This window comes from Lolium perenne, chromosome 6 (assembly GCF_019359855.2).
Source record: "Lolium perenne isolate Kyuss_39 chromosome 6, Kyuss_2.0, whole genome shotgun sequence".
Taxonomy (NCBI): Eukaryota; Viridiplantae; Streptophyta; class Magnoliopsida; order Poales; family Poaceae; genus Lolium; species Lolium perenne.
Genome location: NC_067249.2, coordinates 256,962,855 through 257,033,704, shown reverse-complemented (window position 1 = coordinate 257,033,704; position 70,850 = coordinate 256,962,855). Strand labels below are relative to the sequence as shown.

Below are 70,850 nucleotides of genomic sequence, written 5' to 3'. Positions count from 1 at the left end.
TTGATACTTGTCTCGTTCATAGGGAAACTTTTCTGGTGTTGATTACCTCTTGTAGTTGATGCTATTGGGTGGAACCATTAAATTAAGTTTATGTCCAGATTGCTGTTCATCATTATATCACCTCTGATTATGATCCATATGATGTCTCGTGAGTAGTTCGTTTAGTTCTTGAGGACATGGGAGGAGTCATGATGTTAGTAGTGGAACTATGTTGAGTAATATGCAATGATTTGATATTTAAGTTGTGGTGCTATTTTTCTAGTGGTGTCTTGTGAACGTCGACTACATGATACTTCATCTTTATGGGTCTAGGGGAATGCATCGCGTATTTGGCTATTAATTGTGGGGTTGCGGGAGCGACAGAAACCTAAACCCCCGTTAGGAAACCGGTGCACGAGGGAGTGTAGGATCTAAAAGTTTAAGGTTGTGGTTAGATTTATCTTAATTACTTTCTTGTAGTTGCAGATGCTTGCAAGAGGTATAATCATAAGTATGTATTAGTCCAAGTATGAGGTAGTACATTAGCATAGGTTCACTCACACAACACTTACCAAACCATTGAAGATTATTCAGCTTTGTGAAGCGAAAGTACTTGACGTAATTCCCGTGTGTCCTCGGGAACGTTTGGTCATCATTAGTAAAACAACCGGCTTGTCCTTTGCTATAAAAAGGATTGAGCCACTCACTGCAATTATTATTGATGCATTTTATTTACTCGTACTTTATTTACCTGCAATACCGAATACTCATGTAAACTTGTTTGCTAGTGTTTACAGTAAATCCCTGATCAAAACTGATCGTCAACACCTTCTGCTCCTCCTTGGGTTCGACACTCTTATTTATCGAAAGTACTACGATACACCCCCTATACTTGTGGGTCATCAGCAACCCATGGCCCTACTTTCACAGGTATGAGATAACGATGTTAGCAAGGTTGCCTTTCCGGCTTGGCATGTGCATGGTTATGGACGCCACCGGTTATCTACATGACTCTTAGTCTCATTTGTATCTTGTCTGTATTTGAATGCTTTATTTCCTTTATTTGTGACTTGGATCTTTGTTTTGCATATTTGTATTCTTGGCTCGTTAGAATCGTTGTAATTTTTTTTTGTGGGCACTATTGTAAACATGTTGTAATGTTACTGCTCGTCGTAATTTCCCTTGCATCACGTGTGTACTTGTCGTGCATGTCATGTAGAAGAACGTCTCAAAATCGATATCGTGCGGATTTCGGCGGAATCGCTGAAATCCTGATGATACCGGTTTTATTGAGGTGTCATAGTAAGCAATTTAAGATAATACATGCAAGGAACAACGATCAAACAGTCACGGGGATACACCACGACCAGTCGACTGATAATTAGTGAACTCTCAGTCAACTGAGGCTTAGTCGTTCACAAAAAACTAGGTTACCTGGAGGACGGTACTGAAGCAGACCCCTCATCCGAATGCTAGTGGACTCGGGGGTGGACTGACCCCTCATTCGTATTCTAGTTGCTCCATACAAATACTTCTCCGGCGAATTAATATTGTAACAGAGCACGAGTTCACACAGTGGAATGTAAGCTAGTGAGAGTTTGCGTTTAATTAGAGATTTAAGCTAGTTGTGTAGTAGACGTGCAAATTTGTGCGACACGGCGTGAACGCGCGCCTGCAATCTAATTAAACACCATGGTGACGATCGATGTCAGCACTAGGCGCGTAACTGAGAAATTGTCCTGGAAAATCTGGTAGTGGTCATATTTTTCTCTGGATTCATTTGCCAGGTGGATGTGCTCTGTCTCTATATATGAACCCACGGCTGCTAGAACACTTCCAACTTACTACAACCTCAGCTCTCTCCACGAACTGAGGTGCACGATGAAGAACCCATCAGTGATGGCACCCTGCGTTCTCTTCCTGGCCATCTTGTTCGCGCGACCTGCCGCTTCGACGACGATGTTGCGCGCCGACCTCAGGCACGTCGACAGCGGCCGCGGCTTCACCAAGCGCGAGCTGCTCACCCGGATGGCCGCTCGCTCGACGGCGCGTGCGGCCAGCCTCGGCGCCAGCGCTCAGGCAGCAACTGCACCTGTGGCCAGCGGCGGTTCCGAATACCTCATCCACCTGAGCATCGGCACGCCAAGCCCGCAGGCGGTGGCGCTGGTGCTGGACACCGGCAGCGACCTTACCTGGACGCAGTGCGCTTGCACGGCCTGCTACACGCAGTCACTCCCGGTGTTCGACCCGTCCGCCTCCCGCACCTTGGGTACCGTGTCGTGCACCGACCCTATCTGCGGCGCGCAAGGGGGCCTCCCGAACTCCGCGTGCAGCTCCCAGAAAAAGTTGTGCCGCTATGGCTACTCCTACGGCGATAAATCGTTCACCATAGGAACGATCGTCGAGGACACCTTCACCTTCAGCAGCTCGGACGTGCCCAGCCTCCGCTTCGGCTGTGGCATGAAGAACGGCGGCCGCTTCACGCCGAACGAGTCCGGCATCGCTGGCTTCGGCCGCGGGCCCCTGTCGCTGCCTTCGCAACTCAATGTTGACAGCTTCTCCTATTGCTTCACCACCATAGGAGATCAGGGGAGCAGCCCGGTGTTCCTGGGCACGCCGGACAACCTCGGAGCCGACGCCCAATCCACCCCGTTCGCGCCAACCCCTGCAAGCGGGGGAACCTCGTCCTTCTACTATCTTTCGCTCCAAGGCGTCTCTGTTGGCAAGACTCTGCTGCCGTTGACAGCGTCTGGATCCGATGGGCCGATCATTGACTCCGGCACGAGCATCACAATCTTCCCCGAGGCTGTCTTCCAGAGCCTCCGGGAGGCATTCGTGTCGCAGGTGCCTCTTCCCGTCGCCGACGCCTCGGCCTCGCCCATCCCCGGCATGTTGTGCTTCTCCACGGCGCAGGCAACGGACCTGGAAAATGTGCCTGTGCCGAAGCTCATCCTCCACCTGGAGGGCGCCGACTGGGACATTCCGAGAGAGAACTACTTGCTGGAGGTCGAGGACGACAAGGGCACCGCCAACGCTCTACTGTGTGTGGTGATACTTTCGGCGGGCGACCTCGACATAACGGTCATAGGCAACTTCCAGCAGCAGAACACGCACATCGTCTACGACCTGCAGGCCAATAAGATGAACTTCGCGCCCGCGAGCTGCGACCAGCTTTGAGTTAACTATGGCCGGACGCGTGCATGTCCATGCGCAAATGCAAACTATACTACAGTTTTACCTGCTAGCGCCCAAGTGTTTGCTTCTAGCATCTAAATATTTATCTATCTATCTATCTATCTATCTATCTATCTATCTATCTATTACATAATAAAAGTATAATACAGGGTTATGTTTTCAAAGCACCACGTTAATCTACATCATCTAAATTATTTAGACACTTAGACGTATAATTTACGCTTAGGATTTAGTAGAAGAACTAGAGTTACAGATATAATTTAATTATGTAACCACTAGACGTGGCAGGTCAGGCATCTAATTCATGAATAGAGTTACGTATCATCTATGCAATTTAATTACATAACCTTCTAACAAGATAGGTCACGTACGCTTAAAGAAAAAACAAGGCAAGTCGTTTGGAAGCCAGGCTTTCATTTCGTTTGTAGCATTTTGAAATGAATACACATTTATATTGTAATTCCAGAAATGGACACTTGTTTGGTTGCCACAGGAATTGCAAATGACAGCAGAATTCAATATTGAATTTGTAAATGGCTTCTATAGAGAAACGCAAATGACAGGTCTCAGCTTGGAATCGTGTTTACCCATGGAGGCATTTTGCTGGATTTCCTAAATGAAATGACAGCCCAATTATGTGGCAACCAAACAGCCCACCTATGGAATTCCAAAATGAATTCCAGGATTCCAGGCCCAAATGATGGATACCAAACGACCTCTAAGGAGTTTGCGTCCAGGCGGTATCCAAATCATATTTAAAAGGAGACCTTCTAAGCTCTAGCTATATACTCCTAAGTGGTTGGCCATTTTTTAAAAAGTCCAAAGCTGATTGGTGATTATAATTTGTTATACACGGATTTTAGCCACATTGGGAGTTGGGCCGTGATTGAGATGGGCTTAGAGGATATGCACATATAAGTGTTTCTGAATCGGCCTCCTGCGAGAGTTTGGGCTAGATTGCCCATGTATCTGTACATTATGGTAGATTACGAGATAGAGTTTAGTTCGTACACAGTTAGGTTTATTCCGAAAATAGAAAGTCCACGGACTATAAATATGTACCTAGGGTTATTGAAGAAGGAGACGATCACGTTCACAACAAACACAACCTTGGCGCATCGCCACCCCTTGTTTCGAGGGTTTCTTCCGGGTAAGCGTCATGCTGCCCAGATCGCATCTTGTGATCTGGGCAGTATCAGTTTATTCGTTGTTTGTGTTGCTCGTACTGAAGCCTTTTTGATGGCGAGCAACACTGTTATCTTGGATGTGTTGGGACTAACGTCGATGCTTATTTTGATATGTTTGCTTAGTTAGGCGACCCCAACATATCTAGTTGCCTCTACATCTATCTTAGGTGTAAAGGTAGCAACCTGTTTAGTCTTTATTTAGTAGATCTGATCTGTTATGGTTATTCCTTGTTCCAAGGATTAGTTTGATATCCGCATGGTTAGGCCTTGCAAACGGGTTGAATGATCCAGTAGTGCGTAAGGTACGGTTTGCCGATCTTAGAGGGGATGTTCCGAGAATCGACTCTATGTTGGTTTTTAGGCCTTTTCTAGGGTTAGTTTTCTGTTATCTTTCGTATCTGCCAGGCTGAACTACGTGTAGGATGTTCCGATTTTGCGGTGAAAACCCTAAACTGTCGTAGGTCGATTTAACTTGGTTTTGACTAAGCAGGACCCCCATGTTGTCGTAGATCCAATACGAACCATGGGTCGATCGGCTCCTTGAGCCGATTCACGGGGCAACCTGAGAGCCGATCGAGGCTCGGATTTAATGTTTATGTGTCTACCATGCAGGAAATAACCGAAGCAATCCATCACCTTCCTGACCAGGTATAGGTCAGGTGGCACGCCCTCGCAACAGCCAGGACGCGCGCCGGAGTTTTGCGGGCCGTTGCCCGAGGGACTAGGGCCCACCAGCAGTCCTGGGAGCCTCCCGGCTCTTCGTGTTGTCCGTCGCTGCTCGCCGGTGGGTTTTGGCAGGCAACACATTCTGGCACGCCCGGTGGGACACTCTGCAACAACGGCGTCGACATCTGCAGCTGAGATGGCGAACGCACTAGTCACGTACGAAGAACTGCCTGAGGAGCACAAGAAGAAGTATGATGAGATTAAAGCAGCCTTCGAATCCGATCTCATCGGCTCTTTCGAGAAGACCCGTACACATGGCATTAGGTGGAAAGGGTTCTCACCTGAAGGCGTTCTCGATGAAGTAGATCTGTCTACCCCTTCAGAAGAACGCACCAGAGCTCTGCGCCAGGAAGTTAATTACATGGTGGCTCACTCTCTACACCGTCATTCTGAGAGCCTGGTGAATGCTTTCGAGCGCATTGCAGTTCGTGTGGTTCAAGAAATCATGAAACATCAGTACTCTCCGTCAGGGCCTGCTCTAGGAACTCACCAAGGAGAGATACCGTTCCAAACCAGACCGCCGCTACCATTCGCGCTTGCAGCTCCAGAGCCGCCGGGTTCGCCGGCATACGTCGTCTACAAGATTGGAGGCGATCCTGGTGATTGCCAGTTCCTGCAAGAACCGCCAAAAGAGATCCCACATGGATACGTGTGCACATACGTGCCGGACTGCAATAACTTGGCGCGAACGAACCAGATTGCAACACGCACCGGCACGAACCAGATTGCGACAGGAGGGATTTCTGGAGCGGACGCCGATAAACAGGCGTGGCTAGCTAAATATGCCACCGGAACGAGTCATGAAAGCTCAGCCCCTACAGCTGATACCGTGGAACAAATCAGTGCAATCTTGAGAGACCAGTTCGGCATCCTGCCAAAGAGAAGAACAGTCGGCTATTCCAAGCCGTACCCCAACGATTACGATTTGATTCCACTACCGCCCAAGTATCGGCTCCCTGAGTTCTCAAAGTTCAGTGGGTCAGAAGGGTCTAGCTCGATTGAGCATGTGAGCCGATATTTGGCACAGTTGGGCATGATTTCAGCATCTGATCCGTTGCGCGTAAGGTTTTTTGCGCAATCTCTCACGGGACCAGCTTTTGGGTGGTACACCTCGTTGCCACCAGATTCTATCCGAACGTGGAAGCAGCTGGAAGAGCAATTTCATGTTCAATATCACTCAGAAGCTACCGAGGCTGGCATTGTCGATCTGGCGCAGGTGCGGCAGAAGCGTGGAGAAACGGTGGCGGAATATATCCAGCGTTTCAGGACTGTCAAGAACCGATGTTATTCGGCTCGTTTAACTGAGAAAGAAGCAGTCGATCTGGCAGTTTTAGGCCTCGCAACGCCGATCAAAGATCTAGCTTGCCAAGTGGAGTACAATTCGCTGGCGCACCTGGCTCAGAAATTAACACTGTATGAGCAGCGCCACCCAGAATTGTACCAAGACAAGTTCAAACGCCCAGTAGGCCTGGTCGAGGCAGAAGAGGTTGGAGACTCTGCAGAAGACCAGGAGGTAGCCGTGGCTGAATGGGCTCGGGGGGTAGATCCCGTGTCCTGCAAATGGGTGAAACAACAAGTACCTGCAAAAGGGTTTGACTTTGACGTAAGCAAAGCTGAGCAGATATTTGACTTATTGCTTAAGGAAAAGCAGCTAAAGTTACCCGAAGGCCATAAAATCCCTACGGCGCAAGAGATGAACGGGAGGCCGTACTGCAAATGGCATCACTCGTTCACCCATATCACCAGTGACTGCAAAGAGTTGCGTCGGCAGATTCAAATGGCGATAGAACAAGGCCGTTTGATCTTTGGGCAGTTTGCCATGAAGGTGGACACGCAACCGTTTCCTGGCGTCAACATGGTGGAGCATAATTTCTCCGCGAGGCGTCAGCTAGATTTCTCATTCGGTGTTAACATGGCAGGACCTGTGTACCATCGTAGCAGGGACAGAGAAGAAAGCGGTCACCCCCGTGGCAAGGAAAAAGAGGGGGCCGGCCCACGCGATCGGCCCCGATATGATGACAGACGGTACATCACCGAGGAACAAGTAAGGAACGTGCGATATCAACGACCACTCTCCGAGCACCTCCTTGGCAAATATGAGCGTCAGTACGATCGACGCCGGCGGTACGATATAGATGACGAAAGATATCGTCGGTCTGGTGTAGACAATGGAAAATATCGCCGGTATGATAGAGATGACGAAGGGTATGAGCGTCGCGCTAAAGGGAAGTCAAGAGAGCAGGAAGACATGGACAGACACTGGGATTGTCCTTTCTTTAAGCACTGCTGGGACTCAGGTATGAGCCGATTGCCTACAATCGACAACTGCCCGGAATGTAAGCAGCAGAAGGAGAACACAGGTGAGGTTTCAGTGTTCAAACGTCTAGGGCCTCTCCCATCTCAGAACAGGCAGGCTGGGTCATCTAAATTGGAAGACTTCGAGGAGTCCGAAGATGAAGAAAAAGATAGATACCACCGTCCAAGGTGGTGCCCTGATGGACTCAGTCACTCCCAAAAGCGTAGGGTTCAGCGGCTACGTAGCTTGGAGGAAGCCGAGGCGCAATACCTGCACACGTTGAGGAAAGCACGGCCCGATCTGGCCGTAAAAATTCAGCAAACCTTGGACACGGAGATGCGTCCACAGAAGAAAGAATGGCGCCCCAAGCAAGTAAAAACCGATGCGAAGACATCGGCTGGCACAAATATGGTGTTTATTCTTCCGTCAGAATTTTGTGCTCCAAGAATAGAAGAAGCACCGGTGGCACAATTCGACTGCGGCCCACGGCCAGTTGTCTTTGAGAAGCCACGAGAGAAGAGCTACAGACACTTGAAGGCCCTGTACCTGAGAGGTTACATCAACGGGCAGCCTGTCAGCAAGATGATGGTTGACACGGGAGCGGCAGTCAATGTAATGCCATACTCCATGCTACGGCGTTTGGGACGCTCTAACGCAGATCTGATCAAAACCAACGTCACGCTAAGCGACTTCAACGGCCAAGCATCGAAAACGCAAGGCGTTCTGAACGTGGACCTAACCGTGGGCCGAAAAACCATCCCGACATCATTCTTCGTCGTCGACAGCAAAAGCACCTACGCTGTCCTGCTAGGGAGGGATTGGATTCACGCTAACTGCTGCATTCCATCGACAATGCACCAATGCCTGATACAGTGGGATGGAGATGAAGTGGAAGTCGTTCATGCAGATGACACAGTCGAGATCTCACTAGCTGGCATGAATATTTGGGACGCAGACGACCAAGAGCCGATCTCTGGAGTCTGTTTGGACGGCTGTGAGCGCATCGAAGCTACAAAAAACGGGGTGAGGCTGGTCATATCCACCGGCCTGACAGAGTAGCAAGGGTGACGTCTATGGACAAACGTGGCAAGGCCGATCCCTGCGATCGGCCCCAAAAAATAAAAGGGCATGATCTCACCTCAAGCATGTCACGTAGTTGTAGCAGGGAGACTCCCTCCCGTAGCAAAGCACAAATAAGTTGTAAAACTTCATTGGGCAATACAATCAAAAGGGGGGCCGATTCCAGCAATCGGCCCAAATTATCATCCCCATACGTTTTGCCTGTGTTCAGCATCGATCTAACAGGCGACGGAAAGCTAGGGTATGGGTTTACATCAGCTGATGAGCTAGAAGAGATTGATATTGGTCCTGGGGATAAGCCGCGACCAACATTTATCAGCAAAAAGCTAGATCCACATCTGAGGGGCTTGATGATAGCTCTGTTGAAAGAGTACCCAGATTGCTTTGCCTGGGATTACACAGAGATGCCCGGGTTAGACAGGAGCATCATTGAGCATCGGCTCCCTCTTAAGAAAGGATTTCGGCCGTTCCAGCAACGAGCACGACAAATGAAGGCCGAAATTCTAGAAGAAGTCAAGAAAGAGATCGAGAAAATATTGAGCGCCGGGTTCATCAGGCCATGCAGGTACGCTGAGTGGATTTCTAGTATCGTGCCTGTACAGAAAAAGGACGGCCGATGGCGCGTCGCCATAGATTTTCGGGATCTCAATAGAGCCACTCCAAAGGATGAATATCCGATGCCGGTAGCAGAGACATTGATCAATGCAGCTGCTGGTCATAAGGTTTTAAGTTTCATGGATGGCAACGCCGGTTACAACCAAATTTTTATGGCTCCAGAAGATATACACAAGACTGCATTCAGGGTGCCAGGTTCAGTGGGCTTGTTTGAATATGTAGTCATGACATTTGGACTGAAAAATGCCGGCGCAACGTACCAAAGAGCCATGAATTACATCTTTCATGACCTGATCGGCAAGTTGGTGGAGATTTACATTGATGACGTGGTGGTCAAGTCGGTTTCAGTAGAAGGACACTTGGAGGATCTGCGACGCATCCTGGACCGAACTAGAAAATTCGGGCTAAGAATGAATCCAAAGAAGTGTGCTTTTGGTGTAACGGCCGGTCAATTCTTGGGTTTCTTGGTTCATGAACGCGGGATTGAGATCGGTCTGAAAAGTCAAGAGGCAGTGCGGACAATGAAACCACCTACCACGAAGAAGGAGCTCCAGTGTCTCATCGGCAAAATCAACTTCGTCAGAAGGTTCATCTCCAATCTGTCAGGACGAATCGAGCCGTTCATGGGGCTGGTAAAAATTAAATCTGATGAGGAATTTCGCTAGGGGATAGAGCAACAGCGAGCATTTGACGAGATTAAAGAGTATCTAACGAAGCCACCTGTGCTGGTTCCACCCCAGCAGGACAGACCATTCTATATTTACTTGTCAGTAGCTGACACTTCCATCGCCTCAGTGGTGGTCCAACTTTACGATGGTCTGGAGAGAGTTGCTTTCTACCTCAGCAGAAGGATGTTGGATGCAGAGACCAGGTACCCTGAGATCGAGAAGTTGTGCCTCTGCCTATTTTTTACCTGCACCAAGCTTCGTCACATCTTGCTGTCAGCAGAAATTGTCATCATTTGCAAATCAGATGTCATCAAACATATGCTGTCGGCTCCTGTGTTGAAAGGCCGACTCGGTAAGTGGATGTTTGCATTATCGGAATTTGATCTCCGGTATCAGCCTGCGAAAGCGGTCAAGGGACGAGCGTTGGCCGATCTTCTTGCTGAACGAATCAATACTGATATAGCAGCACTGTCTGTGCGTGCATGGGCCATGTTCTTCGATGGATCGGCTTGTGATGATGGTTGCGGCATCGGCATTCTACTCGTGTCGCCCCGGGGGGCAACTTTTTCCTTCTCCATCAGGCTACCTACCCCTTGCACCAACAATGTCGCTGAATATGAGGCCATACGCAAGGGAATGGAGTTGCTTTTGGAGGCCGGGGCAGAAGCGGTGGAACTTTTTGGAGACTCCAAATTGGTGATTTCCCAGCTCACGGAAGACTACAGATGCGAGAGCGAGTCGCTCTTCCCATTATGGATGCAATGCCGTGAACTGATGGCACAATTTAGGTACATAAACTTCAGTTGGATCCCAAGGTCGCAAAATACTGAGGCCAGCGATCTTGCACAGATGGCATCAGGCTACAAGGACGTAGCAGGTGGAGCCGAGGTTCAGGTACAGTTCCTGGAACCGGATGACTGGAGAGCCGATATTTTCAATTACTTGAAAGATTCGGCTCGGGGGGCACCTAAACGGATAAGGTACAAAGCCATGAAGTATGTCCTTATAGGAGATGACATGTTCTACAGGACTTTGGAAGGGTTACTTCTCAAATGTCTGGGACCAGCCGAGTCAAATCGGCTCTTACACGAGGTACACGAAGGCGCCTGTGGAACTCACCAATCGGCTCACAAGATGAAATGGTTGATCAGGCGATCGGGGTTTTATTGGTCCACCATGCTTGAGGATTGCTTTAAGTACTATAAAGGGTGTCAAGCATGTCAGAGGTTTGGGAAAATTCAGACGGTACCCGCATCAGCAATGAACCCCATCATCAAGCCTTGGCCATTTCGAGGTTGGGGTATGGATATGATCGGCAAAATCAATCCTCCATCGAGCAAAGGCCATAATTGGATTTTGGCCATTACAGATTATTTCACTAAATGGGTGGAAGCCGTCCCTATGAAGTCAGTGGCATCACAAGATGTTATCAATTTCGTGAAGGAACATGTCATTCATAGATTCGGGATTCCCCAGACGATCACGACCGATGGAGGTTCGGTCTTCATTTCTCGCGAGTTTAGAAAGTTCTGCGAGGACATGGGAATTAAGTTGATCCGGTCATCTCCATACTATGCTCAAGCAAATGGGCAAGCTGAAGCGTCCAACCAGAGCCTCATCAAGCTGATTAAGAGGAAAGTCGACGAGCACCCTAGACGTTGGCACGAGGTATTGTCGGAAGCCTTGTGGGCTTATCGCATGTCATGTCATGGAGCGATAAAAACCTCGCCATATCATCTGGTCTATGGACAGGAAGCCGTGTTGCCCTGGGAAATCACGGCTGGGTCGAGACGCGTTACGTTTCAGAGTGATCTAACAACTGAAGAATATGCAATCCTGATGAGTGATACTATTGAGGATCTAACGGAACTTAGACTTTGGTCGCTTGAGAAAATTAAAGAGAATAAAGCCAAGGTAGCTCGCGCATACAACAAGAAGGTGAGACCAAAGGAGTTCCACGTTGGTGATCTGGTATGGGAAGCTGTTTTGCCGTTGGGGACTAAGGATGCAGTGTATGGTAAATGGTCTCCAAATTGGCACGGGCCGTACAGGGTCGACCAAGTTTTAAAGGGTAACGCATATATGCTTGAGGAGCTGAGCGGTGTGAAGTTTCCAGTGGCTGTTAATGGTCAGCATCTCAAGAAATATTTCCCAAGTATGTGGGATGACGGACAGTAAAACATGGGGGCCGATACATGAAATCGGCCGGTAAAAAAAAAATTTATACAAAGCAACAGGACAACAGGACGTAAAGTACAGCCGATGCACAGACATCGACTTTAGATTAAAAGGCCGATGCGCAGCCATCGACTCTAGAGGTACAAACTGTTACGAGCGGTTTTCAGGATACATGGATAGGCTCTATGGAAGGAATGCCTCGAAGGCACGGAGAGCGTCAGCACGGACACGATCCACTTCGGCGATCTCGGACTCGTCATCTTCGTCCTTGCCCGTCACTAGCTGCTTGTGCAGGTCACGTATTTCCGCCAGATCAGTTTTCAGCTGAGCTTTGAGACCTTCTGCTTCTTCTTGGGAGCGGGCGATGAGAGCTTCCTTATCAGAAATGAGCTGTTTGGTTACTCGGACCCTCTCTTCAAGGTCCTCCAATTCCTTTCGCAGGGTCTCAAGTTCGGCGGTGCTGACAGAGGTGTCAGTTTTGGCATCTAGGGCCGCCTTTTTCACGTTGAGCCGCTGACATTTATCTGCAATATCGGTTTTCAACGGAAGTTGGGCGTGGCGTAGATCGATTCTCTGACGAGCCAACTTCACCCTTGACCTGTAGGCAGACAGAGTCACAACTGGCCAGAGTTTTACCTGCAACGTCACCGGGAGGTGGTGCTGGATTTCTTCAAGAACACTCTTCACTTCCGCGGGGTCCTCGACCAACGTCTCGATCGGGGAGGAAAGCAGGGTTTTGAGACGCTGAAATTGACGTTGGACGGCGCTGGGTCGTTGTTCATCGCAAGGAGTTGGTTCGATGGATTCAGGGTCAAACGTTAGCAAGCCCGAGAGGTCGTAACCCTGACAAACATAAACAACGTCAGTATCCAGCAAAACGGAAGGGCAAGCCAAACGAAAGGAGTATACCTCTCCCGAGACCAGGGGGACAGCCGATGATGAGGTAATCGGCTCTGGTGTTTCTGCCAAGGGCTTGGCCAAATCGGCGATCTTGTCAACAGCACCTATAGGGATTGCTAGATCCAGGTTTGCGGAGGACGTCAATACTTCCTCAACTCCCCCACTCGAAGTGTCATTAGTCTACAAAGGAGGTGGTTAGCCGATGCGAGCAGAAGTGGATTAGCATGAAAGATGTGCCGGGGAGAGTATGGAGGATAATTACATGTGAGGCCTTTTGGTTTGATGAAGAGGCTTGCGGATCCTTTCGAGCCTTCTTGATGCATCGGCTCGTGGTACGTTGACCGCCCTGCCCCTCTCTGATTGGAGCTTGGGGGGCAACAGGTTCAGGAACTGATCTTTTCCTAGAAGCCGATGGTGACAAATCTGGCTGGCTCGGCGTGATGGTTTTCCCAGAGTTGCCTGAGCTCGGATCCCCTCAATTGGATTGTGTTTCTTCGCTGGAGTTGTCTTCAGTAGAGGCCTATAAAAAGGAGTTAGTAAGCACGAGTATGTTTACAGAAGCCCATGAGGACAGATGAAGCCAGTCAGGGCATGGATCAACGTACGTGCGAGCTCTCTTGATCTGGGGAAGGGTTCCGGCGCTTCGAAGTTTTCCTGGTGGCTACTTTCTTCACTACCATTCTCGCCTTAATTGGGGCTCGGGGGGCAGCTGGCCCGGGAGAGACTTTGCTCTTGGGAGCCGATTCTGGTGGGATCGGCTGGCTCTGCATCATGACCTTTTTCAAGGGTGGCGAGTTTTTGCAGAAGAGGACTACTGGAGCCGGTGGGAGGAATTCAAAGGGGGAGCCGTCATCATGTGTAGGTTCTGGACCATCTTGGTGCTGCAAAGAGACAGAGCTCGGTTATAAAAAATCATGGTAAGCCACTTCAAGAAAATTTGTGAGTGGTAATACCTGTTCTGCGGGGATATCGTAGTCGGCATCGAGCTGTCTCAACAACGGTCCCAGAGCTCTCCTGAAGACATGAGTTTTCCACATTGACCACCAGGTCTCGAAACCATCGGTTGATGAGGTGAAAGAGAGGTTATTGGGGATTGGGATGGCTAGAGCATCAAAGAAAGAATAACATCTCTGACCGGTGAGGACATCGGGCAAATCAGCTCTGCTCTCTGTTAAGTGATGGAGGAAGAAGTGAGGAGACACTTGCCCAAGACCAAACTGTCGGGCTGTTACGACCGGCTGATAGGATTCATAGCCAGGTTTGATTATCCTGTTTGATGTGCTCATGCCGACTGGAAGGAAGCAGGGATGGATCATGGTGGAATACAGTTGCCGAGTGCTGATGTCATCGGCAAAGCTGTCTAGCCTGAAGGAGACTGGATTTTCAAAATTTCCAGATTCCATGTAAGGGAAGAAGAGAGGATTGTCCAGGCCTTGGAAGAAGGTCCTGAACCATGTTGATGCTTCCTTGGGGATCAGTTTACTACCCGGAAGGCTATACAAGGCTTGGCCGTAGCTAGTGCATCGGATCTGCTTCCCGTTAGCATCTGGAAAGGTGCAATTGGCCAATGGTGGGAAGTTTGGGACATGGTTCTGGAAATACAGCTGAGCCCATAGCTGAATAAACCACCAGGGACCTCCTGTTTTAACTGTTCGTTGGGAAAATAATTTGACAGACATTAGTTGGAGATATCGATAGACCTCTCCAAGGAACAGTTTGCCGATGCCAAGCTGAGTGCCTCGGGCAAGTTCATAGGCCAAGGGAAGATAATTCTTGGTCGGAGCAAGTGAAGGGCCACAGAATATAAAGTGTTCCAACCAGAAATTCAGGAAAGCCGTGTGTTCTTTCTCTGTTACAGGGCCTTTACTTTTCATATGGCGTCGAAGGTAAGCACCCCAATTTGTGCACTCTGTTTTGGAAGAGAGTTTGAAGGGAACCTTTGGCAGCATAAAAGCAGAGGGGCTGGGGGATGTGACGTCTAGGCCAGTGATCATTACCACATCTAGCAGAGTTGGTGTCATGGGGCCGTGGCCAAACATGAAGCAGTTCAGGGCATCAGACCAGAAGTAGCCGATGGTTTTTAGAAGGTTTTCATGCTTCTCAAGGGGAGACAATGATAAGGACAGAGCATCGGCTATTCCTGTAGTTTCCCATTTTGACTGGTGAGTTTTGGATACTCTACTGTACCAGGAGACCCAATCTTCAGGAGGGTTAGGCCAGGCTCGTAAGCAGTCGGCCCAAGATGTTAAATCTAAGTTCTGGTTCACGAAGGGAATCCTATTGGCCTCGCAAGAAATCAGATGGGCAGGACTCTCGACAGTTCGGGGGCCAAGACAAAGGGAGTTTTGAAGAGAAGGATGCGGCAACAGAATGTCTGATACCTAAAATTAATGATGAAATAAGACATTAATTCAGATGTTTTGCTATTAATTCTAACACTGTGCTCGGATGGCCAGGGGCAATTGAAAGTTACCTTCAGGCCAGAAATTGTTGCGGCGGCGTTGGACGATTCCGCCATTTGATTTGCTGACGGATATGAGTCTGCGCGATTAGGGATCTGGGTTCACGTCGCCGCGAGTTTAATTTGTTCAAATGAGCAATTGGGGATCTGAATTTAGTCCTCTGGACGAGGGTCGCGGGTTACCGTTTGAAACATGGCCTTTCTGGCGTTTTATGGAAAAAGACCGATGCGTTGCCATCGGCTCTTTGCACGTTGACCTACTTTGACAATCGGAAAATTGGACGGAAAAGCATTCTTCATTGATCAAGAGGGTTTTTTACAAGAAGAGCCGATTGCTCACAAAAGGGGGATTTGCTACCTAATGTACTACTACTAGCCCTATTCTAGTAGTTCCTAGTCTAGGGACCGACGCCGCCGCTGCCGTCGCTGCCCTCGCCGTCGCCGTCCGTGCTGTCGTCTGCGCTGCTGCCGGCGACATCTTCGTCGCTACTATTGAAGCCGCCGGCAGGGGCTTCTTCTTCGTCTTCGTCGTCGTCGTCGTCGTCCTCCGATCCGGCGCGGAAGCGCTTCGCTGGCGGGTACTCGTCGGAGGAGGTGTCGTCCTCCGCTTCGTCCTCCTCGTCGGAGGAGAGGTCCTCGCCCCAGGAGAAGGCGTCGTCGTCGTCCTCCTCCTCCAACTCCCCGTCGACGAGGAACTGGAGGTCTTCTTCCCCGTCGGTCAAGGATTCGTCATCCTCTGACCTGACGGAGTAATCCCAGTCCGCCTCGTCCCAATGCAGTGGGGCGAGGGCCTCGTATGCCGCTATCGGGTCATACTCCGGCGTCGGCTCGCGGGAGGAATAGGACTGGAAGGAAAGACCCGATGAGGAAGAGGAAGAGTCCATGGTTGCAGAGGAGGGGAGTTGCGACTGCGAATGTGGAGCAAGAGGATGAGGAGGCGAACTGCTCGGATGTGGTTAAATAAAGGTGATATAGTGGGAGTTGATTCAATGCTGTGGCGGTTTCCGAGGATGCGGTGCCAAAACTGTCAAATCGTGCAATACGGAGAAGTTGAGAAGGCAAGGCATCATGATGGAAAGGCACTGCAGCGGTTCTGCTCTGCAACGCGTAACCCGATGGAGAAAAACAGAGTGGTTTTGGAATTATCATTGCCAAAACCAGGGGGCATGTGTTATACACGGATTTTAGCCACATTGGGAGTTGGGCCGTGATTGAGATGGGCTTAGAGGATATGCACATATAAGTGTTTCTGAATCGGCCTCCTGCGAGAGTTTGGGCTAGATTGCCCATGTATCTGTACATTATGGTAGATTACGAGATAGAGTTTAGTTCGTACACAGTTAGGTTTATTCCGAAAATAGAAAGTCCACGGACTATAAATATGTACCTAGGGTTATTGAAGAAGGAGACGATCACGTTCACAACAAACACAACCTTGGCGCATCGCCACCCCTTGTTTCGAGGGTTTCTTCCGGGTAAGCGTCATGCTGCCCAGATCGCATCTTGTGATCTGGGCAGTATCAGTTTATTCGTTGTTTGTGTTGCTCGTACTGAAGCCTTTTTGATGGCGAGCAACACTGTTATCTTGGATGTGTTGGGACTAACGTCGATGCTTATTTTGATATGTTTGCTTAGTTAGGCGACCCCAACATATCTAGTTGCCTCTACATCTATCTTAGGTGTAAAGGTAGCAACCTGTTTAGTCTTTATTTAGTAGATCTGATCTGTTATGGTTATTCCTTGTTCCAAGGATTAGTTTGATATCCACATGGTTAAGCCTTGCAAACGGGTTGAATGATCCAGTAGTGCGTAAGGTACGGTTTGCCGATCTTAGAGGGGATGTTCCGAGAATCGACTCTATGTTGGTTTTTAGGCCTTTTCTAGGGTTAGTTTTCTGTTATCTTTCGTATCTGCCAGGCTGAACTACGTGTAGGATGTTCCGATTTTGCGGTGAAAACCCTAAACTGTCGTAGGTCGATTTAACTTGGTTTTGACTAAGCAGGACCCCCATGTTGTCGTAGATCCAATACGAACCATGGGTCGATCGGCTCCTTGAGCCGATTCACGGGGCAACCTGAGAGCCGATCGAGGCTCGGATTTAATGTTTATGTGTCTACCATGCAGGAAATAACCGAAGCAATCCATCACCTTCCTGACCAGGTATAGGTCAGGTGGCACGCCCTCGCAACAGCCAGGACGCGCGCCGGAGTTTTGCGGGCCGTTGCCCGAGGGACTAGGGCCCACCAGCAGTCCTGGGAGCCTCCCGGCTCTTCGTGTTGCCCGTCGCTGCTCGCCGGTGGGTTTTGGCAGGCAACATAATTATAAAAAGATCCAAATCTGATTGATGAATATAAAAGAAATTCCAAAGCTGATTGGTGATTATAAAAATAGTCCAAAGCCGGCCGGTGATTATAAAAAATTCAGAAAAAGGTGTATGTGTACTCTCTCAGTGTTTATTTAGTTCGCATTTTCGGTTTAGTCAAAGTCAAGCTTTACAAAGTTGGATTGAAAATTTACAATATTAATATCCATAATATAGAAACATATAACATGGAAATATATTATATGAAAAGTCTAATATAAAAAAATATCTTAAATATTAATTTTTTTTGTAAATATTTGGTTAAAGTTTACAAAGTTTGACTTTGACCAAACTGAGAACGCGCGCAACAGTTATGAACAAAAGGTGTAGGTAGGAGAAACTAGCTCCAGAACATATCGTTTACCTAAACTGAAATCTCTAAAGCTGATCGGTACATGTTTAAAAAGAAACTAATCAATACGAGAACAAGAGCATAGAATGACTGAACTGGAAAGTAGGATTAGTGCAGAGAGAGTTAAAATGTTGATACAATAATATCATGTCCGTTGGAAAATAGCATTTTAAATAGTGAAATATCAATAAATATAGTTAACGATGCGTAAATATATTGCTTTAACATGATAAAAAGTAATTAAGAACACTAAAATTTAAAAAGTACCTTATTTTTTAGTACATGTCCATGTACCAATTATTGGTCAAAGTTGTGTACCGTAGACTTACTTTGTCTAACATGTAATGTATTTCATATATATTTCATACCAATGTGAGAATATCATGTATTTTCTGAACAAGGAACACGATGTAGAAAGATCAAATTAAATAAAATTTAAATACTTATTGATTAGTCGACATGTATATTGACTTGGGGAAATTTGTTCTATTTACTTTATGAATAAAAATTATTATATTTGATTAGAAATATCTAAATATACGGCACGCGTGCGTTTGGGGGAAAATTTGTAATTCTACGGCAATACCCTCGTCGAACGAAAGCTTTGAACAAACTAAGTGGTGCAACATAGACAAATTATATATATAAAACTTCGAATAAACATAAAAATTACATATAAAAACTTTAAAACAAACTTAAACTACTTCTTCTTCCTCGATGGCCCCGCCTCATCGTCGTGGCGGCGACGCTTCCGGCTCGTCACCTCCTCCGAAGAGCCGGTGTCCTTCGACGTGTCGGAGGAAGTTGAGTCCTCCTCGTCGTCGAAGGTGCTCGCCGGCTGTGCCTTCGCCTTCGCCCGGGCCGCCGCGTCCTCAGCATCTTCCTCCTCCTCCTCCTCCTCCTGCTCGGCCTCTTCCTCGGCCTGCTCCTCGGCCTCTTCGTCCTCCTCCTCGTCGTCATCCCATTCCTCCTCGCTGGCCGGCGGCGGGGAATCGTCGTTGCTGGACGATGCAGCTCGATCCCACCAATGGCGCCATCCAGGCGGCTTCCCCTCGTTGTCGGTGTTCGATGGCCAAGAGAGATCGCTCATGGTGGCAGAGGATGGTGAGGAGAGAAGAGATGAATGGCGTCGGCCATCGGAAACCGTATATGTAGGTCTATCGACAAAGAGAGCGGCGGTTCCTCTTCCGCGGAGTTCGTGGTGTAGGGTTCGTTGTATGGAAAACAAAAAAATTCTACCGTGAACATGAACAAAAACCAAGATCCAATCTAGGAAGAAGCAAGATCTAATCTACCAAGATCGAAGCAACAAGAAGAGCATGAGACTAACCCTCGAAGATTCCAAAGCCTACGAGTTTAGATCTCGTTGTTGATGTAGTCGATCGTCCCGTGCTGCAATCCGGCAGCACTTCCGTACTCGGTCGTGCGTACGGTGTCGATGAAGCCCGTCCTCTCCCCGTTCCAGCGGGCAGCGGAGGTGTGGTAGATCCCCTCGGAATCTCAGCAGCACGATGGTGTGGTGGTGGTGGTGGAGGAGAAAATCTGCAGAGCTTCGCCAAGCTGAAGCAGATGTGTAGTGGAGGAGAGAAGGGGGCGCCAGAGCTAGGGTTTCAAGGGTGTGCGCCCCCCTTGCCCCCTCCCCTCTTTATATAGGGGGGGAGGTCGGTTTGGGGTGGCCCCCCCACGCCCCAAACAGATCTAGGGCCGGCGGCCAAGAGGGGGGAGTTTTCTTCCCCCCCAAGTTGATCCCCTTTAGGGTTTTGGGGCACCCTAGTGGGCTGGCCGACTTGGGCCTTGAGGGGCATGTGCCCCTAGCCCATTAGGGCTAGGATGCACCCCCTCGGCCCATGTTAGCCCCCCTAGGTCGTGGGCCCCATGGTGGACCCCCCGGAACCTTCTAGAACCTTCCCGGTCATCCACCGGAAAAATCCCGAACTTTCCCGAAACATAGAAATCAACTTACCTTATATGAATCTTATTCTCCGGACCATTCCGGACCTCCTCGTGATGTCCTGGATCCCATCCGAGACTCCGAACAAACTTCGGTCTCCATCTCATATTCCGAATCTACTTATGCGACATCGAACCTTAAGCGTTTCACCCTACGGTTCGTGAACTATGCAGACGTGGTCGAGACTCCTCTCTGACCAATAACCAATAGCAGGACCTGGAGATCCATAATGGCTCCCACACATTCAGCGATAACTTAGTGATCGATTGAACCATTTACATACGATACCGATTCCCTTTGTCACGCGATACTTTACTTGTCCGATGTTCGATCATCGGTATCTCCATACCTAGTTCAACCTCGTTTCTGACAAGCACTCTTTACTCGTACCGTGGTATGTCATCTCTTGAGACCTAGTCACATGCTTGCAAGCTAATTAGACGACATTCCACCGAGAGGGCCCAGAGTATATCTATCCGTCATCGGGATGGACAAATCCCACTCTTGATCCATATGCCTCAACTCGCACTTTCTGAATACTTAATCCCATCTTTATAACCACCCATTTATGCAATGGAGTTTGATGTAATCAAAGCATCCTTCCGGTGTAAGTGATTTACATGATCTCATGGTCGAAGGACTAGGTAACTATGTATCGAAAGCTTATAGCAAGTTGAACTTAATGACTTGATCTCATGCTACGCTTATTTGGGTGTGTGTCCATTATATCATTCATCCAATGACATAACCTTGTTATTAACAACACCCAATGTTCATAATCACGAAACCATGACCATCTATTAATCAACAAGCTAGTTATACAAGAGGCTTACTAGGGACTCCTTGTTGTTTACATAACACACATGTATCAATGTTTCGGTTAATACAATTATAGCATGGTATGCAAACATTTATCATAAACACAAAGATATAATAATAACCATTTTATTATTGCCTCTTGGGCATATCTCCAACAGTCTCCCACTTGCACTAGAGTCAATAATCTAGATTACATTGTAAGATACCTAACACCCATGGCGTTCTGGTGTTGGTCATGCTTTGCCCTTGGGAGAGCTTTAGTCAACGGATCTGCCACATTCAGATCTGTGTGTACTTTGTAAATCTTTACTTCGCCATCTTCGATGTACTCACGAATCGAATGAAAACGTAGCTTGATATGCTTCAGCTTCTTATGTGACCTTGGTTCTTGTGCATTGGCGATGGCACCCATGTTGTCACAATAGATAACTAATGGGTCCAATGCACTAGGAACCACACCAAGCTCAACAATGAACCTCTTCATCCATACTGCTTCCGATGAAGCCTCCGAAGCCGCTATGTATTCAGATTCGGTTGAAGACTTCGCCACCGTGCATTGCTTGGAACTCATCCAGCTTACTGCAGCACCATTCAATATAAACACGTACCCAGACTGAGACTTAGAGTCATCAGGATCAGTGTTCCAACTTGCATCGGTGTAACTGGTTACAACGAGCTCTTGGTCACCTCCATAACAAAGAGACATATCCTTAGTCCTTTTCAAGTACTTCAGGATATTCTTGACCGCTGTCCAGTGTTCCATTCCTGGATCACTCTGATATCTGCTGGTCAAACTAACAGCATGTGCGATATCCGGTCTAGTACACAACATGGCATACATGATAGAGCCTACTGCCGAGGCATAGGGGATCTTGTTCATCCTCTCTCTTTCTTCTGCCGTAGCCGGACCTTGAGTTTTACTCAAGACCTTACCTGGCAACATAGGAAAGAACCCTTTCTTGCTTTCATCCATTCTAAACTTCTTTAGAATCTTGTCCAGGTATGTACTTTGTGAAAGCCCTATTAGGCGTCTTGATCTATCTCTATAAATCTTGATGCCTAAAATGTACGCTGCTTCACCAAGGTCTTTCATTAAAAAACACTTATTCAAATAACCTTTAACACTGCTTAGTAGTTCTATATCATTCCCAATCAATAATATGTCATCTACATATAATATCAGGAATGCTACAGAGCTCCCACTCACTTTCTTGTAAATACAGTGTCGTCGTGGTCAACAGACAGATGCCATGGGATGGCTTGAGTTGGGGCCGAATGTGCGCTAGAGGATTCGGGGGAGGGTTTCCGGAAGGGTAGCCGGATGCTTTCCTGAAGAACTTGGCCTTGGCCAGAGGTTGAAGAAGAAGAACTCAATAACTATTTCTCCCTCAGATCTCTCTATTCCTTGATCACAAGTGGTTACAGGTTTCTGGTTACACGCAATAGCTCAGGACGTACCCGCACAAGGGTGTGCCCCCTCTCCTTATATAGGGGAGAGGGTGGCTTACAGGGGAAGAAACCCTAGGAAACCCTAATGGCATCTTTGACTAGACAAACTACTTTACAAAGCCACTTTGGCTACCGGTGACGCCGGTATCTCTTTAATCAGGGGCGCCGACATCATCCGGTACCTTTTACGTCACCTTCTGCTTTTGGCGTCAGGGCTTCGTTTAAAGCTGAAGTGCTTCGCTCATCCTTGTCCTCTAGCTCTGGAGAGAATCTTTGACCAGCCTTGCCGACGTGCTACTGTGTAGCCTGTACCGGTACTCCGGTACCTTCTTAGCCGGTTCCGGTATACCCCTCCTGGGATACCGGCATGATTCACTTCGCATAGAACCAACTCTTGTTAGCCGGAATAACTTTTAAACCGGTATCTTGATGGCTCAAACCATCCGGTTTGGCATGCCTTTGGCATACCGGGGGTCATCCCCCCAACATTAGTCCCCGAAGCTGGTATAGTCCGGTGGATCCTATCCAACGGACCATGCCAGGTTCCCTTACATTCATGATACCGGTTTAAACCTTCTGGTAACCAGTTCAAACCTTCCGGCGTCTCTGCCGATCTCACCTTTAGCATAGTCCAGCGGATTCTATCCGATGGACCATGCCAGGTCCTCATCCGGAGCGTACCGGATTAATCCTTCCGGTTTCCATTTAAACTCATTCGGCTCCTTGCCAAATCTTTCCGGTATCTTTGTCATTAAGACCTTCCTCGACGAAGTCGAGAATTTCTCGGGTACAGTGCCTGTCAGTGACATGCGCACTGTGCCTGGCACGACAGTGTCAGAGGTCACTTCCCTTCGACATCGGCGCCAGCAATTATGGCACCACACAGGATCCTCGCTGCCGTTCCGGATCCGTGCGGCCGCCCTGTGGTTTTCCGTTTTCCGCGCGTGTATCATCGCGCCACGTGGCGGCCCACCAGGCGAACCGTCGTGGCCCAGTGGTTGCCAGCCCACGACCTCCTCTCTCTATTTAAGGGGGTGGTGGTTCCACTTCATCTTCTTCCCCGCATTCGCACTCCCAGAGCACTTCGAGCCCTTCGCCCTCTGCGCTCCTCTCGCCACCGGTCGCCGCCAAGGTCCACCGTTCCGCCAAGACTCGCGAAGAAGCTCCGCTGGGTTTTGCCCAGCCGAGATTCACCGCAGCTTCACCGCAGCTTCCCCGCCGCATCCGTTCCGAGCGCCGCCCCGGCCGCTCCTTCCTCTTCTCCATCTCTGCTTGTCTTCGCCGCATCTCCGGCGACCGTCGCCTTCTACATCTTCCGCCTCAGGTTAGCCTCAACGCCTCTACATTCTCTCCCTTTTGCCTTCCAGTTCTTGGGCCGATAGGGTATTTATTTCTTCTTTTCCTTTGTTTTTTCTCTTACTCGTAGATCTTCGCGAGTGGGTAGATCCGGGGAAACTTGTTTCTAGGTAGACTTGAGCTCCTTTTACCGGTATGTCTTCCGGAGAATACGTTTCGGATTCTACCGGCAGCAGCCAGCACAGCGGAGCTACCGACAGGCTCGAAGCTGAGATCGACAGGATGAACGCCTCCCCTTCTGCTCCCGAGGCCGGAACCAGAAAAGGCCAAGAAGCCAGCAGCTCCAGCCAAGCATCCGGCGCGAACCTGGCGGCAATCACCCGCGGAGCCTGGAAAGGTTCTGACGTGAAGCAGCCGGAGATTGATTGGTTGTACCGCTCCTGGAGGATACCGGCAGAGGTAGCTTGCCGGCTTCCGCGCAGCGAGGTAGAGCCCGCGCCGGAACCCGGAGAATACGTAGTTTTCTCCGCTCACTTCGAGCGTGGTTTTGGCCTCCCGGCCTCTAATTTCTTCCGGGAGTTCCTTGATTTCTACAAACTCCAACCCCATCATCTCCCTGGCAATGCCATTTTTTACCTTTCCTGCTTTGTCTCTTTCATGGAGGCCTACATAGGTCTCCTTCCCTCAAAAGAAGCTTTCGCTCGCTTCTTTGGCCTTCGGATCAATTCGGTCCAAGGCAATAACATTCCCAACCCAAAGCCTCCGGTTCAGTGCGGCTCCTGTATTATCAGCGCCCGCCAGGGGAGCCCCTTCTTCAAATTCTCCGGTCTGGAGTCATGCCGGGCATGGCAACAGACATTCTTTTACGTGAAGAACAAGGGCACCGCTGATTTTATTAACCTGCCGGCCTACCTACCGGGGACGCCATCGAAAACCAATTGGACGTACAATCCGGGGAACCACCATATTGAAACCAACCGGATTGTTCGCTTCCTGGAGAAGCTCAAGAAAGATACCGGCATCTGCTCTGACGATATCATCCGGACGTTCATCTCTCGCCGGGTGCTTCCCCTCCAGCGCCGGGCTCACAAGATGAGCCAGATGTGCGGCCGCCGTGATCCGACAAAGATCACCAGCTTCCCGTTGAGCAAAGAGGATGTAGTCCTCAAGGCTAGGCAAATTTGCCAAACTGAGATGCCGATGGACTGGGAGTGGGGCCTCCTTCCTCTCTGCTCCCAGAATCCCCCAACTGCTGAAGTAAGAACTGAGCAATCCGGGTTGTTGTTCCGGTATCTTTTAATGTGTTGCTAACCCTCTTTCTTTTCTTTTTTTCAGACCTGCGAGCGCTTTCCTCGCATTGCTGCTGAGGCACTGCAAGGCCCCATCCGCAAGCGTGCTCTGGACAAGGAGGATCCGGATCCTCAAGCGGTTGGACACAAGCACAAGATGGGCAGGACCCACACTTCGCGCCCCGGTAACTTTTCAGCCGCAGCTTCCGGTTCCTTGGCATTTTATTCTTACGCTATCTTATACATCGTCTTTCTGCAGACCTCCCCTCAGCCAGCGCCAACCCATCGGTTGTGGAGCACGCCACTCCGCTGGAGGCAATGGTTGGCCAGGAGTTCCTGGATAAACTTGCCTCCAGGGGCCAGAAGAAGAAAGCTCCGGCACCTGAAGCCGGTACGAGTGATGCTCCTCCCCCCAAGCGCTCCCGGAAAGAAATTGTTGCCGGGAAGGAGGTCACGGCCAAGCGCTACCGGAAGCGGGAAATGCCGGTTTCTTCCGGGTAAGTTTCCGTTTCCACTTTCCTTTTGTTTCATGATTTTCCTTTTTCCGGAAGCTTTTTCTGAACTTCCTTTTTTCTTTATCTTTTTAGCGCTCCGCTCAAGATTACCAAAAGCGCCACCGGCATGAGGCCGGAAGGCACTGAGGGTGCCGCCAGGGCCTCTCCTCCTCCTCGACCAAGTCCGGTACCATCTGGTGCCGGCAAATCTCTAGCCTCCCCTCGGGGAGGCAACACAAGTGCGGGGCGCGCGGCCCCGGAAACTATAGATCACCGCGCGGAGGAGGATTTCTCTTCCCCTCCAGAAGCCCAAGACACCGGCGCCAGCAACATTGGCGCCGGCACCGAAGATGCCGGGAGGGCGGAACCTCTGGTTCCTCCCGTCCCGGAGAAGACGACGACATCTGCTTCTTCCCTTTCCAAGAGCGTGCCGGATTCTTCCGCGCCGGCAAGCTCCTCTGCGGCAAAGGACGCACCGGATGCTCCTGCGCCTCCACCGGCTGCTCCTGTCGGCAAGCCAGCCACCGCCAAGCCTACGCCTCCAGCGCAAGATCCTGCTGCGGTGGTCAGCGCCGCCAGCTCTCCTTCCTCCGGCTCACGGAGCCTCGTGCTGCACGCCGGCCGTGCCGCTCTTGTGGCCGGAGAAACGGCTTCAGCTCAGCTGGGCCGGATCACCGAGCTCACCCGCGGAGGAGCCGATCTGGGCCACCTCGCCGATTACGCTGAGAAGTGGAATCGAGCGGATCTTTCTCCAGCGACGCTCGGCCTGGGGAAGGATAAGCTGCCGGTAATTGATCCTGCCGGCCCTCGGAGCACCGGGCAGCACTTTGGCCGGCTGCGGCGCGCGGTCAAAGAATTTGACACCGCGTGGCACGACGCCAACCACAACGTGGCTGTAAGTTACACAAACTTCATAACTCTTTTAAATGTATGCCGGTTTTTACTCTTTCAAGATTATATATATCTTCCCAGTCCCCGAGTTTCGGGTTGAGAGCGCAGCTCTCCGCGCCAAACTTTGTTAGAAAACCAAGAAACCGGCATAGCCAGTCCCCAGGTTCCGGGTTGAGAGCACAGCTCTTAGCACGAAACTTTGTCCATACCGGCATCTTCTTACCGGAACCTTTTCATTTGATCAGGGCACCTTGGACACCCGGAAGCATCTCTTTGAGGAGCTTCTGTGGGAGCACCGGGAGCTTTCCGAGGCCCACAGCAAATGCCAAGGTTAGTTTCTTGCGCGTCCGGCTTCTTTTTACCGGTTGCTTCTTTCTTTAAGTACTTATATAAACTCTTTGCACGCCAGCTGTGCCGGAAGCCACCGTCAAGGACCTCTCCGACCAGCTCGCCACGCTCAAAGGTATCATTTCCCTTTCCGGTTGGTTTCCGTCTTTTTAATCTACCGGTTTCTTTCTGTTAACACTTTGCTTCCGGATTGCAGCTGAAAAAGAGCAGCTCGCCAAGGAGCACCAACAAGCTCTGGATGCTCAGAGGAAAGTTTCCTCTGAGCTGAAGGATAAGCTCATGGAGGCTGAAGTCCGGCACTCTCAGGAGCTCAAGGACGCCCAAGCTGCCGCTGAGACGAAGCTGGACGACACCTTGAAGGAGTTTGCCCACAACAGCAAGGTGCTGCGGTCGGAGCTGGAAGAGGAGAGCAAGGCGCGAAAGGCCGCAGAAGAACGGATCGGCGTCCTCACCACAGATCAGGCTGCATATGACCGGTTGGTCATGCAGGCCGATGCCCTGGCCTTCAGTAAGTCCTTTTTCTTTTCTTTTGCTTAAAAGCTTCTCTCTTTCCGGCAAGATCTCTTTATATTTGTTCCCTTTATCTTTTCTTTTCTTACCGGCAACATTTTCTTATACCGGTTCTCTTTTCTTCTTCCTCCCGCAGAACTCTTCCCAGATTCACAGGTGCACGCTGTCAAGAAGGTGGCGGAACGTAGGGCTGAGCAATCCATGACCAATCCGGATGCGCCCTGGGACTCCTATGACCATCTTGTGGCATTGGCCGCCCGGATCTGCCACATGAGAGCTGTGGACCGGCACCTGGTCGAGCTACCGGAGAGGGCCATAGAGATTTTCAAGGTGCTGTGGCCCGGGGAAGCTGTTCCGGTGAATCTAACGCTTATCTCGGATCGCCTGAAGGATGCTTGCCGGAGGATCCGGGAATGGAAATGCTCAGCGGCCCGTGCCGGAGCGGATGCTGCACTACGCATCGCCTGCTCCTGGTATGAAGATTTGGATCTGGATGCTTTCCATAGCCTCCGCGGCGACGCGCCCACGGACATGGATCCGGTCTTGTCCGCCAAGCGCCAGGACCGCGCCTACCGGATTGCGGAGTTTGCCCACACGCGCACCTTCATCCCTCCTCCTCCCGGCATCAGAGACGAAATCTCCGACGACGAAAAAGACGTTGAGGACGAGGAGGATGAGGAAGCCGCAGAAGGCAACGCCCCTCCGGAACAAGGCGACGCTCCTCCGGTAGCTTCTAAAGCCGGCACGCAGCCCCCGGTTGCTTGAACTCACTCATTATGTATCACCTGTTGCTTCAAAACAATGCCCATTAAATTCTACCCCGGTATGCCGGGGTCTATGATGTAAGATAATACTTGCTTTTTTGGCTGTGCTACAACATTTCATGCCGGTAAGCTATACCGGTAATTTATCAAGTTTAAGCTTGTATGCGATCTTAGCATTTTACTTATCGTTTGCTTTTATCCTGCACTGTGAAGATTCCGGAATTGTTTCGGCATCCAATCCGATGCACACTTGGTTCTTTTACTTTGGCTCTGCCTACCTCTCTGGGTTTTTTGGCGTATGAGTTCCAAAGTTCTTTTGCCAAGCAAGCACTTTCTTGAACTTAGAAATAACTTGAAATTTTGCACAAAAAACCGGTATAACCGGGGTTAGTTAAATTTTTCCGGATTGTTCGTTCCCACTCCCTCTTTTCGTGGTTCACGTGTTTAATTCCTACCGGTTTATCTTGCTTGCCATGAAGCCGGGTTGCGGACAGCAGCAGAGTCGAAGACTCCGGTAAGTTTGACACGCTACTAAACCGGAAAGAAAAAATGTTCACTAAGCAACCGGTAACTGAAAAAATAAACATGTTACATGCAATTCCGGTAGAGATAGTCCCCGAGATTCATTCGAGGTTCCGGCATCTTTTATTCATAGCAAATAAGGTACAAAAAAGAACTTCTTATAGCACATCTTCAGGAATAGAAAGGTCGCAACAAAGCTATGTTCCATGGGCGCTTGGTTTCGTCTCATGACCTGTCCGCCTTTCCCTTCTTCGATTCCTGTGCATCAATCAAGTAGTATGCATCATTGTGTAGAGCCTTGCTCACAATGAAAGGTCCTTCCCAGGGAGGTGAGAGTTTGTGGCGCCCCTCAGTGCGCTGCACTAGGCGTAGCACCAGGTCCCCTTCCCGGAACACTCTCGGATTAACCTTCCGGCTATGATAGCGCCTGAGGTTCTGCTGGTATATGGCTGTTCTTGCCAAAGCCAGCTCTCTTGCTTCCTCGAGCAAATCCACATCATTTTCTCGGGCCTCTTTTACCTCTTCTTCGGTATAGAGTTGAACCCTTGGTGAATCATGAATGATATCGGTTGGTATCACGGCTTCAGCCCCATAGACCATAAAGAATGGAGTGTATCCGGTAGACCGGTTCGGAGTTGTTCTTATGCTCCACAGCACTGATGGTAACTCATCGAGCCAGCATCCCGGTGTCTTTTCAAGCGGTTCAATTAGCCTTGGCTTGATACCGGAAAGCACCAAAGCATTGGTTCTTTCCACTTGGCCATTGCCTTGCGGGTGTGCAACCGAGCACAAATCCAACCGGATATTGTTATCCTCACAAAATCTTTTGAACTCACCTTGAGCAAAGTTTGTGCCATTGTCAGTGATAATGCTATGCGGGTATCCATACCGCAAGATAACATCTTTCAAGAATTTCACGGCCGTGTGCCCATCACATTTTGCGATAGGTTTCACCTCTAGCCACTTGGTGAATTTATCCACCATCACTAGGATGTGGGTAAAGCTGCTCCTAGTAGTTTTGAATGGGCCAACCATGTCAAGGCACCAAACAGCAAACGGCCACGTTAACGGTATAGTTTTTAAACCGGATGCTGGGGTATGGTTTTGCTTGGCGTACCTCTGGCACCCGTTGCATTTTCGTACCAAATCCTCAGCATTTTCCAGTGCAGTGGGCCAGTAGAACCCATGCCGGAACACCTTTGCCACCAGCGCCCTTGATGAGGCATGATGCCCACATTCTCCTTGGTGAATTTCCACCAGCATTTCTTTTCCTTCTTCCGGTTCCACACATCTTTGAAGGACACCGGTAACACTTCTTTTGTATACCTCTCCGTTGATAATGGTATAGGCCTTGGATCTCCTCTGGATCCTTCTCGATTCATTTTCGTCAACCGGCAGGGTGCCGTTGATCAGGAATTCCTTAATAGGTTCAACCCAAGTTGGTGCTTCCCGAACCAGAAATACCGGCACGTCCACCTCCATACTGTCCACCAGCATAACTTCTTCCGGTTTGGATCCGGTAGTCCCCGAGTTTACCGGAACAGTCCTCGGGTTTCCCTCGTCAATGTCCATTGGCACAACGTGTGACTCCGGTACAAAGATTGACTCAGACTCCGGACTTGGTTTGATCGATGGCACCCTTAGGTGAGCCAATGCTACTCCGGGAGGAATTTCTTGCCGGGAGGAACCCAACTTAGAGAGTGTATCCGCGGCTTCATTTTCTGCCCGCGGCACATGGTGGAACTCACACCCCTCGAAGAATCCGGCAATCTTTTGCACATGAAACCGGTATGAGGCCATGTTGGCATCTTTTGCGTCCCAATCTCCGGAACATTGTTGCACCACAAGATCGGAATCACCGTAGCAAATGATCCTGTGTGCACCGATTTCTTTTGCGACCTTGAGCCCGTGAATTAGAGCCTCATACTCAGCAACATTGTTTGATGCCCTGAAATGCACCTGTAAAACATACCGGAGATGATCACCCTTTGGTGAAGTAAGAACCACACCGGCACCTAGACCCTCTTTGAGCTTGGATCCATCAAAGTGCATCTTCCAGTATTCTACTTTTTGTTCCGGCGGTCTGTATTGCGTTTCCGCCCAATCGCCCAGAAAATCAGCCAAGGCTTGTGATTTTATGGCTTCTCTTCTCTCATATACCGGCACATACGGTGATAGCTGAATTGCCCATTTGGCAATCCTGCCGCTAGCATCTTTGTTGCACATGATATCCGAAATGGGTGCCTCGCTCACCACCGTCATGGGGTGCTCCTCAAAGTAGTGCTTGAGCTTTGTGGCGGCCATGTACACGCCGTAGGTCATTTTTTGGAAGTGATGGTAGTTTTGTTTTGAGAGGGAGAGCACCTTGCTCAGGTAGTATACCGGCCTTTGCACGGTTTTTCCTTCCTCTTCTCTTTCTACCACAACCACAACACTCACGACCCGGTTTGTTGCTGCTATGTACAACAGCATGGGTTCCCTTTCCAAAGGTGAAGCCAATACCGGTGCAGTTGCCAGCATTTTCTTTAGTTCTTTAAACGCATCGTCTGCCTGCGGGGTCCAGACAAAGGTATCGGATTTTTTCATCAAAGCATACAGCGGCAAAGCCTTTTCGCCCAACCGGCTTATAAACCGGCTTAGCGATGCCAAGCTTCCGGTAAACTTTTGTACATCTTTGAGATCTCGCGGTATAGTCATTCTTTCAATAGCCCGGATTTTTACCGGATTAACCTCTATCCCGCGGCTTGACACGAGAAAACCAAGCAGTTTGCCGGCAGGAACACCGAAGGTGCATTTAGCCGGATTGGGTTTCATCCGGAACCTTCGCAAGTTGTCAAATGTTTGCCTTAGATCGCTGATCAAGGTTTCTTTTACTTTAGTTTTTATGACAACATCGTCCACATAGACTTGCACATTTTTTCCAATTTGATCAAACAAACACTTTTGCATACAGCGCTGGTACGTTGCACCAGCGTTGCGCAAACCGAATGGCATAGTGACATAGCAATAAGCCCCGTGCGGGGTAATGAACGCAGTTTTTATTTGATCTTCCTTTTTCAAGGGAATTTGGTGGAAACCGGAATAGGCATCCAGGAAAGACAACAGTTCACAACCAGCAGTGGAATCGATCACTTGATCAATCCGGGGTAAAGGGAAAGGATCTTTTGGGCAAGCCTTGTTCAGGTTGGTGTAGTCGATGCACATGCGCCACACCTTTGGAGCCTTGGGGTCTTCCTCTTTTTTCTTCTCGACCAGCACCGGATTGGCCAGCCACTCAGTATGCAGTACTTCCACGATGAAGCCGGAAACCAGTAACTTTGTTACTTCCTCTCCAATGATCTTCCTCCTATCTTCAGCAAACCGGCGTAAAGGTTGCCGCACCGGCTTCGCGTCCTTCCGGACATTCAGAGAGTGCTCAGCCAACTCCCTCGGCACACCCACCAAGTCATCAGTGGACCAGGCAAAGATGTTCCGATTCTCACGGAGGAAGTTGACGAGCGCGCTTTCCTATGCCTCATTCAGGCCGGCACCGATACGAACGGTACGCTCTGGGTAAGCCGGATCCAGCACAATGTCCTTCGTTTCTTTTGTCGGCTTGAAAACTGGTGAGCCAAGTTGGCCGCTCATTGCCGCTAAGTTCAGCTGGGAGGATTGAGCTAGCGCAACTGCAGTTTGCATTCTCCTTTTTTCTTCCGCTATCACCAGCGATTCGGCCAGATTTGATCCGGCGGATGCAGTTTCCAGTGACACTTTGTAGTTTCCCACCACGGTTAAGGGTCCGTTGGGTGCCGGCATCTTCATCTTAAGATACGCCGTATGAGTTGAGGCCATGAACGCAGCCAATGCCGGTCTCCCTAGCAGTGCATGATAAGGGCTGTCCAGGTCCACCACCTCAAACAGGAGATTTTCCACCCGGCAATTATCACGTCCCCCAAACGATACATCCACCCGGACTTTTCCCATGGGCGAACAGGACAACCCCGGAACGATTCCGTGGAATGTTGTGTGAGTGGGCTGAAGCATGTTTTCTGTTATGCCAAGCGTGTGCATGGTATGCCGGTACATAATGTTTATGCTGCTCCCATTGTCTATCAGCACCTTGCTGAATTTGACACGAGCCGTTGGCCCATGCATGATTGGGTCCACAACGAGAGCGTAACCACCCGGATTCGGCATGATCTTAGGGTGATCTTTGAATGACCAGGCAATTTCCTGATCTGACCACAGCATGTATTTTGGCACTGCCGGCATTACTGCGTTCACTTCCATGGAACGGCGACGCACGCTTTGCTTGTCGGTTGGCTCAGTTACGAACACAACACAGCACATGTCCGGATCCTGATAAACATTCCGGCCTAAAGGTGCCGGTGGTGGAGCTTGGTTAATACCTTGTGCCACCTGATGAACTTGTTGTTGCTGCCGGTTCGGCTGAGGGTGTACCGGTAAAGCGTTTGCTCCGGTAAGTGGGGGTGGTGGTGGAAGTCTTCCGGTACCCTGGTCCCTGGCATCTTTCATCATGCCTCTTTCCATCAATCTTTTTGTCCAAGTGCAATCTTTTGTCAAGTGGTTCGCGGGTCTCGCGGGATTTGGTGTGTGCCACCGGCACGGCTGATCCATTGCGGATTCCATGGTGTACTTCTCATCGTTTTGCCACGGCTTCTTTTCAACCCATTGTTTTTTAGGACCCGCCCACGGCTGCGATCCGGTTTTTTGCCTCTGGCTTCCGCCGGCACCAGAATTATCCTGCACCGTGGCAACTTGCTGTGGGCCATACCTCCGATCCGGAAAATCTTCCCTTCTTTTGTTATGCCGGTTGTCCCGGTATTGATCATGGCGCGGTTGGCTCGCTTGCGCCGGTTCAGCTTGAACCGCCGGTTGCATTGGGTCTCCCAATGCGTAGCTATCTGCCACACGTATCATTTCTGCCAAAGTTACCGGCATGTTCCTCTGCAGCTTTTGCCACAGCGGTGAACCTCTTCTGCACCCATTGCAAAACCAAGCAATGGCCTGTGCCTCGATTACCCCCTCACAGGAGTTCCTCGTGGAGTTCCACCGGGTCAGGTAATCCCGGTCTGTTTCATTCGAGCGCTGCACGCACAGGGCGAGCTGCTGTGGCCTGTTTGGCCTCCGGTACGTACTGCTGAAATTGCTCACGAAAGCTTCCTCAAAGTCTATCCAGCCATTTATGCTTCCTGCCGGCAGGTTGTTAAGCCAAATGCGTGCCGGTCCTACCAGGAAGGATGGTACGATTCTTATGGCCCAACGCCGGTTTCCTCCACCTGCGACGGTTCCTCCGCCGCCAGCGACGTATACTGCGGTAACATAATCCGCAAGCCAATCTTCCGGCTTAGTGGTGCCATCATACGTTTTTGTGTCGCGGGGCAACTGGAAGTTGCGAACCGGTGGTTTTTCTTTCATGATTCGCGGGCCAAAGCATTTTGGACCCGGAGGACCTTCTGCCTCGATCATCTCGGATAATTATACTCTGTCCAGCCTGTGCCTCGCATCCCGGTCTGGCAGGCATCTTTCTCCTATACGTACCCCCAAAGGGTTCCGGTAGGCTGCTACTCTCTCAGTTCCGGAATCAGCCTCATCGTAACGTTCCGGTACCGCGGCTCTTGCCTGCCGGTACCTTGGCGGAGGCATTTCCTCCTCATCATACGCTGCTCTTGCCGCGCGATAATTTTGCCCGGCTTCACCTTTACCGGCATAATTGTTTCCGGCATAGCCGTTTCCGGCATGGCCACGCACTGCCCCTAGGCTTTTTCTTCCGGCCTCGTGTTGCCCGGCCTGTTGTTTACCGGCAAGTACCGGATCATACACAGTCATTTGCTGTGCATTCACATCTTTTTCTCTTCTTCTGTTCGGATGGGGGGACGATGCCTACCCATGGGACTTGCTTCCGGCATTCTTTGCCGAACGCACCGATTTCGATGCCGCAGCTTTGTTCATTTTAGCAAGCTGCTCAGCATGTTGTTCCTGTATTATGTCAAGCAGCTCCCTGACACGATCTTGTTGTTTTGCAAGAGCATCTCCGGTAAGCGAATCACACATCTCTACAGCAGCCCTAGCAGCTTTTATGGTTTTATCCGGGCTACTGTACTTAGGTTTCTCTACAATGCTCAAAGATGCAGAGGCACTCTTACCGGTAAGAATCTCCTTACGCAGATCCTGATCTAGATTGCGAGCTCTAAGCCGGTTTTCCGGTACTCTAGCAGGTTGAGCGCTAACAGAAGCAAAGCCATGGGCAGCGTTATACTCACGTAGGGTTAGGTTCAGCTCGCGTTGCGCCCGGATGATGTCCGCGCCGCCGGAGAGAAGCTTTTGTCGTTGCGCCTCCAGCTCCGCCTGAGCCGCTGCCGGATCGATGTTCTGCGCGATGGGCGTCACCAGCACGTTCATGGCTGCTTGGAGAGGAGTCTCCGGTGGCGCTGCAGATGTACCCGCAACCTCCTGGTCGCGCTCGGTCGGTGGCTTGGCCGTGCGCGTAGACCTTGCTTGTCCCGCGCCTTCCGCCGCTGCTTCCTTGCCGGCGCCAGCCGTGCCAACCACCAGCACCTCCACGCTGCCGGCGGCGTGGCCGCTGCGAACCGCAGATCTTGGCGGGTCCGGAGCCACCAGCACCGGCGAGAGGCACTGGCGCTCAGGGACGGTGCCGTAGTAGACGCGGAGGCTGCCGAACTCGATGATGCTGCCGTTCTTGGGGAACTTACCTCCGTTGGCGAAGCAACCCACGTTGTCGTTGACGAAGTCCAACGAGCCGAGGCGCTGGACGAGACCAGACACCACACGCTCGCCGGAGATGGTGAGGAGGCCCGCCCGAATATGAACTCCAGCAAGCGCAACTGCTGGCCCCACGGTGGGCGCCAACTGTCGTCGTGGTGAACAGACAGATGCCATGGGATGGCTTGAGTTGGTGCCCTAGAGGATTCGGGGGAGGGTTTCCGGAAGGGTAGCCGGATGCTTTCCTGAAGAACTTGGCCTTGGCCAGAGGTTGAAGAAGAAGAACTCACTAACTATTTCTCCCTCAGATCTCTCTATTCCTTGATCACAAGTGGTTACAGGTTTCTGGTTACACGCAATAGCTCAGGACGTACCCGCACAAGGGTGTGCCCCCTCTCCTTATATAGGGGAGAGGGTGGCTTACAGGGGAAGAAACCCTAGGAAACCCTAATGGCATCTTTGACTAGACAAACTACTTTACAAAGCCACTTTGGCTACCGGTGACGCCGGTATCTCTTTAATCAGGGGCGCCGACATCATCCGGTACCTTTTACGTCACCTTCTGCTTTTGGCGTCAGGGCTTCGTTTAAAGCTGAAGTGCTTCGCTCATCCTTGTCCTCTAGCTCTGGAGAGAATCTTTGACCAGCCTTGCCGACGTGCTACAGTGTAGCCTGTACCGGTACTCTGGTACCTTCTTAGCCGGTTCCGGTATACCCCTCCTGGGATACCGGCATGATTCACTTCGCATAGAACCAACTCTTGTTAGCCGGAATAACTTTTAAACCGGTATCTTGATGGCTCAAACCATCCGGTTTGGCATGCCTTTGGCATACCGGGGGTCATCCCCCCAACATACAGGCCTCACCATGAGTTTGTATACACCCGAAGTCTTTGATCACCTTATCAAAGCGTCGGTTCCAACTCCGGGTTGCTTGCTTCAGTCCATAAATGGAACGCTGAAGTTTGCATACCTTGTCAGCATTTTTAGGATCGACAAAACCTTTGGGTTGTACCATATACAACTCTTCCTCAATGTCACCATTAAGGAACGCCGTTTTGACATCCATCTGCCAAATCTCATAATCGAAAAATGCAGCTATTGCTAACAAAATCCTCACAGACTTTAGCTTCGCTATAGGTGAGAAAGTCTCATCGTAGTCAACTCCTTGAATTTGTCGGAACCCCTTCGTGACAAGTCGAGCTTTATAGACAGTAATATTACCATCAGCGTCTGTTTTTCTTTTGAAGATCCATTTATTCTCGACAGCCTTGCGGCTATCAGGTAAGTCTACCAAAGTCCATACTTGGTTATCATACATGGATCCCATTTCGGATTTCATGGCCTCGTGCCATTTGTTGGAATCTGGGCTCATCATTGCTTCCTCATACGTCGCAGGGTCTTCATCATTGTTATCCACAATCATGACATTTAGACAGGGATCATACCAATCAGGAGTGGTACGAGCCCTCGTCGATCTGCGAGGTTCAGTAGCTTCTTCGTTCGAAGTTTCATGATCATCATCATTTGCTTCCTCTCCTATCGGTGCAGGCTGCACAGGAACATCTTCCGGCACTACACTACTCTGATCTACGAGAGAAGGTTCAATAACCTCGTCGAGTTCTACTCTCCTTCCAGTCACTTCTTTAGTGAGAAACTCCTTCTCAAGAAAGGATCCGTTCATGGCAACAAAGATTTTGCCTTCGGATCTGTGATAGAAACTGTACCCAATTGTTTCTTTAGGGTATCCTATGAAGACGCATTTCTCCGCTTTGGGTTCTAGCTTGTCAGGTTGTAACTTCTTTACATAAGCTTCGCAACCCCAAACTTTAAGGAACGACAGCTTAGGTTTCTTACCAAACCATAATTTATACGGTATCGTTTCAATGGATTTAGATGGTGCCCTATTTAAAGTGAATGCGGCTGTCTCTAATGCATAGCCCCAAAACGATAACGGCAAATCGGTAAGAGACATCATAGAACGAACCATATCTAAGAGAGTTCGATTACGACGTTCGGACACACCATTGCGCTGTGGTGTTCCCGGCGGTATCAACTATGAAAGTATTCCGCATTTCTTTAAATGCATGCCAAACTCATAACTCAGATATTCGCCTCCACGATCAGAACGCAGAAATTTAATCTTCTTGTTACGTTGATTTTCTACTTCACTTTGGAATTCCTTAAACTTCTCAAAAGTTTCGGACTTATGTTTCATAAAGTAAATATACCCATATCTACTCAGATCATCCGTGAAGGTTAGAACACAACGATAACCACCGCGCGATGCTACACTCATTGGTCCGCACACATCGGTATATATGATTTCCAATAAGTCTGTAGCTCGCTCCATTGTACCAAAGAATGGAGTCTTAGTCATTTTTCCCATTAGACATGCTTCGCATCTATCAAGTGACTCAAAGTCAAGTGACTCAAGAAGTCCATCAGAATGGAGTTTCTTCATGCGCTTCACTCCAATATGACCAAGACGACAGTGCCACATATAAGTAGAATTATCATTTAATTTAATTCGCTTAGCATCAATGTTATGAACATGTGCATCACTACTATCGAGATTTAACAAGAATAAACCATTCATCTCAGGCGCATGACCATAAAAGATATTATTCATGTAAATAGAACAACCATTATTCTCTGATTTAAATGAATAACCGTCTTGCATCAAACAAGATCCAGATATAATGTTCATGCTCAACGCAGGCACCAAATAACAATTATTAAGGTTTAAAACTAATCCCGAAGGTAGATGTAGAGGGAGCGTGCCGACGGCGATCACATCGACCTTGGATCCATTTCCAACGCGCATCGTCACCTCGTCCCTTGCTAGTCTTCGTTTATTCAGCAGTTCTTGTTTCGAGTTACAAATGTGAGCAACCGAACCAGTATCAAATACCCAGGCACTACTACGACTACCAGTAAGATAGACATCAATAACATGTATATCAAATATACCTTTCTTCTTGACAAGGCCGCTCTTCAGATCAACCAAGTACTTGGGGCAATTACGCTTCCAGTGCCCTTCCTCCTTGCAGTAATAGCACACAGTATCAGGTTTAGGGCTAGCCTTGGGCTTCTTAGGAGGCGCAGCAGCTTTCTTGCTGCCCTTCTTGAAGTTGCCCTTGTTGTTAGGCTTGCCCTGCTTCTTGAAACTGGTGGTCTTGTTGACCATCAACACTTGGTGCTCTTTCTGTATCTCCACCTCAGCAGATTTCAGCATGGAAAAGAGTTCAGGTAACTCTTTGTTCATGTTCTGCATGTTGTAGTTCATCACGAAGTTCTTGTAACTAGGTGGCAGTGATTGGAGGACACGATGAATACCCAGCTGGTTAGGAATCACAATTCCCAAGTCACTAAGCTTCTTCGCGTGCCCAGACATCTTGAGCACGTGCTCGCTAACGGAGCTGCCCTCTTCCATCATGCAGCCAAAGAAATGTTTCGAGGCCTCATAGCTTTCCACGGCCGCATGAGTTTCAAAGATAGCTTTGAGCTCACGGACCAGCTCATAAGGATCATGGTGCTCAAAACGCTTTTGGAGCTCCGCCTCTAGGCTACACAGGATGGCACACTGAACTTGGGAGTACTGAGTTTTCCGAGTCTGGTAAACATTCTTTACCTCATTGGGAGCAGTTTCTGCAGGTTGGGCACCTAGCGGTGCATCGAGCACATATTGCAGGTTTCCACCAGTAAGGAAAATCCTCACATGGCGGAACCAGTCAGTGAAGTTGCTACCATTGCTCTTAAGTTTTTCTTTCTCTAGGAACTGGTTAAAATTGATGGAGGGGGCCGCCATGATCTACATTGCAAAGAGTTTAGACTAAGTTTATGATAAATTGAGTTCAATTTTAATTCTTAAATAAACTAGGTGAACTCCCACTCAAAACAATATCCCTCACATTGTCTTAGTGATTACACGAACCAAATCCACTACACCAAGTCCGATCTTCACGAGAAAAGATGTAGTTTCAAAGGCAAACACTCAAAGTGTTCATCATATCATTCATATGACTCATGCTCTACCTTTCAGTATCTCGTGTTCCGAGACCATATCTGTACATGCTAGGCTCGTCAAGGCAACCTTAGTATCCGCGTGTGCAGATCTGGCTTGCACCCGTTGTATGCACATGTAGAATCTATCACACCCGATCATCACGTGATGCTTCGAAACGACAAGTCTTAGCAACGGTGCATACTAAGGATGAACACTTTATTATCTTGATATTTAGTGAGAGGGATCATCTTATAATGCTACCGTCGTGATCTAAGCAAAATAAGATGCAAAAAGGATTAACATCACATGCAATTCATAATGTGTGATATGATATGGCCTTTTCTTCTTGTGCTTTTGATCTCCATCTCCAAAGCACGGACATGATCTCCATCATCACCAGCATGGCGTCAAGGTCAGTGGCGCCGCTTCATGGTTGTCCATCACTTATAGCTACTATAACAACTACTTGAAATAAAGCTATTACATGATGAATAGACACGCAGGTCTTTAACAAAAATTAAAGACAACCATTAGGCTCCTGCCGGTTGCCATAATACAATAATGAGCATCTCATACATCAAATATAATCATCATCACATGGCCATATCACATCACCAAACCCTGCAAAAACAAGTTAGATGCCTCTAATTTGGTTTGCATATTTTACGTGGTTTAGGGTTTTCGAGTAAGATCCAATCTACCTACGAACATGAACCACAACGGTGCTACTAGTGTTGTTAATTGAAGGAGTAAATTGCATCTAAACTATGGAGGGAGAGACAGACACCTGCAAAGCCACTTATGCAATACAAGTTGCATGTCAAGCATGGAGCAAGTCTCATGAACGCGGTCATCTAAAGTTAGCCCGGGCCGCTTCATCCCACCATCCCACAAGATGCAAAGTACACCAACTAAAAACAACAAAAGCAACACCGCCCACAAACTCATTGTGTTCTACTCGTGCAACAGATCTATGCATAGACACGGCTCTGATACCACTGTAGGGTTCGTTGCATGGAAAACAGAAAAATTCTACCGTGAACATGAACAAAAACCAAGATCCAATCTAGGAAGAAGCAAGATCTAATCTACCAAGATCGAAGCAACGAGAAGAGCATGAGACTAACCCTCGAAGATTCCAAAGCCTATGAGTTTAGATCTCGTTGTTGATGTAGTCGATCGTCCCGTGCTGCAATCCGGCAGCACTTCCGTACTCGGTCATGCGTATGGTGTCGATGAAGCCCGTCCTCTCCCCGTTCCAGCGGGCAGCAGAGGTGTGGTAGATCCCCTCGGAATCTCAGCAGCACGATGGTGTGGTGGTGGTGGTGGAGGAGAAAATCTGCAGAGCTTCGCCAAGCTGAAGCAGATGTGTAGTGGAGGAGAGAAGGGGGCGCCAGAGCTAGGGTTTCAAGGGTGTGCACCCCCCCTTGCCCCCTCCCCTCTTTATATAGGGGGGGGAGGTCGGTTTGGGGTGGCCCCCCCACGCCCCAAACAGATCTAGGGCCGGCGGCCAAGAGGGGGGAGTTTTCTTCCCCCCCAAGTTGATCCCCTTTAGGGTTTTGGGGCACCCTAGTGGGCTGGCCGACTTGGGCCTTGAGGGGCATGTGCCCCTGGCCCATTAGGGCTAGGATGCACCCCCTCGGCCCATGTTAGCCCCCCTAGGTCGTGGGCCCCATGGTGGACCCCCCGTAACCTTTTAGAACCTTCCCGGTCATCCACCGGAAAAATCCCGAACTTTTCCGAAACCTAGAAATCAACTTCCCTTATATGAATCTTATTCTTCGGACCATTCCGGACCTCCTCGTGATGTCCTGGATCCCATCCGAGACTCCGAACAAACTTCGGTCTCCATCTCATATTCCGAATCTACTTATGCGACATCGAACCTTAAGCGTGTCACCCTACGGTTCGTGAACTATGCAGACATGGTCGAGACTCCTCTCTGACCAATAACCAATAGCAGGACCTGGAGATCCATAATGGCTCCCACACATTCAGCGATAACTTAGTAATCGATTGAACCATTTACATACGATACCGATTCCCTTTGTCACGCGATACTTTACTTGTCCGAGGTTCGATCATCGGTATCTCCATACCTAGTTCAACCTCGTTTCCGACAAGTACTCTTTACTCGTACCGTGGTATGTCATCTCTTGTGACCTAGTCACATGCTTGCAAGCTAATTAGATGACATTCCACCGAGAGGGCCCAGAGTATATCTATCCGTCATCGGGATGGACAAATCCCACTCTTGATCCATATGCCTCAACTCGCACTTTCTGAATACTTAATCCCATCTTTATAACCACCCATTTACGCAATGGCGTTTGATGTAATCAAAGCATCCTTCCGGTGTAAGTGATTTACATGATCTCATGGTCGAAGGACTAGGTAACTATGTATCGAAAGCTTATAGCAAGTTGAACTTAATGACTTGATCTCATGCTACGCTTATTTGGGTGTGTGTCCATTATATCATTCATCCAATGACATAACCTTGTTATTAACAACATCCAATGTTCATAATCATGAAACCATGATCATCTATTAATCAACAAGCTAGTTATACAAGAGGCTTACTAGGGACTCCTTGTTGTTTACATAACACACATGTATCAATGTTTCGGTTAATACAATTATAGCATGGTATGCAAACATTTATCATAAACACAAAGATATAATAATAACCCTTTTATTATTGCCTCTTGGGCATATCTCCAACACGATCAGAACGCAGAAATTTAATCTTCTTGTTACGTTGATTTTCTACTTCACTTTGGAATTCCTTAAACTTCTCAAAAGTTTCTGACTTATGTTTCATAAAGTAAATATACCCATATCTACTCAGATCATCCGTGAAGGTTAGAACACAACGATAACCACCGCGCGATGCTACACTCATTGGTCCGCACACATCGGTATGTATGATTTCTAATAAGTCTGTAGCTCGCTCCATTGTACCAAAGAATGGAGTCTTAGTCATTTTTCCCATTAGACATGCTTCGCATCTATCAAGTGACTCAAAGTCAAGTGACTCAAGAAGTCCATGGGAATGGAGTTTCTTCATGCGCTTCACTCCAATATGACCAAGACGACAATGCCACATATAAGTAGAATTATCATTCAATTTAATTCGCTTAGCATCAATGTTATGAACATGTGTATCACTACTATCGAGATTTAACAAGAATAAACCATTCATCTCAGGCGCATGACCATAAAAGATATTATTCATATAAATAGAACAACCATTATTCTCTGATTTAAACGAATAACCATCTTGCATCAAACATGATCCAGATATAATGTTCATGCTCAACGCAGGCACCAAATAACAATTATTAAGGTTTAAAACTAATCCCGAAGGTAGATGTAGAGGGAGCGTGCCGACGGCGATCACATCGACCTTGGATCCATTTCCAACGCGCATCGTCACCTCGTCCCTCGCTAGTCTTCGTTTATTCAGCAGTTCCTGTTTCGAGTTACAAATGTGAGCAACCGAGCCAGTATCAAATACCCAGGAACTACTACGACTACCAGTAAGATAGACATCAATAACATGTATATCAAATATACCTTTCTTCTTGACAAGGCCGCTCTTCAGATCAGCCAAGTACTTGGGGCAATTACGCTTCCAGTGCCCTTCCTCCTTGCAGTAATAGCACACAGTATCAGGTTTAGGGCCAGCCTTGGGCTTCTTAGGAGGCGCAGCAGCTTTCTTGCTGCCCTTCTTGAAGTTGCCCTTGTTGTTAGGCTTGCCCTGCTTCTTGAAACTGGTGGTCTTGTTGACCATCAACACTTGGTGCTCTTTCTGTATCTCCACCTCAGCAGATTTCAGCATGGAGAAGAGTTCAGGTAACTCTTTGTTCATGTTCTGCATGTTGTAGTTCATCACGAAGTTCTTGTAACTAGGTGGCAGTGATTGGAGGACACGATGAATACCCAGCTGGTTAGGAATCACAATTCCCAAGTCACTAAGCTTCTTCACGTGCCCAGACATCTTGAGCACGTGCTCGCTAACGGAGCTGCCCTCTTCCATCATGCAACCAAAGAAATATTTCGAGGCCTCATAGCTTTCCATGGCCGCATGAGTTTCAAAGATAGCTTTATGTGGACCCCCGAAACCTTCTAGAACCTTCCCGGTCATCCACCGGAAAAATCCCGAACTTTTCCGAAACCTAGAAATCAACTTACCTTATATGAATCTTATTCTCCGGACCATTCCGGACCTCCTCGTGATGTCCTGGATCCCATCCGAGACTCCGAACAAACTTCGGTCTCCATCTCATATTCCGAATCTACTTATGCGACATCGAACCTTAAGCGTTTCACCCTACGGTTCGTGAACTATGCAGACATGGTCGAGACTCCTCTCCGACCAATAACCAATAGCAGGACCTGGAGATCCATAATGGCTCCCACACATTCAGCGATAACTTAGTGATCGATTGAACCATTTACATACGATACCGATTCCCTTTGTCACGCGATACTTTACTTGTCCGAGGTTCGATCATCGGTATCTCCATACCTAGTTCAACCTCGTTTCCGACAAGTACTCTTTACTCGTACCGTGGTATGTCATCTCTTGTGACCTAGTCACATGCTTGCAAGCTAATTAGACGACATTCCACCGAGAGGGCCCAGAGTATATCTATCCGTCATCGGGATGGACAAATCCCACTCTTGATCCATATGCCTCAACTCGCACTTTCTGAATACTTAATCCCATCTTTATAACCACCCATTTACGCAATGGCGTTTGATGTAATCAAAGCATCCTTCCGGTGTAAGTGATTTACATGATCTCATAGTCGAAGGACTAGGTAACTATGTATCGAAAGCTTATAGCAAGTTGAACTTAATGACTTGATCTCATGCTACGCTTATTTGGGTGTGTGTCCATTATATCATTCATCCAATGACATAACCTTGTTATTAACAACATCCAATGTTCATAATCACGAAACCATGATCATCTATTAATCAACAAGCTAGTTATACAAGAGGCTTACTAGGGACTCCTTGTTGTTTACATAACACACATGTATCAATGTTTCGGTTAATACAATTATAGCATGGTATGCAAACATTTATCATAAACACAAAGATATAATAATAACTATTTTAGTATTGCCTCTTGGGCATATCTCCAACACGTGGTCCATTACGGCGGTTCTCGCGTCGAGGCCACTTCGACCGTTCCCGACGAGGCGTTTGGCCTCCCTAGACCACTTCGCGGACCATTACGGCGGTTCAATGCGTCGAGGCCACTCTGACGGTTGCCCTTCCCGGCGATTGCACCGTCGCTATGCACGCGGTGGGTCAGCGTCAGAAGGCGACCATGGGCTCGCTGCTGGGAAAATGGGCCTCCCCAGGCCAAAAAATAGCGCCGGATTTCGGCCTGGGAGCCCCAACGGCTGGGGATGCTCTTACATCCGGCGCTAAATAGCGCCGGATTTCGGCCTGGGAGCCCCAACGGCTGGGGATGCTCTTACATGTTACTCTTACCCATACCCATCAACGGATACAAGTTTTTCTCATACTCATCACCCGATAGGGTAAATGGGTACCCGCGCTTACGACACATCAAATTGATAAAAAAATTATGACAGAAGGTGAAGTGCTCCTAAACACTACGGGAACCAGTCAAGGTGCCGACGGCCAGATCCTGTGCCGACGGCAAAATATCGGGGCTGTCGGCACAGGACCCGTTCCGGCCAGGCCAGTAGGCAAGCCGTCGGCACAGGAAAACCGTCGGCACAGGAAGGTATGTGCCGACGGCAACCGTCGGCATAGTTTCGGCCGTCGGTACAGCCTCTCTGCCGTGACGGTGAGATAACAGCGTGAGGCCTGTGCCGACGGAGGCACATATTTCAGGCCTGTGCCGACGGCACAACTATTTTCCATTTTACCACATTAATCTTCAAAAAATCATAACTAAATCATTATAATTCAGAAAAATACAAATAATATATTAAATTTTTTAGAAAAATAAGTTCTATCTTAAAAAAATATCAAACTTGGAATATTTAAAATATCTCAAAGAACCTTCTCAAAATGAGTTATTATGTCCGATGTTTTATGGCTTTCACGCCGAACAACCAATATTATGGCTAGAATTGTCGCATAGTTTGTGATAATGTGCCTATATTGTACACACATGTGTATCTTGGGATGTGTTACGATGTTGTAGGAGTAAGTTTTTCTTTTCATCGCATGAAAAAGTCATTTTCCATTTTTGAGGTACCGAAAACGGGATGTTTTATGAAGCAACCACCAAATTAAAGTTTCACATTGGTACCAACACATTTTTCAAAAATACTAGACCAACTAAGATGGAAAATTTCTCAACCGGTGTATCTGGAACCTTTTCGTCCACCCCTCATGAAAAAGACAAATTCCTGCCGAATCGGCGGGATGCTGACCAGATTTGAACTACAGGTACATGATATATTGCTCAAGATTTTTCATAAATATCATTTTTAGGTTCACAACATGCTATTTTATCAGAGATCGAGTGCAAGTTTAGCGAGCCTCAGCCCCGGGCAAAGGATCTTCATGCCCGCTGTTTTGAATATAGTTCGAAACGGGCATAAAAATTTCAAAAACAATCCAAACCATGTAAAACCTTCGCGTGTTGTCATATTATATGTCATAGGTACAATAAAAAATATTAAAGTTGGAAAATTACAAACGTCACAAAAATTCCTTCACAAAATGAGCTATCACGTGCAAGGTTTCATGACATTTAGGTCAAACGACCAATGTTATGGATAGAATTGCGGCATAGTTTGTGATAATGTGCCCATATTGTACACACATGTGCATCTTGGGATATCTTACGATGTTGCAGGAGGAAGTTTTCCTTTTCATCGCACGAAAAAGTCATTTTCTATTTTTGAGGTGCCGAAAACGGGATGTTTTATGAAGCAACCACCAAATTAAAGATTCACATTGGTACCAACACATTTTTCAAAAATACTAGACCAACTAAGATGGAAAACTTCTCAACCGGTGTATCTGGAACCTTTCCGCCCACCCCTCATGAAAAAGACAAATTCCTGCCGAATCAGTAGGATGCTGACCAGATTTGAACTAAAGGTACATGATATGTTGCTCAAGATTTTTCATAAAAATCATTTTTAGGTTCACAATATGCTATTTCATCAGAGATCCAGTGCAAGTTTAGCGAGCCTCAGCCCCGGGCAAAGGATCTTCATGCCCGCCGTTTTGAATATAGTTCGAAATGGGCATAAAAAATTCAAAAATGATCCAAACCATGTGAAACCTTCGCGAGTTGTCATATTATATGTCATAGTTACAAGGAAAAATATTAAAGTTGGAAAATTACAAACATCATAAAAATTTCTTCACAAAATGAGCTATCACGTTCGAGGTTTCATGATATTTAGGTCAAACGACCAATGTTGTGGATAGAATCATGGCATAGTTTGTGATAATGTGCCTATATTATGCACACATGTGTATCTTGAGATGTCTTATGATGTTGCAGGAGGAAATTTTCCTTTTCATCGCGCGAAAAACCATTTTTCATTTTTTAGGTGCCGAAAACGAGATGTTTTGTGAAGCAACCACCAAATTAAAGTTTTACATTGGTACCAACACATTTTTTTAAAATACTAGACCACCTAACATGGAAAATTTCCCAACCGATATATCTGGAACTTTTCCGTCCACCCTCACGAAAAAGACAAATTCCTGCCGAATCGGTAGGAGGCCAACCAGATTTGAAATACTGGTACATGATCTAATGCTCATGAATTTTTGGAAAAATTATTTTTAGATTCAAAATATGATATAGATGTCATATTTGGATTCCTCTCATTTTTCTAACCGATTTAGACATATTATTTGTCAAATTTTGATTTACGGATTTAAAGATATTAATTTTTCCATATTAAATAGAAAAAGAAAAAAAATTAAATCATTTTATTGTCCATTTCAATTCAAGATTAATATACTTATTCTTGTAGTTTATGTAGGTAATTGTTTGGAATTCAAAAAATAATGATGTGCAACATCAAGTAATAAGGGTTAATAGTATTGATATGGTATTATTGTCAACAAGGTGTCATTTCTTTCATGGAATCTAGTCTAAATGAAACCGAGAAGTGAAGCGTGCTAGGGGTGGAGTAGTGTGAGGATGGGTGACTGTCCGGGAAATTTGACCACGAGTGAAATTTGACTTAATATTAGGTGTAGTTAGAGTTAAAATGGCGCATGTGAGAGATTAAAAAAATTGAGATAAAAAAATTGATTTTTTTTTTGAAAAAAATCGAGCTAGAATTACCAAACGGCCGTTATTTCTATATCGACGGCTTTGCCGCTTTGCCTGTGCCGAGGTGCCGTCGGCACAAGCCTGTGCCGAAGGCAAGGCAAGCTATGCCGACGGCCGCCGGCCGTCGGCACCTTGACCGGTTCCCGTAGTGAAATAGGGGTCTAATCCTCACTAACCTATTGAAGATTGTGAGATCAAAAAGTGTGAGGTTCAGTCTAGCAACATGAAGGCGTTATTATGGAGAAAATTAAGTAGTTTAGAATATTACGATGATCCAATAGTTAAATTTAGATGGGTAAATGGGTATGTGGACATGAGTTCTACCAACCCATACATATACCCGCTCTACCCAATGGGTATGATATTTTCCTATTTATAAACGTATGGATAATATTTGCGTTTTTACCCAGCCCTTGCTATGATCTCATCATAACCGATCTCCTGGCGGCTGGCTTGAAGCCTTCAACGTTTTAAGATCCACTCCTTGAGTAGTCCTGACTCTGAACGCAACGAGATGGACAAGTGGAGATAAAACATCTTTGAACGTCGTTTGAACGATGCAGATGTGCAGATTTGATCTCGCAGAGTACAAGGAATGAACACAAGGATCACACACCAAACACACGGCGTCGTCCCCAACCATCCGCCCTAATTAACCAGCCGCAACCACGCCGCCAAGAACGGCAGAGCGCGCGCACGGACGGACGGCCCTGCCGCTCGCGAGCCAGGAAGGTGATCGACCACCGGCCGCCACCTTCCTCTACACCCACCACCACCACCGGCCACTGCCATGGCCTACACCGAGCCGCTCCTTTTCACCACGCCCCAAAACAACAGCCACAGCCCGCGCGGCGCGCGCCACCTCCACGTCGGCCCCTTCGATCCCGCCCCTGCCACCATCCCAACTGTAGACGCCGACGACGACGCCGTGGCCAGCATGGTAGTGTCGGTGCGCGACGACGAGACCGGCGCGCTCGTCGCCGCCGGCCGCGGCGACGAGGAGGAGGACGATGACCCCCGGGACGCGCCGGCGGTGCGGTCGGCGCGCGGCGCGCTGGCGGTGTTCGGGGAGGAGTCGCGTCGGCTGTGGGCCATCGGCGCGCCCATCGCCTTCAACATCCTCTGCCTCTACGGCACCAACTCCACCACGCAGATCTTCGCGGGCCACATCGGCAACCGCGAGCTCTCCGCCGTCGCCATCGGCCTCTCCGTCGTCTCCAACTTCTCCTTTGGCTTCCTCGTAAGTTTTCTTCTTCCCCGCATTAACCATCAGGGAAAATTCTTTCTGCGATCCATATATCACGGCGATGCAAATTGACAATGTGATCGGACATGCAGCTGGGCATGGGGAGCGCGCTGGAGACGCTGTGCGGGCAGGCGTTCGGGGCGGGGCAGGTGGCGATGCTGGGCGTGTACATGCAGCGGTCCTGGATCATCCTCACCGCCTCCGCGCTACTCCTCTCGCCGCTCTACGTCTTCGCGGGGCCCATCCTGCGCCTGCTCGGCCAGGAGGAGGCCATCGCCGCCGCCGCCGGCGACTTCACGCTCTGCATCATCCCGCAGATGTTCGCGCTCGCCATCAACTTCCCCACGCAGAAGTTCCTGCAGGCGCAGAGCAAGGTCGCCGCGCTCGCCTGGATCGGCTTCGCCGCCCTCATCGCGCACGTCGGGTTATTGGCATTGTTCGTGTCCGTGCTCGGCTGGGGCGTTGCCGGCGCCGCCGCGGCGTACGACGTGTCGTCGTGGCTGACCGCCCTGGCGCAGGTTGCCTACGTGGTCGGGTGGTGCAAGGAAGGGTGGACGGGCCTGTCCCGCGCCGCGTTCAAGGAGCTCTGGGCCTTCGTCAAGCTCTCGCTGGCGTCAGCCGTCATGCTCTGCCTCGAGATCTGGTACATGATGGTGCTCGTCGTACTCACCGGCCACCTCGACGACGCCGAGATCGCCGTCGATTCCATCTCCATATGCATGAACATCAATGGGTGGGAGGGGATGCTGTTCATCGGCCTGAACGCCGCCATCAGCGTGCGCGTGTCCAACGAGCTGGGCTCGGGCCGGCCGCGGGCGACGATGCATGCCGTGGCGGTGGTGCTGGTGCAGTCGCTGGCCTTCGGCCTGGTGGCCATGGTGCTCATCCTGGCCACGCGGAACCAGTTCGCGGTCATCTTCACCGGCGACCGGCACCTGCAGAAGGCCGTGGCCAACATCGCCAGCTTGCTCGCCGTCACCATGGTGCTCAACAGCATCCAGCCCGTCATCTCGGGCGTCGCCGTCGGTGGCGGCTGGCAGGGGGTCGTCGCCTACATCAACCTCGGCTGCTACTACGCCTTCGGCCTACCCCTCGGCTTCATCTTCGGCTACCTCTTCAGATGGGGAGTCAGGGTAAACCAACAACTTTTCACAACACATCCTAATCTTGGAATGTACCCATTGATCACCATGATTACAGATTTACAGTGTCACATTGCATGATGAACAAACTGTTGATTTATTTGCTGATTTTGCAGGGCATTTGGGCGGGGATGCTGTGCGGGACAGCGTTGCAGACGGCGATCCTCATGTACATGGTGTACAAGACCGACTGGAAAGCAGAGGTAATATGATGTAAAGAAGATTTTTTACGGAGAATTTCAGTTTTAAGCATAATATACTTAATTGAATCATAAGCATGTTCTGAATTATTTTTTTCAGGCGGCACAAGCGCTGGAGAGAGTGAGATTATGGGGAGGACAGCACGAGAAGCTTCCGACGACAGACAGGGAGGAGCCTAGCTAGCTAAAATTCAGAAACTACACTAGAGCTTCTAGTTTCAGTTTTCCCTTTTGCTCTCGATCTCCGTGCTCTATCTCTCTATCTCACTGTGTGCATTAGATTAGATTATGCTAGGCATAGGTAGAGCAATGTAACCTGAGTTTATACACGAGTTTCTTGGACTTAGCTTCCATTTCGTAGGGTATATGTAGAATTGCCTTGTCTATAGGTTACACACGCAGTTGAAAAGGTTGAAAAACATCGATGGAGTTTCGAATGGTCAAAAGAAGGTAAATATTTTTGTCCAATGCAATGGGCTAACAATCCTTACGAACGCGTCGTGCGCCAAAGCGTGCACATGGTTGTAACTTCCCCTTGGTTTTTCTATGTAACCGATATGCTAGAGATTCCTCTCACCCATATATCTAAAAAAGCAAAAAAACCAAGGGAATGATGGATCTGCTAGAGTTTCTCTAACACCCCCCTCCTTCATGTTTTCCTAGTGCACGTAGCTACCTGTTTTATATTGTTTCATCACACCAGCAAGGTGGCCCTCGCTTTTCATCTTCAGCATATTAAACATGTTTATGACATTAATTTATGGTTTCAGAGATATTAGAAGTATGAAACTATAAATTACATTGTTATATGACCATACAAAATGTTTTGTTTAGTAAAATTGTTAGAACAAATTTAAGTTGCTGAACTATATTCAATGCACGATTTACGAAAACGCTAACTCACCTTTTTTCTATCATAGGTAGGGCTCTTCCTATTTTTTATTTCCTTCCTATTGTCCCCGCCTCTTCATACATGGTATCAAAGGTCTTACTTACATCTATTTATTTTATCATGTCAGATGACTATATCAACTCAGATTGATCATAATTTTTAAAATTCTAATTAGTCACAAATTCAATATATATCCTCACACAATTAATCTCTACTATTTCCACGGCACGTGAAATTCTGCCTAACCTTAGCATCATTCATCATGCCACATTTCGTTAGGACTATTGGAATATTTTTTACATTACTTATGTCCTATGCTCCAGGACGGGCTCGGCTAACTGTCTTTATGTCCGATCCAATGAGAGTCATGTAATCCAATGAGACCAAATATTTATAGATACCTTCTCGATCTAAACTGTATTAAACGGACGGGCTTGTGTTCCGTCCATTTTTTTTTCACCGAAATCGGCCGACTAATTGTCTACATGTTCAGTACATTGCGATAGTGGTGAAAACCAAAAATAGAGGAGTTGTATGTAACTTCTTCTATTTTGCGAAAAATCGGCCATATCTCATACCGTTCCAGCGGCCTCACACTTGTTGTTGTGTTGCTCGTCTCATAGATAACGCGATGAAGTGGTGGTGCCACCTGCTCGACATCGCAACAACACGTGCGGTTTCCTTCAAATGGACGTAGTCGTCCATGTGGCAGCCTAGCTCCACGCTAGCTGCGGAGACGTCTAAGAGAAAACAGGAACAGAAGGGTAATTTTGGGAGAGTAGCAACTAACTCGCACTGAAATTACTAGGGTCTAGTTTTCTGACGAAAAGATAAAAAAAACAAATTACGTCTTAAATATTGGGATCAAGGGAGTATTAATAAAATAATTAATATCTAGCAAATAAAATTTTATTTGTTTTTACTGGACAATGTTAGAGTCCTAGAGATATACATCTTGTCAAGCTCATTAATTTTTTTGAAGACTCCTTCCTTTTCACGTCTTATATATGGCACGTGATTTCTCTTTCTTTTCTGATACATATGCTTCTTATTTAACGTGTCAAATATGGTTACATGGTTACGTAGATGACTATCAGTCTCTCGTTAAATCATATCCATAAATTATTGAACTAACAGTTAAAGTAATTTTGATGATGTGGATTAACATTGCTAGCGCCTAATTTTCTGACGAAAAATTGAGAAATTTTTTTCCGTCTTAAATATTGTAATGAAGAGAGTATTAAATAAAATAATTAATATTCAACAAATACAAATTTTTTTGTTTTTATTGGACAATGTTAGAGTCCTAGAGATATACGTCTTGTCAATCTCATCAAATTTTTTAAGACTCCGTCCTTTTCATGTTTTACATGGTACATGATTTCTCTTCATTTTCTAATACATATACTTCTTATTTAACGTGTCAAATATAGTTACACGGTTACGTACGTGACTATTAGTCTCTTATTAAATCGTATCCATAAATTATTTATCTAACGGTTAAAATAACTTTGATGATGTGGATTACCGTGATGCCTCTATTTTAGATCTCGTATTGTGCTTTTAGTATATAATAGATTCTAACATTTTCTTTTTTTTTTGAAAATTGAAAAGACAATTTCCGAGGGTGGGTGAAGGAAAAAAAAGCTTGTGTCGACGGCAAAGCCATCTGCATGGGGCTGACGAGGAAAAGAAATCCTATGCCGAAGGGGGTGGCCGTCGGCACAGTAATAACACCGTCACGACGGAGCCTGTGATTTTTCTATGCCGACGGCCACCATCGGCATATATTGCCGTTCCAGTGGCCTCACACTTATTGTTGCGTTGCTCGTCTCATAGATAACGCGATGAAGTGGCGGTGCCACCTGCTCGACATCGCAACAACACATGCGGTTTCTTTCAAATGGACGTAGTTGTCCATGTGGCAGCCTAGCTCTACGCTAGTCCCGGAGATGTCTAAGGAAAAACAGGAACGTAAGGGTAATTTTGGGAGAGTAGCAACTAACTCGCACTGAAATTGCTAGGGTCTAGTTTTCTGACGAAAAGATAAGAAAACAAATTACGTCTTAAATATTGGAACGAAGAGAGTATTAATAAAAATAATTAATATCCAGCAAGTACAATTTTATTTATTTTTACTGGACAATGTTAGAGTCCTAGAGATATACATCTTGTCAAGCTCATCAACTTTTTTTAAGACTCCTTCCTTTTCACGTCTTATATATGGCACGTGATTTCTCTTCCTTTTATGATACATATGCTTCTTATTTAACGTGTCAAATATGGTTACATGGTTACGTACATGACTATCAGTCTCTCGTTCAATCGTATGGATAAATTATTGAACTAACAGTTAAAATAATTTTGATGATGCGGATTAACATTGCTAGAGCCTAATTTTCTGACGAAAAATTGAGAATTTTTTTTACATCTTAAATAGTCTTAAATATTGTAACAAAGAGAGTATTAAATAAAATAATTAATATTCAACAAATACAAATTTATTTGTTTTTATTGGACAGTGTTAGAGTCCTAGAGATATACCTCTTGTCAATCTCATCAATTGTTTTAAAACTCCTTCCTTTTTCATGTTTTACATGGTACGTGATTTCTCTTCTTTTTCTGATACATATGCTTCTTATTTAACGTGTCAACTATGGTTAGAAGGTTACGTACGTGACTATTAGTCTCTTGTTAAATCGTATTCATAAATTATTGATCTAACGGTTAAATTAATTCTCATGATGTGGATCAACGTAGTGTCTCTATTTTAGACTTGTATTGTGCTTTTAGTATATAATAGATGGACAATATATAAAGCTCTGAGCCCGATCGATGCCCTCTCCCCTTACCTTGCCTCTGGTTCATGATAATGGCAAAGAGGCGGATCCAATCCATGTCGAGTCTTTTATTTTCCTATCATCCCTCCTATTCACTTTGTGAATGATCCCCCTTTGTCTAATTTTGTTTTACGAATGTAGTTTACCGAAAAAATCCCTTATTGGAGAGCATGTATTGGTGCTTTATCTCTTCTCCTTTTGCGGTCGGAGGATGGCACATGGAAGCTGGAGTATGGTTTAAGATTTCCTCATGGCGTTGGCTCGTTCTGTGTTGGTGATGGGTTTTGGTCTTTCCAATGCACGAACATATGCATGTTCTCTCGATATAGAATTTGTGTTATGTCCAACATCCATCAGAGATCTGCTGTGCAGCCCTGGGTCAGGGCAGCCAGACAGGAAGATCGTAGTTGGTGCTCTACCTGATTCGGAGGAGATCCATCCCATTTTAGGGGTCTTTTGGCACCATAAGCTGATACTTTATCATCAATTGTTGTGGCATATTTAGAAGTTCTAAGGCGACAAAATCATCATCAAGAGCATCGTCAATAGCTCCCTCAGCATCTAGACGCCATCCACCAATCTGCAAGAAGCTCAACACACACTTCATATAACCAAAACCAACTTTTGTACAATTGAGGGTACAAATGAAATACTTGAAGTGGGGATAGCTTTCATGCGAGCTAGGCCAATACGAATTTAGTTTGTCAATTGGATCCCCCCATCCAATTGAAAACATGCATCTAGACGATCTCCACATCTGTCAAGCTAGTGGTGCGCCATTTTCAAATGGAGCATCTTGACGCTAGACGTATCTTTATGCCTTATTTGTTTTGGGATATAATGGTTTATGTGGTTTTGCCCCTATATGAATGTTTATATATGTAAATATGCAATAGGCATAAAAACATATAGTAACATAGTTGATTCAAACAACAAATTGCATGAATATATGTCTGAACAATTGAAATGGCTAAAACATTTTTTTCTTCATGCCGTGTAGTACTATGACTACATTTTTAATGAGTTTAGCCGATGAAGGTTTGTCGCCATAAGGTCGTCACCCATTGGGAAGTTTCAGAAGTCTAATTATGGGCTGTCTTAACATAGTTTTGGGCGCAGTTGCCTTGTTTATCACTAGTTCACAAGATTCTGAACTACTTGAAATAATAGCCATGGGAATTGAATATAAATAAGGATTTCATTAGCTATATATTAGTTTCTTTTGTAGACACATAATTAAAAAATACAAAAATTACTTATCTTTATGTTGCAATAACATGATTAATAGATTTACACACACATAATTTTTTACTATAAGGAGTACAAATTGGTACGACTAATTTAGAATGATGAAACCATGTGATTACATCTTTTGTAGATATAGCTAAGTTAAATATAATCATTTCACTAACATAACCATTATTTTAAACGGTGTGAATTATATTGTGTGGTTTTATATTACCTAGGTCAAACTCTCATAGAGTGCTATATTGTATAATCTAGCTTAGGTTAGTTAGTCTTCATTAATATAAAAACTAAGGATCTATGAAAATCATTATATAAAAATGGTGGATGTACATAGTCATGTTGTGTTCTTTTATATTTCACTTTAGAATCACTTTATGCAGAAGCTTCTCATGTGATAAGCTTGTGTGTATCTCAATGGTGAATTCTAGAATGCATGGACACATTTAGTACTGTAAGCCGTGTTTATCACACCAACCCAAACCAAAACCAATATACAAAGGCTTTATTCACAACCACTTCGTATACACGGAAGCACACGTTGGGGGTATACTAATGGTAAAACATATAACTTATATGAGCCATTACATATTAGCTTGCTATATAGTAATACAAGAGGTTGTGATAGTACTTACCAAAATTTTAGAAACAAAACTATAAATAGGTCAAAGAACTAGTATGATGCAGTAATAACAACAATTTTATTACTAATCTCCAAACTCTCCTATTGTTTTATCTTTGCATCCATACATGACTCACTTATTACTACATCAATTCCCCAATAATGTTGCATGGAGCAAGGTTGATGGAGAATAACCACACTAATGTGCTAGCAAGTATACAACCACAACGTGCAACCAATCAAGTTCAATGGCCGTCTTTCATCTACATCGGGATCAACAATAGCACAATTCACGACTAGATATAGCCACTATATTAAAATATAAGGAAATAAAAGTTAATTTGGGAATACTACTGTTTCAGTTATCTTTTTAGCCAAGGATAAAAATTTACTAAGGTAAAAAGAAATTTAAAAGCACATGAAAAGGTGAACTTAAACGCAAATAAAATTGAACTTTTTGTTTCATCTTCTCATCCATACATGACCTATTCATCATTAAAGAAATATCCAAGTTATCTTGCTTGGCTTTAAATTGATTGAGCATGTCACCAGTAATGCCCTTGCGACATATAAAAGATGAACACCCCCTAAAATTCACACAATGGATTTGCGGAAAAACCATCATTAACTTCCATTGCACGTCAATCCATCCCCCTAAAAAGGTGCATAATGCATAATAGTGTTGTTGCATGTTGGCTTGTTGATGAGAAAACATGTTACATTCATCACACTACAACGGGTGCCTATATCAATGTATGAGAAACAAAAGTTAACCCGAGAATAAAAGGTCATTTAAAATTCCATTTTTTTTCCACCTAAGCATCGTTGTATTTGGGAAAACCAAAGCCATCATTATCTTCCATTGCACGTGTTGTTGAGCCATACTCCTTTACAAGATGCATAATGCATAATAGTGTTGTTGCATGTTCTCTCGTTGATGAGAAAACATGTTACATTCATCACACTACAACGAGTGCCTATAGCAATTTATGAGAAATAAAAGTTAACCCGAGAATAAAAGGTCGTTTAAAATTATTTTTTTCCACCTAAGCATCTTCGTATTTTGGAAAACTAAGGTATATCCGATCCTATGGACTGTGGGCCACACTGTCCCATTCTCTGCTCCGTATGGAAGCCATCCATGGCAACTGCTAAAGCTAAAAGGGCCCTAACCCAATTAGCCGAGACCCGAGGAAGGAGTCTTGGGAGGCTCCTGGCAAGCATTGCCCCTCTTTCAGGAAGGAAACACCATTGGTGACGCGCTTCTTCAGGCCCTAGGAAGGAATGCATCAACCTTGGCTGCTTTCTACATGAACCGGTCAGGGTAGGACGGGATGACGCGACACCATATCCGTGTTGTCAGGCGTATGGTTAGCACCATGAAGGCACTCGCGTAAGCATGCCTATTATCGTGCTAAAAGATGGACACAGGCTACCTTGGTCATTTTCGAAAGGGATCAACCTATGCCTATGCCATCACAAAGGGTCCCCGAGGGCCTTAACAAGGCAGAAGAGGATGCTCCCCGGGAACAAAAAGAAGTTGAGCTCGGGGACCAAGGTCAAAAGATGGGATAACCGCGGGTAGATCATTATCATGTATCATCTGCCCCCTCTTTGTCGCCTATGGCATGCCATCCAGTTTGGCATGTACAGAAAGGCCTTTTCCTATCGCCACTCCCAGTCAAGAGAAGCTTGACAACATTTTGTCAACCACAATGGTATCCCTTTGGAACTATAAAAGGAGGACCTTGCCCTTCGAGTAGGGGGATCCATCCCATAGTCGCCAAGTCTCATAGCCATAGCTTCTTCCTTGCCTAGGCACCTCGGCGAGGAGAGTTCATCCTGTTCATCGCCATATTTGTGTTCATCTTTGGAGCAACACCAGTGGGCAGGACGTAGCCATGTTAGCCTTCGGACCTAGGTAAAATCCTTGTGCTTGCAGGTTGTAAGATCTAGAACATATTTTCCGCTCCTTCACCGAACAAATAAAGGGGATGTCCATACCCTTGGTGTCTATGTTCCCACATACAACAAGCATAAAATTTTATCCAGTTAGAAAAAGGAAATAAGTGTCAAAACCAGCTCGAAAAATGCGGACATAAACACACAACAATTATCCAAGTTATCTTCGACATTAGGTTGATGGAGCAAGTCACCACTAATGCACGTGTGACACAAAAACAGCCTTCGCGGAAAGACATCATTTAGCTTCCGTTGCAAGTGCCATCCTCCCTTAGAAGATGCATATTGCATAGTAGGGTTGTTGCATGTTGGCTTGTTGATGATAAAACATGTTACTTCCATTACACTACAACGAATAACTATATGAATTTATGAGAAATATATGTTAATATCTTGAGAAAAAATCCCTTTTTTCCACTTAATCATAAAATTTTATGGAGTTAGAAAATGGAAAATAACATAAAAATTTTTTTGATGGGAAAACATGTTTACTTTTATCACACTACAATGAGCGGCTATATCAATTTATGAGGAATACAAGTTAACCCGAGAAAAGAAGGTTTTTTCGAACTCTTCTTTTCCCACCTATGCATAAAATTTTATTGAGTTAGAAAAAGAAAAAGAAATATCAAAACCAACTAGTAGGAAGATGAGAACATAAAAATAGGAAAACAGGTTTTTTTTTGTCAGAAGTGGGGTTTGAACCCACGCCCTCGTTAGAGGACCAGAACTTGAGTCTGGCGCCTTAGACCACTCGGCCATCCTGACTTGCTGTTAATCAAACCGAGAATCTTCTAAATAGGCAAAGTAACCTGTATGACGCCCCGTTATCTAACCGTCCGATTCACCATTCTTGCACGAACGGCCGTGATCAAACACCAACCCTAGTTTCCTTCTATAAGTCCTCCCCCAAACCATCGACCAAACCCTAACTCCTCTCCAAAACCCTAAACCCTTTCCTTCCCCTCCGGCGGCGGCGGCCACCAGCACCTCCTCAGCTCTGCACCATGAGGCCACCGATGAGAGGAGGAGGTAAAGCTTCAGCCACCCTCGCCTCTCGCTCCCTCTTCCTCGTATCATCCTGGATTCGGTTCAACTTGCTAATGTTTCGCTCTCCACAGGCGGTCGCAGCGGCGGCAGGAGCTTCGGCGGCAGGGACAGCGGCGGCCGCGGCAGGGGCTTCGGAGGGAGGAGCGATGGCGGCGGCCGCGGTAGGGGCGGCGGCAGGAGCGACCGTGGTAGGGGCCGCGGCGGCGGCAGGGGAGGAGGCAGGGGCGGCCCCGGCATGAAGGGCGGTAGCAAGGTGGTCGTGGTGCCGCACAAGCACGACGGCGTCTTCATCGCCAAGGCCAAGGAGGATGCGCTCTGCACCAAGAACATGGTCCCCGGGGAGTCCGTCTACGGCGAGAAGCGCGTCTCCGTCCAGGTACCTATCCCGTTTGGCTTACATGCTTCCGTCTGATGCACATGTCTGGGTTATGCTGTCGGTGTAGATTCAGACTAGCTTAGAATCAGACGGTCACTAGTTCTTGCCATCTCCATTGGTTCTGGACTCGGTTGTTAGATGCTCTGTTATGCTTCCTGCGCATGTGAAGATAGGCAAATGTTAACCGGCCTAGATTCAGTCTGATCGTTAGTTCTACCAACTTAATTAGTTTGATGTTACATTCTGCTGCTCTGTTCGTAGGCACATCTGAAATGATGCTCATTTACTGTTTTTGTGTTATATAGAACGAGGACCAATCCAAGGTTGAGTACAGGGTGTGGAACCCCTTCAGGTCCAAGCTGGCTGCTGCCGTACTTGGTGGTGTTGACAACATCTGGATTGTAAGTTTTTTCTTCATTAAGCTCGCATTCTGAATTATTTGCAGACGTCAATGCTGCAGTGTAATTTATCTTCATTATTGGGACTGTACTTGACATTAAGCTTTTGTTTCAGGCTCCTGGTACTCGCGTGCTGTACCTTGGTGCTGCCTCCGGAACTACAGTGTCTCATGTGTCTGATATTGTTGGACCGGTGAGATCTTGTGGCAACTTCCTTTTTTATTGGTCAATGACTTGCTTTGTGTGATTTGTATTGACAAAGTCGATTGCTTGCAGACTGGGTTGGTGTATGCTGTCGAGTTCTCTCACCGCAGTGGCAGGGATCTCGTCAACATGGCCAAGAAGAGGACCAATGTGATCCCCATCATTGAGGATGCTAGGCACCCGGCAAAGTACCGGATGCTTGTTGGCATGGTTGATGTTATCTTTTCAGATGTTGCACAACCTGACCAGGTATATCCACGTAAAAGTAGTTCTGCTTTACAGTCTTGCATAAGGTCAATTTCAGTTATTATGTTTACAGTTGACTGTTGCTTGTCTAAGCAATTCCTTCATGAGTTGTTGGTGGCTAGCAAAAGATGAGCTTTACTCGGATTCCCCTTCAGGACATCAAATTGGATGATGCAAAATCGAGTCTCTGATGCCTTTATGCCTCTTTTCTTATTTTGTCTGCTGCATTTTGATTACTGTACTATAATCCATCACTGTCACATTTGGGTGGTATATCAATTAGTTCCCATTTCAGTGGTTCGCAATAATTGGTGCATACAATCTGCTGTTGTCTGTTTGCAATGTTTTCCTGATTTTCTGTGGCTATATTGAGGCCTAGCAGATGAGGAGCTAACTCGGATTCCCCTTCAGGACATCTATTGTATGATGCAAAATCGAGTTTCTGATGCTGTTTTGCCCACAGCCATCTCACAGATTTCGTGTTAAATTTGCCTTTTATCTGTATGTTCACTGTTTTTGTGCTTGGGTGAGCTTAAGTCTGGATTGTTGGTTTCAAGTAACCTGGCACTCGTATGAGTTCCCTCTACAACTTGGCTTTTATCTGTCTGTTTGCTTGGGTGAGCTTAATTTTGGATGGGCCAGGTTTCGAGTAACCTGGCACCCTTACCAGTTCCCACTGCAACATGGCTGCAGATTTGATTGGCTTGTCTTGTTTTTATCGAGGTCAAGGTCTCACATTATAAGCTAATATTTTGTTAACCAGTTGAATAAATTAAATAAAAAGTATTTTCCCTACTGTTATGCTTAATATCATAATATGCTAAAACTGCGTCAAAAACCGCCTATAGGCTTGATTTGAATTTTTTGTTACATTGTACCCAAATTGGGCTTGCATAATGGGTTATGGTGGGCTATTTGAAATGTTGTGATTAAGCATGTCTAAACCTTGTCACTGTATCTTCTGTCTCACAGGCTAGAATTTTAGCCCTTAACGCATCATACTTCCTGAAGAATGGTGGCCATTTTGTCATTTCGATCAAGGTACTACTCAGTTTATATGTTTAAGAATCGTCGATATGCAAGGAACATTCTTATGCCTTCGAAATGTTGAATTTGCCATGGGAGCTTCCATTTTGAGCTGACATTCTTTACATTGATCAGGCGAATTGTATTGACTCAACCATGCCCGCTGAGGCTGTGTTTGCTGCTGAAGTGGAGAAGCTCAAGGCTGACCAGTTCAAGCCTTCCGAGCAGGTGACCCTGGAGCCCTTTGAGCGTGACCATGCCTGTGTCGTTGGTGGCTACAGGATGCCCAAGAAGCAAAAGTGAGCTTGATAAGTGGCTGTTTTATGTCTGCCATCTGTTTCGATCAGATGTAGTACTGTAGTAGTATTACCCCATGTATTAGGGTTTTGTGGAAATGAGACAATGGTGGCTGGCTGTTGTCCAGCCACCTGGTTTATGTTAAACTTAATTTGAGCAGAAATGGTTATCTGTTAAATCTAGGGCTGAGTGGATTCTAGGTTATCTGTTAAATCTAGGGCTAAATCCCTCCGTAAAAAGCATGTTCACAGGGATGAATGTATCACCGGATGCCTGATCTGTGGGACTGATGGGGACTGTCGTGCACCTCTACGACTGCCTCTGATGTCCTGGCCTTCTTCGATGCGTAGTTCCCTTCGATGCTGGCAAGTTTAACAGTCTAGACATCCTTGATGCTCTTCTTTGTCTACTTCACAACACCTGCGGTATCTTGATCTGATGGGAAATGATTTCAACAGAATAGCATCCCCATGGTCTTGGCTTCTCTCGAAAAGCATGTCGTGGGCAGGATTCAGTGTGAGCATACATAAGGTAAATTGACAATTTCTTAAAGCTGAAATACCAGATGGTGGTTGGAATGTCCATTCGGATATATTGCCTTTGCACAGTGGATCTTGAGTTGCGACATCTTTTTTGCTGAGTCATCTTGGCACGAGCACTGTGAGTCTTAGTCACAACACACAGCACAAACATTGCAAGAAAAATTTGTACAGTTGAACCATAGTACCATACATGCTAGATCCCTTGGACAATGACATGCTGGAGAATTATCATGCAAAATATTGGCTTTGAATCTAGAGCTGATGAAGAGCGAGTTCGACAACTTGGACAGATAATTGCAAAGAAATGTGGTGGTTTGCCGTTAGCATCTCAAGCACTTGGATTCTTCTATATGGAATGAATCTTACTGACTGGGAAGCAGTGTGCAATAGTGATATTTGGGATGAAACATTTTCTGATACTTCAGTGTCACCATCCTTGAAGTTAAGTACTATACTTTGACACCATACTCGCGGTTATGCTTTGCCTATTGTGGTCTTTCCTGAAGGTCACAATATAAGTAAAGATGATCTTATCCACTAGTGGATTGCTCTTGGTTTCATCGAGCCATTTAATAACTTTTCAGCCAGACAAGGAGGAAACTACTGTGTGATTATATTTGCCAACTGTAAGAAAATATAACTATCAATAAATTTGGTTTTCTAATCCATGCTACATGAGCACTTTATTTGTGAAATTAGGGTGAGTGTTAATATTTGTGCGAACATGGATATACATGTTAGCGTATTATAGCAATGACCTCAATAAACGAATGTGTCAATTGAATTTGTTTTTTCTGCTGTCCTCAGTTATGGGGTGCCCTTTTTATAGATAAAAGATAGTTAACTGTTCGATTTTAAATTAATAAAACTAACATAGTCTTAGAACAAAGCATGGCACAGCTGCTGGACTACAAACCAGCCCATGGGGTGCCATTGGTAAGAGATCTTTTTGTTTTTAAGCATGTTTTACAGACGGTTACAAATTACCTGTAATTTTAGAAAGCAAATTCAGCATCTTGCTTCGATGTTCCTTGTGATTCTTATTTGGCCTGAACAAGAAATACTCGAGGCTAGGGCGATATAATAGGCTTGGATAAAAGCATAGCTATGTTGATTCTATTTGTGCTAAAGTTCTTTATGTTCATTTGCTTCATATTTGTGCCTCCATACTTGGATGATACCATAATTCTGTCGATTCTCTTGGTCCCAAAGTTCTGTACGTTCTTCTACTTCAGATTTATGATGTTATATGGTTGACAGGCAAGCATTTTCTTCCAATGGAGTTGTTGTTGCAGCAGCTAGTGCATGCTGCATCATGGCCCCAGTTGAGAAATTGAAGAGAAATATTGGCCCAATTTTATTTACTTTATGTCTTCTCCTGATAGAACATGCGTGACATGGAAAGATCGCCGCAAGGCCAATGGTGGTAACTGTACTGTAGCATATGGTTCTAATCAAGTGTCATGTACAAGTGTATATCCATAGCTGCAGTGAAATCTCTATTTTTATGCATTGCTTAGCACATTGGTGCCAAATTAACTCCCTGTGACTAATCCTTTTCTGTTTCATATTCCCCATCTATGTTCAAACTTGGCCAAAACTACCTGCACCATTTGTCCTCATTACCAACGTGTATACTCAGGTTCTTATTGATGCCAACTAACTGTCTTTTCCATTATCCCCACTTTAGTTTCAGTATCGCAAAAATTAACTAAGCTGTCTCTACTCTGACTTCTTCTCTTCTCAGGTTTGTTTACTTCGATTTCAGGACCTATGTCCTGTGTATGGACTGAAATCTTTCTTTGCACAGCTAGTGAAAACATGACAACAATCATCTCAGCTGTGCTACAAGATACACCAGAAACAGTCAACCACATCATTGGAATTTGCAAAATACAGTGATTTGACACTGTCATTTTCATTGTATTAAGAAATCTTGGTGACCTTCCAAGATCCAGGTTCATAAACTACCATTTAGAAATCATCAACTTGCAATAGAATAGGGTTTTACATGATAAGGAAGGCACAAAGCATAGATATATGAGACAATGCATAGAGAAACGCCTAGCTAGGTTACTTGGACATGGTTGCAATACGGATCAATGTCGACGATTACACCTAAAACTACAGACCATCTAATTCCATATCTGTCGAGAGGATCCCATCCTATATGATATGCATAATAGTGTTACTTGAAGCCGTTCCAGCCACAATAGATCATGTAGTTATCCATCTTCTAGCTCTTCTTCTGATTGGACACAAGCTTGGCAACAAGCTCATTGAAAACAGAGGGGTACGTCGTAACAGTACACTGCCAGCCATCAGTCATCATTAGTTTATCCAAACACTCAGGAGATTGTGCTTGGATAAACTTGAAGCACACCTCCTTCAGTCCGTGGCAGTGGTGCCGGTCGGCTAGAGCAAGAGTGGACGCCACCGAGCCCACATCTATGTCCTCAGACAACTTTTTTTCACGTAAGAATTTGAGCCTCTGGAGATCGTACCTGTCCGCCGCGACAAGCAGGTCTTGCAGCCACACTATATCCTTATCCATCTTAGGGAACGAATCTGTGTAGATGAAGCTAAGCAAAGCTGCAAACACTTTTGGTTTCATGTCTTTGATCTGTATGGCAGTGGACGTAGTGGCCTCCATCATGGGGCCGAAGAGCTGTGCCATGAAAACTTTTGATCGGGCTGCGAGCACACACCGGTGTGCAACGAACGTCTCGCCGCTGACCTCAAACGTCACGTCAGCACCCACCTTATTCTGAAGCAGATAGTCAAAATGCTCGTGTATGCCAGGGAGGGTGCCATCGGCATCCTCCTTGGTGTTGCAAACCATGATGTCACACCGGATGGTGAAACAATCACCCTTTAGATGAGCCGATCGTTCGAGGACATCCCGTCTCATAAACTTCGGAAAGCCCCAAGAAGGGTGTTGGACGTAGAAGCCGCATGTTTCGGTTGCACGGATACGCTTTTTTTTTGGAGCAACCGGCAGGAGCACTGCCTTTTCATATAAGCAAGGGGGAAAAACACACACTGTACAAAGATGGCATGTTTAGATTGCGGTGTAAAACATGCCGGAAAACACCAAGGTAAACGAAAAACAAAAGAGCCTAGTCGGGCTCAGCCGGGATGGTTACTCTAGCAGGCGCAAAAGCCCGCTGTCTTTGCGCAATATCCTCCTTGACGATAGCAGCCACCTCGATGTAAGTGAGACGATGTCCCGTGAAGATACGTCTGTTTCTTTCTTTCCAGGCGTTCCAGATGACATAGAGGAAACGTCCACTGAGGTTTCGCCTAATCGCAACCGATTTGCCTTCGATGATGTTGTCCCACCAGTCGTTGATGGACATGAAGGAGGTGCCGTGCGTTGCATGGTTGTCGTCGACGTCGTGGTGGATGGTGTTCCAGATAGCAGTGGTAAAAGGACAATCCTTGCAGAGGTGGGAAGTCGTTTCGTGGGCAGATAAGCACAGAGGGCAGACAGGGTCATGAGGCCAACCACGAATGGCGAGCTTGTCGGCGGTGAGAAGCTTAGCATGGAGGGCAAGCCATGCAAAGATCTTGCATTTCGGCTCCGCATGTGCAAGCCAAATCTTGGCGGCGTCGAACTTGGGGAAACTGCCAAGGAACTGGAGATGGTAAGCGGATCCCGCAGAGTAACTCCCCTGGGGGCTCGGACTCCATGCAATGGTGTCAGTCATATCCGGATTCAGATGGGTGGACGCCACGACATTCCAGACCTCCAAGAACTGCGTCAGCTGTACTGGAGTAGTGAGGGAAGCAATGGAGCGAATCCAGTTGTCGTCGAGGAATTCCTTGGCGACGGATCTCATTTTTCTGGTGGCCACCTTAAAGAGATCAGGAGCCCATAATCTTAGGGGCCCGCGATCAGACCAAGAGTCGAACCAGAAGGAAGTAATTTCCCCATTCCCGATGGTGATCTTCGTGGCCGCCCTAAAAAGGTCCATGTCGGCATCGTCACAGGGAAGCTTGGAGCCCGCCCAGGCCCGTTGAGGGTCAGTCCACTGAAGCCAAGGCCAACGCAGCCTGAGGGCACGCCCAGTACGTTCGAGGTCCGGCATGCCGAGGCCTCCCAACTCTTTTGGCCTGCACACAGTCTTCCAGTTCACTAGTGCGTGCCCCCCGGAGGCATGGTCTACATCATCCCCAGCCCAGATGAAGTTTCTCGCAATCCTGTTTATCTTGTCTCGTGCCCATTTAGACATGGGTAGAACCGTGGCGTGATAGACGGCCGTGGCCATGAGCACTGATTTTGCAAGGATGATCCTGCCAGGACGTGCCAAATTCTTGCCAAACCAACCCGGCAGCTTCCCCGCGATCTTGTCGATGAGAGGTTGGATATCCACTTTGCGGAGACGACGGAAATGCAGGGGCAGCCCCAAATACTTGCCCGGAAAGGCCATGATCTTCGCGGGGAAGCCGGCCAAAATGTCATTGAGGTCCATCCCGTCACAGCGAACCGCGAACACCTCAGACTTGGCCACGTTCGTGACAAGGCCACTAGCCTTGCCAAAGCAGTCCAGGATTGCAGAAATGGCTTGAATCTCCTCCTTGATCGGGTTAACGAAAATGCCCGCGTCATCAGCGTAAAGCGAGATTCGGCATTGCGTCGTGCGCGATCTAATGGGGCCTAAGATGCCGCGGTTGGTAGCAAGCTGAAGAATGCGCTGCAGCGGGTCGATGGCAATGATAAACAGCATGGGGGAAAGCGGGTCCCCCTGGCGAAGGCCCCTTGCATGTGGGAAGGGCGTGCCCGGCTCCCCATTAAGGAGAACCCGCGAAGTGGCCGAGGCTAGAGACATGCAGACCCAGTCCCTCCATATCTGACCAAAGCCCAGCGCACGCATGACCTCCAGGAGGTAAGCCCATCCCACGGAGTCGAAGGCCTTGGAGATGTCAAGCTTGAGGAAGAGGCAGGCAGTCTTGGAGGAGTGTAATTCTTTGATAAGGTTCTGAACATGAAGGAAGTTGTCATGGATACTCCTCTTCTTGACGAATGCACTTTGGCATTTGGAGACAATGTCCGGCAGAATCGGTGCGAGCCTATTAGCCAGAAGCTTGGAGAAGATCTTGGACAGACTATGAATGAGGCTGATAGGCCTGTAATCCGCAAGCCCGGCCGCATCAGGTCTTTTCGGGATGAGGATGATGTTGGCCGAGTTGATGAGACTCGCACAGCCTCCGCGCAGATTTGCCAGGTGAAGGATAGCCGCCGTAATGTCAGCCTTTATAAGGTCCCAGCACGCTTTGAAGAAGGCCCCGATGAAGCCGTCGGGGCCAGGCGCCTTGACGGATGGAAGCGAGAAGACCGCGTCTTTAATCTCGTCGACGTTGAAGGGAGCGTCCAAGTCGGAAAGATCATGGGAGGGATAGTTCAAGCCCTCCCAATCCAGACTCAGGAGACGAGGAGCCTTAGTGCCCATGATGCCCTTGAAGTGTTGAAGCAACACATTCTGTTTATCTTCCTTTGTGATCGCCACACCCGAGGCATGGCTGAGGGTCTGGATGTGGACCTTGCGGCGACGGCCATTTGCCCTGGCATGGAAAAGCTTTGAATTTGCGTCCCCTAACCGGATCCAAGTGAGCCTGGACCTTTGCCGGAGCTTAACTTTCTGGATAGCGAGCATGCCCAAGTAGGAGGACTTGAGTTGTGACCGTAGGGACCTTTCCCCCTCAGAGAGGGGCCTAGACTCTTCAGCCTGGTCGAGCCGCCAGATGATCTCTTTTGCCGTGGCAATTTGAGTACGCAGGTCGCCCACACTTTCACGTTGCCACTTTTTCAGCGCCTTGGCAGTCCTGGAGAGCTTAATGTGGACACGGCGGATGGGGTCGGAGGCAAGCACCACTTTGTCCCAAGCTGCGGCGACGGTCTCTTTGAAGCCATGCATACTCAGCCAAAATTCCTCAAACTTGAATGAAGGCTTTCTGGTGGTCGCAACATTGCCTTGAAGGAAAAGGGGGGCATGATCCGAACAGGCCGAGGTGATTGCTTGAAGGTAAGCGTTCGGAAAAGCGGCATCCCACTCCGCGGAGTAGAAAACGTGGTCGATCTTAGTGAGCACGGGGTCGGTTTGGGCATTGGACCAAGTGAAGCGGCGCCCGTTCATGTGCATGTCTTTTAGCTCCAGGAAATCTCTGGCCGCTCTGAATTTTCCAATGAGGCGACGGTTAATGTTCAGGTTGTTCTTGTCGGAAGCTTTGGTGATGAGGTTGAAATCGCCAAGGATGAGCCAGGAATCAAGGACGAAAGGTCGAAGGCCCCGTAACTCGTCGATGAATCCAAGCTTTTCCTGAAAACCTTGAGGTCCATAGACGCAAGTGATCGACCACTTGGAGCCGTCGCTGCGGGAAGTGATGGTGGCTGAAATCGTGGAGGTAGTGGTGTGGACATCCGAAAGGGTGAAGTGAGCGTCGGAGCAGGCGATGAGCATCCCGCCACGAGTCCCAATCGAGGGCAGGGCAGCGTAGCCAGCAGTGAAACTAGGACCGAGCGTGTATCCGATGATAGCGTCGTCGACGGCGTCGAGTTTGGTCTCTTGGAGACAGACGATAGTGGCTCTAGTGTCCTTCACCAAGTCGCGAACCGCGTCGCGACGAAGTTTATCGTTGAGACCCCGAGGGTTCCAAGCGAGGATGTTGACGCAGTTTTGATCCATTAAAGAAAACAGACGTGCACGTAGAGGTGGCTTTCAGAAGACATCGTAGGGTGAGTAGAAGCAACAGCAACAGGGGCGCAGTTCTTGCACATGTCGAAGCGATTACAGTGGCTGAAACGACGATGAGTAGTAGTAGAGCAGCTAAGATAGCGGGGCACATGCCCAGGGGTACCAACACGGGCCACATGGCCATGGTAAAGAGCAGCTAGGAAAGCACTAAACATCAGGCACAGCAGTCACGGTTTTGGCCACGGGGGTGGCCGGGGACTTCTTCTTGACCTTCTTCACCTGTTTGACCAGGGCCTCCAGAGCCTGGATTGCATTCACGGCAAGAGGAGCCTTCAGGAACAGCTGCTGATAAGCAGCGAGGGAGGCGTCGTCGAAAGAGGCGGCCGGGGCAAGGATGCCACAAACCCTGGCGATGAGCTCCTGGATGGCGACGGACCCTTCGCTAAGCTGACGAGCTTTTTTCTTGATGGCAATGCGTCCGCTGCGTCTCGGTGAGCCGGCGGCAGCGGCCGGCTTCTTCTTCTTCCGCAGGGAGGGAGTGCCCAGCAGAGGCTGCACCACAGGGCCGGCTACCGTAGCCAAGAAGTCATGCAGCGGGTCGGGGGAGTCGACGGCACCGACGGAACCCTGGGAGGCCTGGGCCGTGTCCGTAGCCTGACGAGGAGGCGACAGCGTGGGCGAGCTACCAGAAAGCAGCACAGGCGGAAGCTCCAGGAGAGGCGGAGACGCGGCCCCTGGCGAGCCCAGCGAGGGAGCCACTCCGTGCCAGGCTTCATTCTCCATGAGAGGCAAGGTAGGCAGAGGCTCAAAGTTGCAGATGACCTGCCCCTGCGAGCCCAAGCCCAGGCCATCGTCGGCGTAGCCGTTGCTGCTGCCGTTGCCAGGCGGGGACAGGTTCAGCTGCATCATCTGGCCAAGGAGGCCAGCATCGACGGAGGATGGCGGAGGGTCGGTGTTGCCCGCGTCGGTGGGGACAGCAGTGTCGCCCAAGGATGGGGAGCCGGAGGCGCCGGGGACGATGCTGTCGGCGATCAACGGCCGTGGTGGTGACGGTGGTGGCAGCGGCCCGCAAGCCTTGTCGAGGAAGGAAAGGGCACGCCCCTGCCAAGCGCGCAGAGCCGCCGACTCAGCCAGGATGGGCGCGACGGTGTCCTTGAGACAGGCCAAGAGATCGGCGCGCAGCAGGGCGCCCTGCTCGGCAATGTAGGAGCGCAGGTCAACGTCCAGGCCTGAGGGCGTCGGAGGAGCAGCAGCAGATGGCGCATCTACCATGTGAACATCGTCGCCGTGGCGGCGGCCGTGGCCCCCGGCACCGCAGTCGCGGCGTCGAGGCGAGCGCGTGCGCTCCCGACGGGCGCTTCCTTCCGGACCCCAGAGTGCCCCAAAGCTCCTCCTGTCCCTCTGGGCCGCGCCATCGCGGTCCGAGTCGTCGTCACGGTCACCGTGGCGCGGAAGGACGCGCGGGTGGTCATCCCGTGGCCCGCCACGGCCACGTTTAGCAAGGGCCGCCGCGCGCGCCAGAACCTCGTCGTCGTCTTCGTTTTGCATGGGAGTGGGAGGCAAGCCATCGACGGTGAGGTAGTGCCAGTCGAAGCTGACCGGCGTAGGTCTGAACGCGGCGGCGTCGGTGCTGGAGCCGAAGAAGTCGAGCGGCGCCGTGCTGTAGTCTTCCATCTTGTCTAGGTGCACGATGATGCGGAAGGTGGCGCCCCGCTTGCTGCCAGTAGGGCGGACCTCGTGGACGAAAACCTCGGAGGCCAGGCCACCGGCGCCCCTGCTGGTGAAGGTGAGCCACACCACTTTCGGGATTGAGCTCGGGTTCGCCGTCCAAGCCCAACAATCCAGGGAGCGGGCGCTGGCGCGCATCATCGGCCGTCGCTGCTCCTTCGATCGGCTTGACGGATACGCTTTTGCCTCTCGACGTCATCGACGAAGCTAAACTCGAGCTTCACCTTGGCCGCCACGTGATTTCCAATATAGCTGCCAGCGTGAAGGCCGAGATAGATAGAGATGAAGTCGGCACAACTCGGATCGCGACCGTTAGGATAATACCTGATGACCCATTGGTGGCCTCCTACCATGAAAGGCTCCGAGCTGATGACCTGGCCCTTGGATACCTCTTGTACGGTACGCGAGTAGCTTTTGACCATAAGCAGATGGTACCCTACCCACTGTCTGCGCCGGCGTCAACGGCCGACGTGGTGCATAGCTTTCCCTCGGTGACGACGGATACACCAGCGAACGATGACATTATAACATGTGTTGTCCGCGACGGCCTGATCTATCTTGCTACGCGCAGTCCGCCGAGTACTTTCCAGCGAGAGATAGAGAGAGGCACGTAGCTCGATCTGGTCCGGCGAGATGCGCTGCACGAGCTGGCTAGATCGATTGATCTGACCGAAAGACACAGGTATATAGCAAGGAGCCTTAACGATTATATATTGCTTTCATAGCTAGATACCAGCTCGCGTACGACGATAGTACCTAGACATGGGAGAAA

The 70,850-nt window shown here is 47.8% G+C and overlaps 4 protein-coding genes, 1 long non-coding RNA gene and 3 other non-coding genes across 8 annotated transcripts; 7 read left to right on the top strand and 1 right to left on the bottom strand.

Annotated features, from left to right (window-relative positions):
- The first annotated feature begins 1,831 nt into the window (after window positions 1-1,831).
- On the top strand, window positions 1,832-3,338 carry LOC127305289 (aspartic proteinase nepenthesin-1-like). The gene has a single exon (XM_051335701.2). The coding sequence runs from the start codon at window positions 1,861-1,863 to the stop codon at window positions 3,154-3,156; it is 1,296 nt and encodes a 431-aa protein (XP_051191661.1). The 5' UTR covers window positions 1,832-1,860; the 3' UTR covers window positions 3,157-3,338.
- A 21,721-nt stretch (window positions 3,339-25,059) lies between these two features.
- LOC139832206 (uncharacterized) lies at window positions 25,060-26,782 on the top strand. The gene is made up of 3 exons (XR_011746906.1): window positions 25,060-25,300; window positions 26,434-26,518; window positions 26,598-26,782. It is a non-coding gene; the product is annotated as an uncharacterized lncRNA (long non-coding RNA).
- Window positions 26,783-26,815: 33 nt separating this feature from the next.
- On the top strand, window positions 26,816-27,811 carry LOC139832710 (uncharacterized). Its single transcript, XM_071822531.1, has 2 exons — window positions 26,816-27,044; window positions 27,183-27,811. The coding sequence occupies exons 1-2, from the start codon at window positions 26,816-26,818 to the stop codon at window positions 27,809-27,811; spliced, it is 858 nt and encodes a 285-aa protein (XP_071678632.1).
- Window positions 27,812-47,940: 20,129 nt separating this feature from the next.
- LOC127305288 (protein DETOXIFICATION 35) lies at window positions 47,941-50,531 on the top strand. Its single transcript, XM_051335700.2, has 4 exons — window positions 47,941-48,607; window positions 48,706-49,746; window positions 49,872-49,958; window positions 50,056-50,531. Exons 1-4 carry the CDS (start codon window positions 48,158-48,160, stop codon window positions 50,137-50,139), a joined length of 1,662 nt encoding a protein of 553 aa, XP_051191660.1. The 5' UTR covers window positions 47,941-48,157; the 3' UTR covers window positions 50,140-50,531.
- Window positions 50,532-58,200: 7,669 nt separating this feature from the next.
- TRNAL-CAA (transfer RNA leucine (anticodon CAA)) lies at window positions 58,201-58,284 on the bottom strand. Its single transcript has one exon. It is a non-coding gene; the product is annotated as a tRNA-Leu (tRNA).
- Window positions 58,285-58,419: 135 nt separating this feature from the next.
- On the top strand, window positions 58,420-61,285 carry LOC127305287 (rRNA 2'-O-methyltransferase fibrillarin 1). Its single transcript, XM_051335699.2, has 7 exons — window positions 58,420-58,548; window positions 58,638-58,942; window positions 59,248-59,343; window positions 59,456-59,533; window positions 59,617-59,793; window positions 60,763-60,831; window positions 60,952-61,285. The coding sequence occupies exons 1-7, from the start codon at window positions 58,524-58,526 to the stop codon at window positions 61,117-61,119; spliced, it is 918 nt and encodes a 305-aa protein (XP_051191659.1). The 5' UTR covers window positions 58,420-58,523; the 3' UTR covers window positions 61,120-61,285.
- Window positions 59,910-59,985, top strand: LOC127311009 (small nucleolar RNA snoR60). The gene has a single exon (XR_007857504.1). It is a non-coding gene; the product is annotated as a small nucleolar RNA snoR60 (small nucleolar RNA).
- LOC127311007 (small nucleolar RNA snoR60) lies at window positions 60,167-60,240 on the top strand. Its single transcript, XR_007857502.1, has one exon. It is a non-coding gene; the product is annotated as a small nucleolar RNA snoR60 (small nucleolar RNA).
- Window positions 61,286-70,850: the final 9,565 nt, after the last annotated feature.

Bases quoted from the DNA above. Each gene is read 5' to 3' on its own strand.
- LOC139832710 (XM_071822531.1), top strand. From the start codon at position 26,816: ATGGAGGCTGAAGTCCGGCACTCTCAGGAGCTCAAGGACGCCCAAGCT. The intron at 27,045-27,182 runs GTAAGTCCTTTT...TTCCTCCCGCAG, and splicing joins GGCCGATGCCCTGGCCTTCA to AACTCTTCCCAGATTCACAG.
- LOC127305288 (XM_051335700.2), top strand. From the start codon at position 48,158: ATGGCCTACACCGAGCCGCTCCTTTTCACCACGCCCCAAAACAACAGC. The intron at 49,747-49,871 runs GTAAACCAACAA...CTGATTTTGCAG, and splicing joins TCTTCAGATGGGGAGTCAGG to GGCATTTGGGCGGGGATGCT. The intron at 49,959-50,055 runs GTAATATGATGT...TATTTTTTTCAG, and splicing joins AGACCGACTGGAAAGCAGAG to GCGGCACAAGCGCTGGAGAG.
- LOC127305289 (XM_051335701.2), top strand. From the start codon at position 1,861: ATGAAGAACCCATCAGTGATGGCACCCTGCGTTCTCTTCCTGGCCATC.
- LOC127305287 (XM_051335699.2), top strand. From the start codon at position 58,524: ATGAGGCCACCGATGAGAGGAGGAG. The intron at 58,943-59,247 runs GTACCTATCCCG...TGTGTTATATAG, and splicing joins AGAAGCGCGTCTCCGTCCAG to AACGAGGACCAATCCAAGGT. The intron at 59,794-60,762 runs GTATATCCACGT...TCTGTCTCACAG, and splicing joins ATGTTGCACAACCTGACCAG to GCTAGAATTTTAGCCCTTAA.